At 42.0% G+C, this 55,000-nt stretch overlaps 2 protein-coding genes across 2 annotated transcripts; both read right to left on the bottom strand.

The window, feature by feature from the left end:
- Positions 1–999: 999 nt before the first annotated feature.
- On the bottom strand, positions 1,000–2,585 carry msc (musculin (activated B-cell factor-1)). The gene is made up of 2 exons (XM_080854747.1): positions 2,071–2,585; positions 1,000–1,654 (listed from the first exon to the last, which is right to left on the bottom strand). Exons 1-2 carry the CDS (start codon positions 2,515–2,517, stop codon positions 1,571–1,573), a joined length of 531 nt encoding a protein of 176 aa, XP_080710873.1. The 5' UTR covers positions 2,518–2,585; the 3' UTR covers positions 1,000–1,570.
- A 7,896-nt stretch (positions 2,586–10,481) lies between these two features.
- trpa1b (transient receptor potential cation channel, subfamily A, member 1b) lies at positions 10,482–35,391 on the bottom strand (the record flags this gene model as incomplete). The annotated part of the gene is made up of 27 exons (XM_080855453.1): positions 10,482–10,668; positions 11,481–11,596; positions 11,922–12,023; positions 12,119–12,187; positions 12,317–12,499; positions 12,683–12,812; positions 12,971–13,140; positions 13,649–13,738; positions 14,790–14,943; positions 15,406–15,476; positions 15,911–16,009; positions 16,531–16,590; positions 18,687–18,777; positions 19,207–19,373; positions 22,090–22,204; positions 23,728–23,892; positions 24,229–24,398; positions 25,814–25,914; positions 26,239–26,338; positions 26,558–26,606; positions 27,596–27,732; positions 29,737–29,882; positions 30,279–30,387; positions 31,091–31,198; positions 32,322–32,497; positions 34,446–34,608; positions 35,308–35,391. The coding sequence occupies 27 exons, from the start codon at positions 35,389–35,391 to the stop codon at positions 10,482–10,484; spliced, it is 3,312 nt and encodes a 1,103-aa protein (XP_080711579.1).
- Between the last annotated feature and the right edge of the window lie 19,609 nt (positions 35,392–55,000).

The raw sequence follows: 55,000 nt of genomic DNA, 5'->3' as shown, positions 1-55,000 counted from the left end.
TGAAAAGACCTTTCCCTTAATGCACCTGGACACATTTAGTTTCATGGGTGTAATGAGGCGGAGTTAATGCCATCGAACTTCAGTTAATCCTCAGTCAAAATGGCCATCTAAATGAAGGTGAGATATAATTACACTGTTTTGGTAACGTGCATGTTCTCTCGAGAAGAAGGTTTATCACACTGTTGCTTACAGTCGATACCTACCTTTAAACGTGTTGTGTCGATTAAAAAAAAGGTCCCACTTTGGGTGGGGTGCACTTATGACGGAGTATTTTAGCACATAGTGAATAATACTGGTACTTGTCATGTGAATGCATACCATTACATATTTCTAATTCTACACCAAACCCTTACCTTAACTTCAAATACACACTGTAATGACATTTACTAATATGAATGCAATTTGTGTTCAGTGGGTACATTTTCAGGAAATACTTATTACCGTAAATAAGTATTAATTAAGCACATACTGCCCACGTAAACAACACATATTAAATAGTGCCTTATTGTAATCAAAGTTACTTGTAGTTGTAGATTTTCTACACAAATAAAAAGATACACAAAAGTATCTTATCAAGATTTTGTAAACATACACACAATACGCAGTATCAATACTGACAAGTCTTCCTCTGAACTTTTTGCAGTTTATTTTTAAGTGCTATGGTGGAGCTCCAACAGACACTCAAAACAAACAAATACATTTGGCTTTTCAATGAGTAAAGCTTCAGAGTATGGGCATCCACAGTAAGCTCAACACTATAACCCACTAGTAATCACTGTGAGACGGCATACGAAATCACTGTCCTGACCCAAATCCTTCCTTTTACTCTAATAAACTCTAGTGTGTCAAAGCAGTTACCTATAATTACTCAGTATGCCACACTGTAGTACATCAGAACCTCATAATGTTTCTTTGGGTCAAAATGAAGCTGTCATGTGTACACAGCCGTCGTCCAAAGATCATTTTAAGTGTATAAAAGGTGTAGTTAAGATTTGAATGTGACTTAAAATGTTAGGAAAAGTGGACGAAACATGTGACATAAAAATACACCGACTGTGATGCAACACCAGAAGCCCATCTGACACACACATCAGAGCTTAAGACACTACTTTTGCCCTCCAATATATAAACAAACAAAGACGTAGCATTAAACTGAAGAGATTATGTGTGTCAACTGTTATTACGTGTGTTGAGCGGAAGTGGATACAGTACATGCACAGCATATCAAGACATAAACAATGAATCTTATTACAACTTGTTGGTTAAGTCTACTTCACTCCCACAGAGATGGGAGATGCAGGCCTACCTACGATGTGAAAACACAGAGAAGAATAGTTTTTGCAGAAATGCAGTCCAAGCTCTGTCAGGTCTAGACAACCTGTCATTGTATGGAAGAATTAACGATAAATATGTCAGTTTCAATTCCTACGTTAGGTTTCTTCAAAGACAATCAGGATAGAAGCAGAGTTTGTACATTGAGATGTTCAGGAAATGCACCCATTGGAGATATTTGTAGAGTATGTTTCGTACGATTGTGGAAAGACTGGGTCCTTTCTCCAATGGGCATCACTCATGCAGTTGCCCCACACAGTCTTCCAGCAGCGGCGATCTCTTTGGTGTCCTCTGATCTGCCTGAGACCACGAAGGGCCATGTCTGTGGACAGAGAGGACACAATAGAATCTAGTTCAGGATTGTTGTTGTTTTTTGCTAGAGTCTGAGAAAGAAAAAAAATTCAACCCTGAAAATAAAGTGTAGAGAAAGTTGTGTGTTGTCCAAGTCTGGCCTTAAGGAGACATAGAGCACAGACTATGGCTTGTTTAAGTTTTTCTGGCATAATAATTCATCATGATATGGGTATAAGTGTAAAGCTACGTGACATCCAGAAGGATGGAACGTACAGAATATTAGTAACCATGTTCAACAGGTGGTCACATTCACACAAATCCGTGGAAAATTCAACTACTGCAGTTCTAACATATTTCACATAGCAGAGATACGTTTAAACACTAACATACAACACGGGAATGTTGCACAGACTTTTCTTCGTTGGAATCATTTTGGTCTCATACCAAATTTACCGGATGAACAAAACTGTTCTCATAACGGTCCTCCTGCAAGAGCTGCCTCAGATGAGAGATGTAGCTGGAAGCTAGTCGCAGTGTGTCCAGTTTGGAGAGCTTGGTGTCTGCTGGTACCCAAGGCAAAGTCGTCTTCAGTCTTGAGAAGGCTTTGCTCAGCACTCTCATCCGTGACCTCTCCCTGGCGTTGGCGGCGTTTCTCTGTGACTGGCGGCCATCCGAATGGCCTTTCAGCTGTTTAGCGTTGGAGCCGGTCTTCAGCCGTTTGCTTTTCCCTTCGTAACTGTCGTCTATGCAGAATTCGTCCTCAGAGCTTTCTCTCGAGTTGAGGCGTGTCTCCGATGTCATGTCCCGCTTGGGCCGTCTACTCTGCGCGCCCAGCTGTAACACAGGTAATCCTTGGATGTCCTCAGCATCACTCTGTGAGCCAGTTGACATCGCTAATGCACCTGTTCCTTGCCAGATGAAGTTGAAGCTTCACTAAGTTAAGGTGTCGGAGCCGGTATTTAAAATGATCGCGACTATATCAACACTTACTCCAGCAGATGTCTTTTAAAAATATCCATATCTCAAATTAATGGAAAACAAAAATGTTAGAGGCATGCCAGGCACCAGAAATGTAGATAAATATTACAGAACAAATATTTGAGTCGAGAATCTTTACATGTTTGCGTCATCCTGTGATGCTAAGCTGTTAAAAAAAGTCACTGCGCTTTTGTGATAATTAACTTGTCCTAAGTACTCGGACTCCTTCAAAAGTGAAACTCTGTCCTCCCTCCCTCTCGCAGCAGATTTAAATGTAAGGGGTTAGGGGGTCTTCTCCCCACCCCTTTTCTTCATCATCATTCCTAGGTTGAATATCATCCCCAGATTTACATAATCAAGGATTTGGCCTGGTATGTGAGTTCTGTCACACACATGGACATCATGATAGGTGTGACTGTGAAGGCATATCAACATGTTAATGATTTATTAAAATTCATTAGTATACCAACATGATAATGTCTTGATTTAATGAATGAAAAGTAACAAGACTACAAGGCAAACATGTAACTAAAACTTTATTTATTAGTATTAGTATTAAATTAGTATAGTGCATTACACTATTACAATATAAGTGATGACATTCTGACAACTGTTTAATATCCACAGTTAGTTAGGTTAGGAGTGCACATGACAGAACATGATCTGCATGAGTGACTTAGATGTTTGTGGATGAGCAGAGTTAGTTAACCAACATAATCTCCACCTCGTGTGCCATGTCCTCCCATGTATGTGCAGGATGGTTTGTACAATAGACACGTCTGAAAACCTTATCAAACATCCCTAATCCATTGGGCCACTTTCACAGAGCTATCCGGTTTCAGCACATGAAGCGTGCTTTCACATGCGGCTGAAGCGCATTGGCTACAGCTGTCGGCACTTTCGCCTGTCACATCTGGAGCGGTAGAGGGGAGGAACTGGAGGAGAAGTGGCAAAGTAAGGAGCCTTAAGGTGATGATACACAGGGCAACTTTGTGAGCAATTTTGCCGGGATAACTGATGTTATTTGGGCCACTTTCTCTATTCTCTCGATACCGGGCTACAAATATTTATCTGAAGAACTTTAACCATCAGTGGTAAGGTCATCGCGATAATCTAATTATAACATCAGGAATCAGCCATGTAATTTGCCAGCAACTTTGCCCAAAAAAGTCGCCCCACATATCATCACCTTCAGAGAAGCCATCCATATTGGCACACAGAGTGGGAAAAAAGTCAAGACGGCCCCGGACAGATGGCCATTGGTATCACTGAGATGGAGGTGGCCATGATCCACTATGGACCTGGGAGATTTGTGTCAGATTAGGGCCAGATTTCATAGTCTTCGGCAATGTAGCCTCTTTAGCATCCTTATTTGTACCCGTGAAGACAACTTCATAACGGAAGGCAGCTGCTTAAAAAAAGGAAACATGTCAAGAGAACCTCATTGTATTGGTCTTTAGAAGGTTTTGTCTTTTCTTTGAGAATGTAGAATGTAGTACTTTCAGTTATACACAGGAAAAGAATGTTCAACTCCTCATGCTTTGGGTTAGGGACCAAAGCAGCGAAACTTCTCACTGTCACATGCAAGTACTCATACACAACAACATCACTCAGTATTATAACAACTACACTGCACTACAACTATCATACCAATACTTAACAATACTTACCAACAATAACAAAAAAGATACCTTTTCGAGCCTTTCACTTGGGTTGACAAGTGGGCACCTTCCTTCATCAGTGTTTCGATGAATTAGGCCCACGGCACCTACAGAGGGCTTCACAGTGGAGTCTGGCATCCCAGACCACCCTGTTCCATACTAACAATGGGTTAGGACACATGTCAATACCAGAGACCATAACAGATACAGCTCAAGATTCACTTCGAAAAGATTTCACATGCATATATCAGTCTCTGAACAATGCACTGCTTAACTAACACCAATCTCATTATACTATGGCATACCACAGGCAATCCAGGGGAAAGGGTGGGGTACATTACAGGGTATAAACTCAGCTACAACTTAAGCCTGTTTCCATGACAGCCCTTGAACCTCTTTTTGGACCTGGTCACTTAAGGCCAGTGCTATTCCAGTGTGGTTTGGAAGGAAATGTGTTTAAAACAACATTAATCAACACACATATTTCAGTGGTTGAATAATAATGCTCTGGCCCAAGTCTATTTCCTTTTTATTAATGGTGCTGCATTCTTTTCTTCTTTTCCTGGGAGAAATGTAACATTAGGTTGAAAAGATATATCAATCTTATGTCCACCAACTTAAAGCTTGCCTAATTAATGGTCACTATGGGATCAGCTGATCAAGTCTGACTGATAACCTGCCACAATTTTTAGAGTCTTTGGACTTTTCACTTTTTTTTCAGTTTCGTCGAACATTTTTATCCCCACCCGGGGAGAAAAGAATCATTAGCTGTGCTGTCCAGAAACTCTGAATTCTGGAGTTTGCGTTACTTTCGTTTCCCTTGAAATTCCAAACATGAACAAAGGTCCTTGGCGCCAGAAGAAAGTTCTCATGTAACTGATAGCCTTTGGTGCTAACGCTCACCCAGTGTCACCACTTTGTCCATCAACTTCTTGGTCAACAGACCAATTAAGGCACAGAGGGATGAGAAGTGAGAAATACAGCACATGATTGAAGTGGGGAAATGACTATCCCACCACACTTATCACAATGTCTGTAGCTTTTCTCATTGTTAAAAAAGCTACTTTTAGGATTGTACTTGTATGCATCCTATGTATACTATACTGTACTTCATGTGTCTATTGGTGAAATGTCACAACACTGGATCGCAAAAATCTTCCCACAGAAAATGTTCACAGTGTCTTACAGTCTTTCCCAGCAAATCTGATATCTGAGAGTATGTGCATCCCATTTTAATTGCTGTGAAATTAAGATTTTTCATTGCAATTGCTGCCCTTGGCCAACGATTATCCCGCACAGCACAGCTGAGATGTACGCTTGGCTTAGACCAAGGGTCTGTGCCAAGTCTAGTGAGCTCTTGGAGAGACTACTGTAAACACTGCTCTAGAGCCTGTGGCATGGCGTAACCACTGTGAGAGTCGCTATGAAATACAGCAATCTGTATCCTTATGCAATTGTGATTATCAGCCATTTTTCTTGTGTTGTCTTTGACCTTCCAGAGAGGGACATGGACGTTGTGCTATTTATTTTATAACCTTACAAAATACTTTCCCGGACTTGAAAAAACTGCTGATTTGCTTTTATGTTGTTTTCCTTTTTTGTGCCTGCTCTGGTTACATTGCATCCACAGGTCTAATGGATCTCAACCCCCAGTAAGTGAGATCCGCATTGACGTGACGTGAAAATAAGTACTGTGCCTTTTGGGCCCTGTAGAAAAGAAATCACCTTCACTGTAAGTGATGTTGTAAAAAACGTTAGACCACCTGAAGGCGGTATAGAAAAATGGTTCAGTTGAATTATAGTTTACTAATTTACTTTCAACATCAGGGCCTTTTGTTGTTCTTATTGCCCCTTCAAGGTAAAGCCATTTTTCTGTACCCGGAAGAAAAAGAGGAGAGCCATATCTCTCCCTCCCTCACTCCCTCTCTCTCTCTCTCTCTCTCTCTCTCTCTCCCTCTCTCTCTCTCCGTGGACCCTCTCTTACTCCCTCTCTCTCTTTCTCTCCGTGGGCCCTCTCTCACTCTCCCTCTCTCTCTTTGTGTTTCTCACATTTCTCTCTCTCTCATAGGACAGGAATGTTCCCTAATCCAAGGACACATTCTCAGGGTTCCAGTAATCCCGCAGCTCCTGAGACTTTTCTCTCGCATGAAAACTGCACAAGCGCTGCGTCTCCCATGCGCACCCTGAGAGAGGGATCATCCTTGAACTCTTCATCTGGCTGATATGCAGTTCCTGTGTAGGACGACACAAACACATTGGCCCACGACCACCTCTTTTCGTTTTTTGGGGGTATCCATCACTGTTTTGGGTGGGTGGGGAGGGGGGTTGATCAAAAGCACATACATACAGCTTTAACACGCAGGGTCTTCTCAGTAAACCCCTAGATTTGTCTCAGTGTATGTTTCACCCTTCATGTGGACACACTATGATGTGTTGCCACTGTAACAAACCTACAACAGATGTGATATGCACAAAAAAAGTTTAAAAAAAATAAATAATTGCTAATCATTTTGAACGATGTAAAACCAGAGGACCTTTCAGAGGAGGAGGAATCTCTACTTGTCTGTCAGTAAGCGTGTTAGAGGTCACTGTTTGGCCAGCCTGGCTTTCCCAGTCACTTCTTGAGAGGCTTTGAGCCACTAAAGACAGGTGCAGGACGATGACATCAGTGCCAATTTGCGCTCTACTCCTACTCCTCCTCCTCCTCCACCCTTTCTCACAGACCCTGTTCCCATGGTCACCGAGGTCTCGCGTGCAGCTGCGCCACAAAGCAAATGGCGTGTAACTGCATCAAAATGGCCATTAGGAAAATCAATGTGACCCTCTGGTACAAGAGCTACACCCTTGGAATTAGAGGGAGGTTTAATTGGATTCAGTGTCTGACTGTGGGAGTCATGCAGTAAGGGCTCTTTCACACCGTGACCTTAAAGCTCATAAGACACACAACAACTTCGAAAAGACACTGCACATTTCTTTAGTACTGTATATAAGAAACCAACAACTCCAGAATTTAAATGTATATCTACTTGTAAACCAAATTACGTATTGAAAATGTAAAATGTGAAGAAGAATATATGATCTAAATTAACCTTATATTACACCTACAGCATTGGATGTGAGCAAAGAAGACATCCTCAGAGATTTATTTCTGCAATGTATCTCTGCAATGCAGTGTTTCAGAAGGAAGCAGCAGTTGTGACTGTGTGCTGAAGCTCGGTGCAGGCCTCAGCAGGCACACGGACACCTGAAGCTAGGATCACTCCGAGAGCTAATTCCATCATTTGAAAATATGTTCATGCTGTTTGGCTAATGCAACCTCTTCGTCAGCGCAGACACTGGGATCTGCGGGGTGTGCATCCGTAATAGCAATGTTTTTTAATGCTGTCAATAATTTCAACACTTATAACCTACCGGTATATATTAAATGAACTTTTGTAGCAGAGATTTAACATAGCATTACATATGTATAGTATATACTATAAGCATGTGTTTCCTGAGCAATTATGTAAGTTTCCTTTGTGAAACTTACTTGATATACCCCATGACCTAAATGAGCTGGAAAAACTTCAAGAAGCCTTGTTATCTCAAAACACCTGATATTCCAGAAGATTTAAAATTGAAATCTGTTTACCATCCTGCTTGCGTCACACACTCAAACAAACAAACATTCATCTCCCAGTCTCCGTTGATCACAGAGAGAACTATGGAGTCTCACCCTAATAATGCAATCAGCATCTCCTGGTGCGCGCCTCCAGCTAGTAAGAGGGCCTGGGTTGTGAGTGTAACAAATGATGCACCTGTTGTGGTGCTTACTCGAGGGAGGAGGAAGAAGGTTGAGTGGGTGAGGGGGCATGCACAGGGGGCCATCTAATAGCTATGAAGGTCGCGTCAACTGTGTGACTGATGGGACCTTGTGAGGCCTTTTATTTTGTCTTTTTATGTGCAGACATAATTTGCTTTTAAAGGCGGTGTTGAAAAAGACTCCCCCGGTCCGTGTGGCTGTTATGCCCCAGGGTTCCCAGCTGTGGGAGTCTTAGGGATAGTAATGGAGGCTAGATGGGAGTGTACTGACTGAAGATGCAGAGGAGATTGTCAGCAGGATAGTCCCTCTTTAAGAGCATTTAGTGGGTATTTTAACTGATCCCACACCAATTTGTGGGGTCCATTAATGGTGCACAGTGTAAGAAATATTTTCTTTCCTGCTTAGTAAGTATAGTAAGTAAAGTATACATCACAAACAGAAACATACATCTCAATTCAGTTAATTTGAAGTTTGTTGCAGAGTTTGATAATCAGTTAAAATAAATAATTTCTATACTGTGAGGCATGCTGTGGTAGTGTGCCATCACATCCTGCCTGTGGGGCCATATTACATTCAAATAAAGTTATATCTCTATTTCTCACTGCGCCAATCAAGGTATGTCAAACACAGAAAACATTATGTGGTGCCCAATGCCCAGGAATACACAATTAAACAATGCAATGTGGAACACAGCTTTATTTCAAACCAGTTGTGACAGAATGTCCATATCCTTGCCTGCTGGAAGCGTGCTATCCCTACCGTTCCCATGGCACTGTGCATCTAAACACATACTAAATGAAATTTGTTCTGTCACCGCTTTTTGTTCTGTCACCGTTTAACAGCCACCCATCCCACACGACTCCCACTCCTCATTACAGCCAATCAGCTGGCTGCGTTCAGAGAGGGCCTGCTCACCATGGGAATTTCACCTCTAAAACCGCATAGCACTGGGATTCAAAGCCCCATTGAATTATGGGAACAGAGCTGTAAATCTAAAGTATGCCTGCTCTCCTCCACAGTCCGGCAGGCACGGATCCGCTATGAAAAAGGGTTGTCAGGTCCGGGCGGGAGGCCAGTTGGAATTTGCATGCTAATTCTTCCACCCATCCTGTAAATGTTTTGGGGGGATGTGGGGGGGCGGGGGGGGGGGGGAGATGGGGGTAACAAATATCTATCTGTGATGCTCCACATAGCACGGTTTATAGCTTGCAAATCTGAACGAGAGGACTTATCAGTGCATAAATCAGATGCTGGCTTTTTAAATAACCTGCACTCAAATGTCTTGTTCAAGTGCACCAGCTCATACTGGGGCTTGGCAGTACTCCGTGCCTGCTGTGCCCATACAGTGTGAAAACACACTCAGTGTAAAATCACACTCAGGCAAATATTTGGATTCATGTGACAGCTCCAGAAAAGGGATTGCCTCACAGCATATTTAAAGTATATACTGCATAGGCACGAAAGTTAACAAGAGGCAAATGTCTTAATGTTTTATTTGACCAACCACAGAATATTAGACATGAAGTAAGTTAATAAACAGTAAATATATACGATACGGGATATACGACCACACTTTATAGTAAGTGTCCTTAGGTACTGTCTTACTTTACATTTAATCAATCAGTAAGTGCAATGTATAATTTAGTATAAGCAAGTGTTGTTTGTTGCACTTGCTGTCAAACGTAATAATATGCACTCACTTAAAAGCATACACTATCATTTATTTCTAAGGCAAGTAGACTGTCATAAACACACTTAATGTAAAGTGGGTAACACACTTAATGTATAAACTTCACAAACTGATTATCAGGTGCATATGAAGCGCTCACTGGCAGCTGACATGTAGACTGTATATTGTGCGCTACGTGGAGGAACATGTGAAGAAATCCACATTTACATGCTGATACATGGATTTCAACTTGCACTCTTTGTCATTCCCAGTGCAGAATTAATGGGCTCTTACAGAGGACAAAAGAGCACTTGATCAGCAGATATTTGATATGATACTGTAATATGTTCAATATCGGCTAAAGGACACTAAACACCTACATCCTGTTCTTTTTCTCCTCAGCAAACATAATGTAAACTATAATTTAAGTCAACCATACTCAACCATAATGGCTACATCGCAACCTAAAGTGCACCTAAATTGACCTAAAGACACATTTTCATTCTCACTGCTAAAAGTTCAAATGCACACAAGTTTAATGATCTTAGCAGAGCTAGAAACACCAGTAGCCAACCTCACAGTTCCCTACAGCTACACGGCATTTTCAAACTAAGCAGCTTTTACTCAGAGCAAATGCCAAATTGAAAACAGGAATTGCTGAGGGTCTCTAACATTGCTGAGGCTGTATCTTCCAGTGACTACCAGCATACCAAGAACATCCTAATGTTTAATCCTCATCCTAATCCTAGTGATGGGACTGAAGGGACCTCATGAGGGGGATCCACTTGGACGTCTGAGCCCTGCCTCTTCTGCCGCTGGAGGCATCGTCAGGGCCGTCATAATCATCCGCCTCAGATGTGATCTCCATCTTCTGCAGGATCAGCTTCACCATGGTGTGTTGCTTGTCCAGGATACTGCATATTTCCCTTAATCTAAAAACAAACAAACAAACAAATACATAAATAAATAAAATGTGTTAGGATTAATTTGTTATGTTATTCATTTTAGTTTTAGTGTGTACTTTTTTCATAAATACTCTGTTATAGTGAACAACAACAGGCAACAATTTCAGGCACAGGAACAGGCACATATTGAACATTGTACTCTAAAATGGGTAAGCATGTACTTTTCGGCCTGACCACTAGAGGCCACTCACACACAGATAATCCACATGCCAACTGTCTCTATGCCGCATTAATGATTATGACAACACACCACTTAACCACCAGAAGTGCATGTCATAAGTGACCAAGAGCAAGTAGAGCCCATTAATGCTGTGGGTAATATCAATTTGGAATGGTGAGAGCTGCTGTCCGTACATTAGCTGCAGTTTTGAGGCCGCTTAAGCATTGGCCTTGCTAATGTCTATGCATGGGATGATTTCTTTTATTCAGCAGTTTAGGTAATTTGACACCTGTCTTTTGTGTTAACAAATACACTGCAAAATAAATTCCTGGAAAACATTTCAAGTGAAAGACTGTATCATTTGGTACTTCAGCGACACCCAGATAGGGCCAGGTAAGCAATGTTTCCGAACTGCTAGGGTTGCTATGTGTGAGAACAATGAGAATGTGCTATAGAAGGGGCCTCCTGCTGCGATGCCATCTCTGACACAATGGTAGACGATGAGCTCCATCACAGAACCTCACATACCTCCGAAAAGTTACAAATGGAAAAATGCCAACTAAAGCTGTTCACTTCTTTTCAATCGTCCATTTACTGTAAATTTTGAGAGGAAGGTCACCTGAGCTTCTGCTTCCTCAGCTCCGTCTCCACAGGCGTGAGCTCCTGGCTGCTGGTGTTGAGACGGCTCCGCGCCGCCGACACGTCCCTCGAGTGGAAGAACCTGAACACACTCCTCTGAAGGAATCACACCAAATCCGACAAGTCAGCATTTCTTGGTTTTTATTAATTATTTTATTTGAAACGCTTTTATCCTAACAGTTATATCTTACAAATTGTTAGCGTAACCCAAAAGTGAAGACGTCTTCAGCCGAAGCACACGGCACATTTAGTGAGGGGGAAAATAGAGGGAAAGTTGTTCTCTTGTCAGAGAATTATGGCTCGCTAATTCACATATGGGTGGACTAATTGCCTTAAAAGTGCAACTCCTCTGTAACATAACACACACCATGTGGGCCAGTTATAAACTCTAGGTACACTGCCACTGTTGCCAAATACCTACATTTCTGCAGTTCTTATTGGGATAAACAGTGATTGAAGACTTGTCCACTCGCTTAAGAATCCAATATGGAAGCTTTTTCTCCAGGTTTGTGTGAAGATCAATCTGCAAGAGAGCAGCGCTAATTTGATTACAACACAAACACAACCCTAAAACAAGTTTACTCTTTCTGCCAAGCGGCTTGGATGCCCTTCTCCAACCTGCATGGAGATCCTCTTCAGACTGGCGTTCCTCTGCACCTCTGCGATGTCTCCGACTGCCAAACCAATCTGCAAGAGCCCAAATGGAGACAAATACGTTCAATTTAACAGGGGCCGATTCAAGTCATTACCGACAATTAGCAGGCGTAATTCCCCACCACACTCCCCCCTTTTGTGAGCGAGTGCGCCGGCTGTTACCATTAGGTTCATGAGCAGGATGGGCATGAGGAGGATGAAGAAGACGAAGACCATGTAGGTGATCTGGGGGAAGGCCAGCCGCTTGCTCTCAAAGGCGCCAAAGAAGTTGGTATTATAGTTGAGCTCCCCAACCATCATGACAAATGTCTGAGCCAGAGAGAGGCCTGTCCAGTGAAACTCACTCTGAATAGGAAATGCACGGGGAACAAAAGGGAGATGAAGGCATTGTTATTTGTCCCATTATGAAACCACAGTCAATCACTTTGTGTGGACAGAGGGATATTAAAGTGAGAGTGTGTGTGTGTGTGTATGTATGGGAGAGGATATTGTATAACAGAGTTAATTACATTCTAAATGTTTGTTCACCTGATGGAGCATGAGAGCATAGAAAGACAATCCAAACGCCAGGACCAAGAAGATTACAAGCACGATGACACTGAATAACGTTTTGATGATTTCACCAAACATCACCACGTAAATGCCAAAATGCTCAAACCTAAAAAAAAAATACAGAGAAAAAGAGAGAGAGAGAAAGACAGAGACAGAGATACAAAGAGAGACAGGGTGAGAGAGAATTAGAATGAGAGACACAGAGATAAAGTGATCTAGGATCGACCTGTCTGGCTTTGGTTTGATATTGTGCACAGTAAGTACCTTTGCAGGTAAAGCAGGAAGTTGATCCAAGCTAAGAGAATGGCCACAGCTCCAGCCTCCCACACCCAGTTGTCCACCACACCAAACATGAGGGGAATCGTGAAGACCAAAGAGGCGATGGAACTCGCCCATTCCGCTGGGTTTGAGGGATCTTTGAAGTACCTTGATTTCTACACATGGAAGATTAAAATTGGAAAGATTTCATTTGTTATGTTTTTGACACTGCAAATGTAATGTGACAGACAAAAGTATATGGTTATTCTACTCCACATGTATACAAGCCGTATAATATAGTATGTCATCATTGAACAACACAGATGAGACAACCATCACATGCACTCAGGGCAATTGGCTGTGTTCAAACCCCTCCAAAGCAGACACTGTCTCCCCAGAGCTCGGCCAGCACTGGGCCAGAGTAGGGCCTTAGCCTGTTCCACTGGCTGTCATCTGGGGTTGGGGATGCACATGACAATAAGGGGAGGTCCCCAAGGCCAGATCTCATTCCTTTTGCCAGGCCTGGATGTGCGATTCAAACACACTGACACTGAATCACGCATAATGTCACACCTGTCCTCTGTGGGAAACCTCGCCTTGAAGGTTCATCCTAAGTATGACGCTGATTAATCGCCGGGCGCAACATGCCATGGCACAGCAATGTGGTGACACGACGACCGTTACCTGCTGTGACATTTGCATCATCTGCTTCAGGATGGTGTATGAGCTCATGACGAGGACCATGATGATGCTGGGGGTGATTAGGTAACTGTTCTGTGGAAGGGAAAGGAGAGCAGAGAAAGATTAAAAAATGGAAAAGAAAAACATGTATATATATATATATATATATATATATATATATATATATATATATATGTATCTGTGGAAGGGAAAGGAGAGCAGTGAAAGATTAAAAAACAAGAAAAGAAAAACATGTATGTATATATATATATATATGTATATGTGGAAGGGAAAGGAGAGCAGTGAAAGATTTAAAACCAAGAAAAGAAAAACATGTATGTATATATATAGAATTTAATAATCAAATACATAGTTAAATGTCCTTCAGGAGCTGCATCCTAGTTTAATCACAGCTTAATACCTGTGTAATGCCAAACTATACAGTAAGACCCCCTAACTCTCACGACAAATAGCAATATCCCAAATGAGCTCAGCAATGCCAAGAGCAATAGGAGGTCTAACCTTGAAGCCAGGCAAACTTGATGTATTACTCGCAGTTCATAATGAAAGTGAGTAAATTAAGTAATAGGACAAGGACAAGGTTATTACCCAGGAAATGCATATGGGATGATGATGGAAGGCATTAAAAGTAATGGGACATAAAATGTTCTGTCAAAGCAAAACACATCTGGCCAACAAGGCCACATGAATCATGGGAAGGCCCTGGCTGTGAGGAGGGCGGCGTGAAAGCAAGAGGTGACGAGGTGATATTACCATAAAGTGGTGTGGAAGTCATTAAAGCGAAAAAAAACCTGCATGCTTGATTCATGCCTGCAAGTGCCTTAAGACCCTTCTGCAGACACACTTAACTGGACACTGGGTTCACTTAATGCATATGTTTTGGTCCCTACATATTCACGACACCTTAGTGTTACTTCAATTATTTCATGTAAGTAGAAAAGCAAGCTCACAAGGTGTTTTTCTACTTTCCATCATTTGACGAACAGTGCACGTCAGCACCTTCATTGTTCTATCCGGAGGCCTCTGTCTCTTTTGTCTCTGCACAATTGCTCAAAGAAACTTTTGTTTCACAGCACCGGCCTACAGTACGAAGTCTCTCTAATTAGCGAATGGATGGAAGTACCTGGCTGATTGGGATGGGGCCCACCACGACAGATGTTCCATTCTGGCCGGTGGTCTGCGTGGGCCTCAGGTTGACAATGAGGAAGGTGAGGGGCAGCAAGCCAAGCAGGTAGATGACCAGATTGATCAGGTGAACTCTGCTTCCGTACGCCAGCCTGCCAGAGACGGCAGCCAGCACGGTCATAAAATCAAACACCGGAAAGGCTTAAGAGTTACGGCACAGCCGGTGGCCCATTTTCATCGTGCATGTATGTATAAAAGTATAAAAGGAATGAAGTGTTTCCCTTTTATAGAATAAATGAGGACAAGCGATTAAATACCAGTGTAGTTAATGAAACATAGTTTCAATGAATATGTTGCTGGGTGAACACAAGTAGTGTTTAAATCATTTGATATTAAATTCTTGACTTTTCTCGTTTTTTTTTACAGTAGAGCATATGGTGCAGTTATGGTGCACACGTTCCAATATTGGAGTCGGAGCTCATAATCTGCCATTTCATGTTGATATGTTCTGAATATAAAATGCCATTTCTGTCCTTGTAGACGGATCACTTACACATCATAATAAGCTGTGAATTAAAAAGAGCTCATAAAGTGTTACAGAAGCGCATGCTTACCATTTCATTTCAAGGTACTTATTGCAGATAGGGTGGGTAAGAAGCTCAATGCGGTTGTACTGCACCATGGCCTGTGAATTTGCATTAGGAAATGTCAGTGCTTTGATGTTCCATTAACTTTAAATGTTTCAAAGGGAGAAGCACAGCTGTTAGTATTTTAGTGGCAGCACACCACACATTTTGAACCTGTTTAGGTGAGGAGAAACTGATGATTTGCTGCTGCGGGTTGCCGCCCATTTGCATCGTTTTGCAGTGTCAAGCTAAAATCTTAATTTTTATAATAATATGTCTGCCCATTATTCATTCAAGTACTAAATATTTGACACTTCTGACACCTTTATTAGGCAGAAATAATTAAACAAGGCCAGTTCTTTGACTCATATTTGTATTTGTATATTAGTCTGGCACAGAGAGTATCTGATCTGAGCTGTTTGTCTGTTTCTTTCTCCACACTGTGTGGAAGTCTTGATTAAAACAGGCGAAGAGGATGTTGGCTGTCACTTACATTCATACCAGCTAGAGGTTGGACTTTCAGACTCTTGTCCGTCGCTGCATATTTTTTCAGTTGAATTGGAGCTTGGAGCCACTGGAAATTGTACTGGATCTGCAGGCACAATAGAAAACAGACATTTCCCAACGTGAGCATATATTATTAATGAGGTGGTATGAAGAGGTCATTCTAGACCAAAAAAGGGGGTAATCTAAACCCCCTTGTGGAGTTTTTTGGCCTGTGTCCCGAAAAGAACCGAAACAGTCTCTACACAGAACCCTGCAGAACTGCAACTGTTAAAAGTGTTGGACCAGAAGCTTGTTGAAGAGGTATCCCCATAATCTGAAGAACCTTTTCACCCAGGTTTCCAACAAAATATGAAAAACATCTGATTGTGTAATTTTAAAAAGTCAGTATCTTCGTTTAAGGATGATTCATAAATTATCTGTTGCTGTGAATGTGAATCACTGCCTCACTGCAGTTGCGTAACTTCAGCACCCCCTTTCTCTTCAGTAATTTTTTCTTTTCTTTTTATCTTTCCTCAGAGATGTCCTCATTATGTTCATCACTCAACCTTATACATAACCTTATCATAAAAGTGTGCATTAAAATACATTAACAATGATTGTACTCACATGGTAGTCAGTGCAGTTGACGTCATGGTCTGACTCTCTGACGCACTGGTCCAGCAAGTGCTGAGTAATGAGCATTCCAGTTAAACCATTCATATTTAAGGCACATAAACACACACACGCCCACTCAAACGCACGCACACACATACACTCACGCACGCACACACACACCCACAAACACAGACACACACACACACACCAGTGGCGGCTGGTGGTTTTTAAAGTGAGGGAGGAAGGACTGTGCGCCTGGTTGCCATTGGCCTGCTAATTCCGTTGGTGGCATAAGTATGTGAGATACAAGTTGTTTCAGGGTGTTTTTGTGGACTACAGTACTACAAAATAGCAGGCAGGGATACAATTGATACAAAGCCACCAGTGTGGCACCATTGTACTTAAAAAGCTGGTGGGCAGCATGTCCTTGGACTAGACAAGGCCAGAAGGAAATGATGCAAAGCCAATTAGTCAAATCAGGCCTACTCTTGATTTTAAAAACTACATTCTAAATTTTGGGCCTACCATTTGGCCTATTTTCCCCCTAAATTAGTAAAGCTATTGGTTATTATTTGACTAATTTTATTTTCAGCTGCAATTGTTTTAAGAAAATTAAGACACAAGACCAAAAGTGATGCCATTTAAAATGCTCTGAATCATTCACTAACATCCTTTCCACAATATTAAACAACGAGTTACAAAGGCAACAAGTAAGAGAACATTATTTCAGAACTATTAACATGGGCTGTTAGCCTAACATTGTTTGTGGCAAATGTGTATGTTAATGGATGTTTCAGAATGTTGGTCAATGTGTAGGCTAATTCTAATTATACGAAACACATCGCAATCTGAAACATTCATTAACAATTTCCATTCAGAATGTCAGCTGAACGTGAACAGTCAGACTAACAATAGGCGTATGAACGATTTAAAAACAAAACAGTACAGCCGATTGTTTTTTTTATGGTACCAGTGAGCTATAAGTATCGCATACGGCATACCAGTTAGCATTAACCGCAGCGGTTTTACCAATGGGTTTAGTGACTTGGATTTTTGGAACAGGTTTCCCTGTTGTTTTGATACTAACCTTCTCTGTGTAGCTCAATGAATGAAACGGTTTGTTCAATAAAACACGAACAATATCTTCGTTTTCCATTGCACATCCTCTTTATTTGACATCTTTCTACAACAATCTTTAAAGGCACAATATGCAACAATTATGCTTCAGGATTAGGGTTAGGATAAACAGTTTAACCTTAAAATAACAGCTTAAAAAAAATTGGGGCGCTACAATGACTTTTAATATGGAGAATTGCGTCCGTGCCAATGGCATAGCAGGGTCGATAGGCATATAACTGCCTTCTGTAGTTTTGCCTGCCGATGCCCGCCGACCTGACTTTGATTACCTTCTGCCGATCTAGTAAGTAGCTTATTTGCCGTCTTGCTTAGTCTTGTGTTGCACATGATTGATGTTTAACTGTGTAAGGACAGTCGTTGAGTAATTAGTTTGTCATAATGTCTAAGTCAGCACATTTCAAGAGATTTCGTTAGTTTTAGCTCCTAGCATACCTTTAGTGAATAGCTATTAATCCTTAATACACCTTTAAGGGTGACGTGTTATCGATATCCTTCTGCAGATAATGGTATTAATGTCTAATCCCCTCCCTCCAACGCCAAATCCGTTGTTTATTGGTTAAGCTATGTTGGCGCAGACTCAGACGCTAGGGAGGTCTTTCCTCCCCTGGGCAATGTATGTGAATGAGCCCCAAGAACCGCCAGTATCAGACAGATTACATTGATCTCAATGGGAGCCAAAGGGAGGACGTCCTCCGTGCAGTAATTTCTTGTTACGATAGGGGGTGCTAATGTTATTTTAACTCAGGGAAACAAATTATAATATGCAAAGTATTAAATACTGATATCAAACTGCATTTTTAAAGGAGTTTAGTCAGTTCAATTACAAAAATACATTTCTCAAAAAGTTTGGGGAGGTTCTTCCTCCATTTCCTCAATGGAAGAACCTCCTCTGACACCCACACACACACACACACACGTACACTCACATGCATACACACACACACACACAATCCCAGTTACACCATTAGTAGTTATGGCATATAAACACATCTATTTGGACTATTCTGATGTTTGGAGTTGGGCATACTGACCTTGTAAGACTCAGGGAGGAACTCAATCAAGTCAATGACCACGCAGCGATGGTCAGATTGTATCTTAAAAATTTTAATAGCTTCGTCACATCTGCAACAAGACACAAAATAGATTTCCACGCTAGAAATAATGAGCATTTTCCTCTATCAGCAATAAAATAAATTACCAGAAATTAACATTATAACTGTATAGAGGATTTGACTGGTATTAACCACTTCATTAGATTAACTTTCAACATGAGAGAGGGTGAATCAATGTTAGATACTGTGCTTTGCAAAAATGTTTCTTTATGCACAGTTTTTGTGTACTGTTTATATCTTAAAAATTCCAAGGCTTTGGAGTCTAATTCAAAGTATGGTAACCATTTTTAATAATTGATATGAGTGCGTGAAATTATATTTTGACAAACCAAATTTAGCAGCCAAAGCGATGATACATATTTTTGTGGTTTAGATGACATTAGATGACAGGTTGCATGCATGGCAGCAGTGACATTAACGAAGGAGGTGGTCACGTTACCTCTCATGTTCAATAACGGTGTCTGCCACTTCCCTTTTCCCATGATGCACTGCTTCATGGAAGAAGGAGGCATTACTCTTGTTCAGAATAATGTCAGCACCCCTCTCCAGCAGAAGTTTCACCGCAGCAGCATGCCCCTCTCTGGCAGCCAGGTGCAGAGCTGTGTTCTGTGACCAAGTGTTGAGAAAAGTGAACAGAATGTTAATGGCCGTTTAGGTGCAGGTAGAAAATCTATAGTGGATCTAAACATCATCTACATGTAACATATAAACCTGCTTGAACTGGAATGTGCATTCTTGGACATGCAAAGAGGCCATTGCTTCCAAGAAAGCTACAAGCTAGATAGATAAGATAGATACAACTTTTATTAATCCTGTGAGGGAAATTCAATTGCCAAAGCAGCAAGGTAGTAGGAATAGCATTCAAGTATATACATAAAAAAAAAAAAAAAAAAATTAATACACATTTGAAAAAGAAATCAAATAAATAGATAAAATATATAGACATCATAGTGCAACGTACATTACATAAAACTAAATGTTTGGTTGTGTTGGTTGTGGAGTCTTATGGCTACTGGCACAAAGGACTGGCCAAGGTGCTTTGTGGTGTGCCGTGGAGGGATCAGTCTGTGGCTGAAAGTGCTCCCCATCTGAAGCTCATCAAAGAGGGGATGGTAGGGGTTCATCAGGATAGCATCCAGCTTCCTCCTCGTCCTCTCCTCCGCAACTGTTTCCAGGTTGTCGAGTTTTATTCCCACCACTGAGCCAGCCTTCCTCACCAGCTTGTTGATCTTGTTTGCATCCCTTGTGTTGATGTTACCCCCCCCCCAACACACCACGCCAAAGAAGATGACACTGGCTACTACAGACTGGTAAAACATCTGCAGCAGCCTAATGCAAACTTTAAAGTACCTGAGCCGCCTCAGGAAGAATAAGTTGCTCTGCCCCTTCCTGTAAAGGGCCTCAGTGTTGTCAGTCCAGTCCAGTTTGTTGTTAATATGTACACCCAGGAACTTGTAGCTGTCCACCGCCTCCACCTCCTCCCCTCGGATGGTGATAGGGGTCGGGGCCCTCTTCTTGCTCCGCCAGTAATCCACCACCAGCTCTTTCGTCTTCCTGATGTTGAGCTGGAGGTGATTTGTGTCACACCACCCTACAAAACTCTTTACCAGAGCTCTGTACTCCTCCTCGTTGTCGTCCGTGATGCAGCTGACGATGGAGGAGTCATCGGGAAACTTCTGTAGGTGGCATGTACTTGAGTTGAAGCGGAAGTCAGAGGTGTAGAGGGTAAACAGGAAAGGTGACAGCACAGTTCCTTGGGGGCCCCGGTGCTGCTCACCAGCACATCCGACAGGCTCCCCTGCAGTCTTACGTATTGTGGTCTGCTGGTGAGGTAGTCCACCAGGCCATGGTCCACCTGCATCACTGAGAGATTCTCAGCTAGCCGAGGTGGCTGGATGGTATTGAAAGCGCTGGAGAAGTCAAAGAACATGACTCTCAAAGTGCTGCGCAGCTTATCCAGGTGTGTGTAGGCTCTATTGTGAGTGTGCTAGTGTCTATTGTGTTACCATGGAAACTATGTTTACTCACTGCACAGCTGTGTACCTGCTAGCCACCATTACCATTACCAAATACATCATTTAATTGTTTGTGTGACGTGATATGGAAGTTTATAAACCTGACAGCAGATAAACACAAGTGTGTGTATGTGTGTGGAGTTTCAGTGAGAAAACCAAAGGTAACTAGACATGAAGACATGAATGTGGCCGCAGCACAAAGTGAGAGACTGAACTAAATTTAATATAATGGTGTTATCTTAGATGATAACATTTCTGGCAACAATACCCTAAAAACTTTGTTGTATATCTTAATCTGAGTGAAAATGTAAGGAAAAATTGTTAGTGGATGTGGCGTTTTGTTTTTAAATATGCATGTTCATAAAATGTTGGATTATTAGCTGAAGGCAAGAATATGTTTGAATTCAAGTAAGTGTAGCGTAAATGCCACATATAAGCATACAAATATGGACATTTATAACAGGATGGGTATGCACAATCATAATAAGCATGAGCAGCAATTAGCGGGGTCCAAGCAGAATTTGCACACTGCCCCAAGTGAAGGAACTGACCATTTCAACATGTGAAAGAGGACGACCATTGGAATATATCCTTGATGTTTTGTAAATGTTATGTAAGGAGTTAAAGACAAAGTTTGATTGACTGTGCAACTGAAGCCAAGTATAAGCATACCAAATTTCAGAATTTTAACTGAAGACGTTCTATAGATATTGTACTGTGTCAGTTGCAGTGACCCCTCTAGACAAAATTCCACTTGGCGTGTGCCACAAAGAATGTGGTAGTGAAAGCAGGGTGTCACATTTGGTTAAGCTTGAACCTTTACATTGCAAGACATTAGCTATTCACTAGCTATTCACAACACACATGAGTCATAATGAGCTAGGGTAATGCACCTCCTCGAGGCCAGCTTGTCATAAAAAAGCTTTGACCGTACCTCACTTCAAGGGAAACGCACACATAGGGACACACACTTTTTATTCCGGATCAAGCCATTTGGGGCTTATATATGATATTGCCGACCAAAAATGTGTGTTATGAAAGGTAGAAAAAGAAGAAGAAGAAAAAGAGGAAGAAGAAGAAAAAACAGTACATGATAATAATACATCATATAGTCTATATAACTGTAATGTCATATCAGGCAATGCACAACATAGAGGTGAAATAAGTCTTTAGATCATTTATAATTACTATTACTTCCTCTTACTTTCTAAGGGAAAATGTTTGGCCAACTCAGAAATTAGAGAAAGTGCTACCAACAAGAGAGTAGAGGGTAGGGTAGATATTTTTCTGAAAAAAAACCCACGTACCCCATCCTCATCAGTCTTGTCCAGGAGTTTGATGTTGGCCGCCAGAAGGATTTTCATGGTCTGTGTGTACCCCTCTGCAGCAGCATGGTGTAAACACGTCATGTCTTTGTAATCACTGGAGAGGAACAGGAAGTAAAAGTTGAGTTAAACATCCTCCGTATGGCCACATCGGCGTTGTTTTTGTGTCAAGTCCTGCCAAGGTGTTTGCAAATGTTGTCTTGGCTGAATGACATTGAATCTTATCCAATGGCAAGAGTAACCAAACAATTAGGCCAACACATCATTGTTAGCACATTAGGCTAAAACTCTTAAGCTATGTTAGCATTGAAATGTAGTGCAGTTTACTATACTGGAGCCTACTATTACGTTGCTAAAAGGGTTGTTTAACCAAAAGTGAAATATATCAATTCATAACTGTCAGAGTCAGTGACCAGAGAGCTTATTTTGACAAGAAAAATATATTTCTGATGAAATTGTGTGGAAAATATTGGCAAGGAAATTCAACCACCAACCTCAATCTTGCCTCACTACAGAGAAAACAAATACTAAGGATTAGTTAAGTCACATTGTAGGGAAAGACCTACAGACGGTGCTTCAGTGATGACACTACCTGTGGGCAGGGGCGGAGTGGCCATCGGGAGCACCGGGACTTTTCCCGGTCGGCCGGTAGGCCAATTATCTCTCGAGAACCAGCCTGCAGGCCGGCCTTCGCAGCCGTCGCATCAAATTCATGAGCGGCCCATTTGAATATACGTGAAATCCTGGTCCCGGGAAAATCTCTAAATTCTCCGATAGTTACAAGGTTCAGCAGTCCAACCACTATTTATAGCACTATTTTTCTCTCTACATCACACCTATGGTGTGTGTCAAACTCACTCCCATCAATCCAACCTTCTGATTTTTGTTTAGCCTCATATATTGATGTAATTCTTTTTATTCAGACGCTCCATTACTTTCATGACCACAAATATAAATTGGCCAGCGATTTAATTCGTTTTTTTTTTGTTGAATGTAAAATAGTCGGTGCAAAGCATCATGGGAAATGCGTATCGTTCTGCCTTTATCAAGTGAACCTAGGGAGATAAATTAGCGGCTATCAGGGAGAGATAGCAGGTGAAGCGGGCCTGATGGAAGGACATAAGATAAAGGAGAAAGGAGGGGGCAAAAAGGCCAGACTGAAAAAGAGGAGGATGCTGGAGGAAAGTGCATCAAAATGTACAAGAATTACGGATTTATTCAACCAGCCGTCAACTAGGTGCGAGTGAGTTGACATGACACATTGTTGCGAATTAGCATAACATTTGAGCCAATACGGGACGCGATTTGTTCCGTATTTCCATAAGTATATACAAATACACTGTCACTGTCATGTCTGTCACCCACACATCAACTATAAATCTAACAATAATGATCAAAAGCCGCCCGTTTGTTTCTGTAGTTGATATATGGGAGGTGGAGGGGATGCGGGTTGGGCCAGTTGTGGGCACGTTGTGGGCACGTTATGGGCCGGTGGTGGGCCGGTGCAGTCAGAATTGTCCCGGTGGATTTTTGTGTCCCACTCCGCCCCTGCCTGTGGGTATCTGGAACTTCAGTGTGGAGTTTTTGCCTGTGCTGTATTTCAGCTGTCAATTAGCGTACCTTTGAAACAAAGCTCCTCTCCTGAGCAGCAGATCAACCACTTTGGTGTGACCTGCTCTGGCCGCCAGGTGCAGGGGCGTGAGGCCATGTTCATCACCCTCGTTCAGCATCTGTGAGTCTGTGATGGTCTCCAGCAGTCTATGGCATGTGTTTATACGCCCATATCTGGGTTACAAAAGAGAATGTGTCATAAGGGACAACTTTTTTGAGTGGATATGACCTATATCTTTTGAATGTCATATTGTGTTAGGACACCCTTTATTAAAACTGACTTACTAGACATAAGATAAGATATTTATGTGCACTAACAATGTTTGGGATATGTATCTAGATCTGACTTGGACAGTTCAACTATATAGTGTATATGTTTATATGAGTGTACTGCTGTTTCAGCTCAGCCAAATTAATTGCAAATTTGCACAGACAACGTGCTTATTAATCGGTGTGAGCATTCGGCCGTGCATCCAATGCAGTGCCGAAGGTAACAAAGATAACCCTCACTCAGCTGCAAAGTGAAAGGCTGATTTCTTGTTTTTGGATTTGCGTTTGGGGCAAACTTGCAGGCCCAGGATGTTCTTGACAGAGTCGTGGATGCCCAGTCTGCAGGCGTAGTGCAGGGGATTGCATCCCTCATTATCTTCATCACACAAGAGGGCCCTCACAGGGTCGGTCTGCGGGAACACACACAACACCATATGTCAGAGCAGTGAACTGACAGCAACTAAAATACACAGCAATCTAAAATCCCCAATGGTTTATTTGCATAGAGGAGGCTTTTGTGTTCTGTTCTGAACCCTGGCTCTGAACCTAATTCTAATCGCAACTAGGAGGACCTGTTCTGACAACATGTAGGCTATTGACATTGAGCATACATTGTTCTTACAATTCCATTAAGGATTAAGTAGTTAAGGACACTTTAGAACGAACCTGATTTGTACTTATTACAGTCCTAATTTGCATTATTGAACTATATGTACATAAATGATACGTATGAGAGTTTACCTACCTAAGTATCGAACACATTGCGTGCACAGACGCTGCATGTACAAATTGGACCAATGCTGTTCGGCCATTAGTTTTACAGTAGTATTGCGCTGAAGAACACTTTTGTATTGGGAGGATTACAGTGACTTATCAATACTGTATACAACATTACGGAAATAAATTAAAGCAAAACTATGCAACTATCTGCCACTTTCTGAGGTATGTTTATATAGGCAATTCATTTTGATGGTATATTGTAATGCGAATGACATATAAACACACAAGTCGTTCCCAACAGTTGTTCCCACGAGGATATGCACTTAAACCAGGGGTGTCAAACTCAAAAACACAGAGGGCAGAAATAAACGAAATGGTGTAAGTCGAGGGCCGGACAGTGGTGCAAGCGCTCCCTAAATTGACGTATGCTACCAACGCGGGGAGAGTGCATTGTTGGACTTGCAGTATTTGTGGTGCGTTCGACATACCAGCGGCCAAGGCAGACAAGCTCTGATAGATAAAAAGATGGATACTTTATTAATCCTGAGGTAAAATTAGCCAAACCAAATAAAATGTCATCGTTGCTCATTCAAATCAATGGAACTTTTTGCAACATTCTGAGGAGCTGGCGGGCCAGATTAAATGGCTTGTCGGGCCTGATCAGGCCCGCGGGCCTTGAGTTTGACACATGTGGCTTAAACCGTGACAACACAATATTGGCAAAACATGTTATCGCCAAAAGACAGTAGTTAGCACGTTAGCAAGTTTTTTTTATCAGTACCATCTGGCTGTTGGTGGTGTTTGCACAGTTTTTGAATGTCTTTTAGATAGCTAGCATGACTAAAACTCCATACTGCTGCTCTAAAAAAGTCATTTTAAAAGTGTGTGTTTCTCAGTCGTGCTCAAGGAGATCAATAACATTGCATCTTTTAGCTCACTCTCCCTGGATATATTGTCGACCAATTAGATTGATGGAGTGATTATAAAGCCCTTGGTTACAGTCACTGCATCAGGTCACCTCAGCTAATTGAGTAAACAGAGGAATCTAAAGCAAGCAGTGCTGTCACTAGGAAACCAGAAAAACAGAAGACAAAGATAGCATTACCTGTAAAACGTGCTCCGGGATGTTTTTCAGGCCTTTGGGCTGGAAAGTGACAAGATGCAAGAAGTTCCGTCCCTCTTTATCCTTGATTTTAATATTTGCTCCTTTAAAAGAAAAGAGACTCACACGTTCAGTGTTCACCCAAAGTTCAGCAGTTAAGTGGTGTTCTGGTTCTATTGGCCACTGTATTTTACATGTTAACTATAGGGCACTGTATTTTATGTTCATTTTTGTAGACAAAATAAACTCTTTGCCAAAACATGCACAGTTTGACTTTCCTGGAAGATAATATCCATTGAAATCAGTACAGAACATTCTTTCATACACACAAATGCACAAAGAGCTTCTCTAGTCTACCTCATGCAGAGAAGGGGACTCACAACATGTGTGTTCATCCAAATTCAACTTTTTATGAGCTGGTGATTCACCTTTGGACAGAAGAAAGGCCACGGCCCTCCATGCGCCACAGCTTGTGGCCAGCAGCAGTGGCGTGAGGCCCTTACAGTCGATGCAGTCGATGTCTGCTCCCTTTTCTCAACACAAAATGAAGCCAACCGATTTATATTTAGAAATGTCACCAGACACAAATGCTGTACAATTAACATAATTAGTTCAAGACGTCAAAGGATGCATCCACATGTTAAAGCACGTCTCATTTAAATGGCAGTTTGAGATCACTGAACAAAGGAGAAACATGGTATCTGACAATCGTCTTTTCTATTCTTATCCAGTAAGCAGGGCGTTTACCTTTGAAATGAGATATTCTGCCAATTCTACATGATCAAATATCGTTGCCCTGCAATGAGAAAAACAAATAGTTTTATTTGCTTCCTTAATTTAAGTGGTGTCTTCCTTTGCAATGAACAACACAGTTGATAAAACACTTTTATAGGGAGAGAGACACTGTGATGTGAATGGGCAGCCTATGTTTGTATAAGGTCCATTTAAGGTCAAGATTGTCACTGAACAGATGGCTTTCACAAATCTGTATTTTCCCCCATAAACTCAAACACTAGTGCATGGGTCAAACAGAGGGCAATCGGGCAGATGAGGATTCCAAGTTAATTCCCAGGTCATACAGAAGATGAATGGACCACACTAATATCCTGGGATATGTTTGTCTTATTGCAGGAAACACTGGGCTTCCTCCATTGCACTCCCCTCCCCCCCAATACACCATAAAGCAGGTCTCGGTTCAATATCAGAGACTGATAAGAGTTCAAACAAAAGGCATCCTATCACGTGACATTTATCACCTTGCCAGTATCAAACCACTCAAGCATAGGTCTATTACTGGGTGTATTGTATAGGCACTGGTATTTAGTATACATATCGCGGCTTGGATGCTTCTGTTTTGAATCTCGGTTTCGAGTGCACAGTGGAGAAAACTGGGATCAGATCACTAAAGGGGCATTTGTTGATCTATCATCGTATTATCTTGTGTGTGTGTGTGTGTGTGGGGGGGGGGGGGGGGGGTAGATGGCTCTGCCTCTGATGGAGATATGAAATTATTCTGTGCGTGGGGAGGTGGTTGGCTCTGTCTTGAATGCTGAGTAAGTCACTAACCTGTGCCAAAAGTTCTTGCTGGTCCATCTGTTGGCTGATAATAAACTAACCTGTACACTGGGGTTTCATTGTCTAACATTGCAGGAATGTCTGGTCAGCTTAAAATAAACTGACCTGTGCATGGAGGGGGTCTGGTTGTGCACTTGTGCAAGGGGGTCTAATTGTCTGATAATAAACGCACCTGTGTACAGGAGTCTTGTTGTCGGATAACAAACAAACCTGTGCAGGGGGGTCTGGTTTGCCCCGTCCCTCATGTTGATGATGTCCTCCCCGTGGCAACTGGAGGACAGCATGAGCTTCACTGCCTCAATGGCACCTTGAGTGCAGGCCAAGTGCAGAGCCGTGGATTTGTCAGCCTAGGTTAGCGAGAGACGCCCATCCGCCCACACACAGCCGAGCATAGAGCATGAGTGTATGCACACGCACACACACACACACACATATATATATATGCACATACACACAGGAATGCACCCACACACACACATAGGCACACACACACACACACACAAACACATGCATAAACAAGTTCATGCATACACAGACACATACTCGCACGCACACATGTGCGCACACATACACAAAGCCACTCACACATACACACACAGACACACATCACACGCACACCCATCCACCCACACACAAATAGAGAGAGAGAGAGACAGAAAGAGAGAGAGAAGGAGATGAAAATGACGGTTGCCCATTAGGGACAAATGACAGAGTCCAACCCTGCCAGGGCTTGGCAGCTCCTCCTGAAACGAGTGCTGGGCAATCTCCCTCCTTCTCTAGGGGGAGTAATCCAAACCATTAATGAGGGTAGTTTGACTGGCGCAGCCTCTGGACCGCGCAGGGCCTCGTTCAGTCCCACAACATAAGTGGGTGTCATTTGTATCAATTTGGCCATCAGGGGCTTTTTATAACATGCAGCATACAGTGGTGCTTCTCTAGCTGATAGGAGATAGCAGAAGTCGGAGTGCCGCTGACTTTGAAGCCAATCTGGTTTCAGTCTGACTTGGATCAGGCCCTGATCTGGGGTAACCTGCATTGTGTAGACAAGCACAGTCCCGCACTGGACTCAAGCTCGTAACCACAGGCATGGGAGGCGGCCGGTGTCCTAGCAAGGAGGCTAAAACCCATGGGTGCTAGTGTCTGTCTCTAGCACGTCTCTTAAGGTGTCAGGGTGTGAGGTTAACTCACTGCACAGCTCTGACTGACTATCGTTACATTGGCATAGAGCTGGGACAGATCCACACCAATGTCCTTTGCACAGCCAGCTACATTAGAGTGACTAGATGTCCTCTTTGACCCGGACATGTCCTCTTTTTGAGACCTAAAAAATGCGTCCGGCAGGGATTCCAATATCGTCCAGGATTATGCCTTGTACAATAATTTTGAGCCTTTGATACGATACGCCATTTCCAATCTGGCAACCCTGAGCACCTTGCCGCCTCCACTAGTTGCATCGTTTACAATAGTACATGACATCTGAATTTGAAATAGATGTCAAAACTTATTGCATGTAAAACAGATGTCCAAAAACTCTGACGCGGGGGAGGGGGCGGGGTCCCACCACCAAGTATTCTCTTTTTCACAAACTCAAATCTGGTCACCCTAAGTCCCAAGCTCCTTGTTACTGTCTGACTAATGGTTACTGGCTACACTACTATGAAAGGTCCGTTTCAGTATCTTAAACACATGGGTCATTTGTTTGTGTGTGTGCGTGTGTGTTTGCTATTTTGTTTACAGGCATGGATTTGAGGTAAAGGATCCAATTGGTTATTGGCCTGTAATTAGATATAGGTAAACTGCTTTGCCTGAAATCTGTTTCATAATGATCACTCAGCTCCACTCTAATATAGAAAGCATCCTGATAAATTGGCCTTACAGTACAATATCTGCTGGCCTTCAAAAGTGAAGGCTATTAAGTTTCATGGGACATGCAGATTCAGGCTCTTTGTACTTTGCATTCTGTTGATGCATGGAGATATTTTTTGAAGGATTTCGGTAAAAGCTTTTTGTGGCAATGTGCTTACTGGAAATGTTTGGCAACACTTTGCTTGAACCTGGCTTCAGACGTAAGACGGACATAACCATATCATGAACAGGTTTTGGCAGATGTCATATGTATCATGACATCATGTCTTATGATTTTGCCATTACCATTTTCTGTAACGCTCATGACAGCTCTCTGAATTTTATATGTCAAAGCAGTTGTCATAGCGTCATATAGTCGCAAGTCAATAGTTATAGATTGATATTACTATTTATGGCAGCATATGCCATCCTCTATAACATATTTATAACGTGGTTATAACAGTCTTATGAAGTCAGGTTCAAGTTAAGTGTAACGAAATGTTTACCTGTTGCTGATGGACTCTGGCCCCTTTCTCAATGCAGAGTTTGATTACTTCAGTGTTGCCCCCACGCACCGCCAAATGCAGAGGACTGCCTTGAGATTTGTCAAGGTAGTTGATGTGAGTCTCAAGGCTGTGTCCAGTTTCTTCCCCTGTGTCAAAAGTAGACAAATATGGCCATATTTGAGCAGTGAGATTTCCTGAGTTAAAGTTAAATGTACAAAGTTTACACATGCTGTACGAGAGTATATGCAAAGTGGCCAGTCATGATTTGTATTGCCTATAGACAGATACTGATTTGCATTGCAATGTTGTGTCATCAAATGCAAACAACGCTTGTTTGTTTTGGTCCAACCTACAGAAAAGTGATGAGTTACTGGACCGGGGTACGAGTATGCTGATGTTTAAAGTATGGAATTTTCCATTTGGTCAACACATGGAGTTTGGTTCCACTACTCCTCTTAAACTATTTCGAAACATTGCAGACCTCCCAAGTTGTATAAACTGACACGGGTAAATAGATTACATTGGGCCAAAAAATGATGTACCTTTCTTCAGAATCACTTCCATGGCCTCTTTAGCTCCAGCAAAGGCCACAGTGTGGATAGCATAGTGGCCCAGCTTATTCTGAGAACACAGTCTTGCACCATGACTAAACTAGAACATCAGACAGAAACAGACAGAGATGGGGAGAGAAAGCAGTATTACTTTAGTCCATTGCTATGAAATATACAGTACAAGTCACCAGGGTTTGTGTGAAACTTTTAACCTTGTTTAGAGTTCAGTGAAAATATTGATGTTTGAATGTCATCATATAAATATACTGTATTAAGAGGCACACATATGTGTAGACTCAAGAAATTGTTTGCTTTAAGGCACACCATTGGTGTGTTTCCCATTGATTTGAATTTTTTTTTCAGTCACCTACTTTCCATAGCCATCAGCTCTCACAAATGCAGTGCCTCAGAAATTTGTATTTTGTAATAGTATGCAAACATAAACTGATTTGATATTTTAGTTAAAGAAAGATGTTTTATGTTTTAGAATGTACATATTTTATAAAGTATATTTGAATACATGCAATATGTGCACTGTTACTCTCAAGAGGATAACGTTTTAAAACATTTTAGAAACTAATTTGAAGTTTCTCGTTGTAAACCTTTTACTTTGTAATTACTATACTGTATGTATATATTTATATATATATATAGTATCAGTATATCAGATATTATATTAGTAGTATATATATAAAGTATCAGTTTATAAGATATTATAATTTGTAATATCATTATTATTATCATGATGATAATATTATTAGTATTGTTATTGTTATTATCATCTTCATTCTCATTTCTCTCACCAGTATGTCCAGGGCCTGGCAGTTGTTGCTGGAACAGGCCAGCATGACGGGGGAGTTTCCCAGGTCACCTTCCAGGTTGGCGTCCGTGGCACTGAAGGATAGCAGCAGCTGTGATGACAGCAGAGGGGTCAAACACCTGATCGCTCACAGCAGCACAAACATCACACACCTGGGATCGCTCCCGCCAGCACAAACATCACACACCTGTGCTCGCTCAAGGGAGCGATAACATCACACACCCCTGCTAACTGCTGCTGGGGAACAAAAAACAATATTGATAGAATCCTCTTCTTAGTGTCACAGCTGTTTCAGTCTCATTGATTGTGTGAAAATAGAAATACAGCATCCTGAATAACTGCTGCCTACAAGGTGAAGCACATTTATCAAGCTATTTGTTGTGCTGCCAACGATACCCCTAAACTTGGACTGGACCCTGATATGAAAGAGGAAAAAATGTATCCATCATGTTTCATCTCAACATGCTTTAGATTTCAGTGTAAGACATACTCATCCAAGCCAAAAGTTGGGTGGTAACAGTCTTCATGCTAGGTGATCTGAATTTACATCAGTGAACAGTGGGCCACTTCCGAGTCAGAGTAACTCAAAGGACCCTAGAGCTCTAAAAGTGTATTAGGTGTAAAACACGTAAACGTTAACAAAGCACATAATGTTAATGAATGTTAATAAACATTAACAGAGCACTAATGTCAATACACGTTTAAAGTGATCTGTTGCCCTGATCCAGAATGGAGCCGCAGAATCCAAGATGTGAGCACACAGTCTTGAGGCAAGTCACTCATATTGTGGACTATAAGTATGACAAACATGGCTGCCTTTTTTCTCTCCTTCACCCACCTCCTTCCACATATCCTTGTGCTTTTGTACCTTCATTCAAGGTGTTTGGGTTTTGAAAACATTTGACCTTACATCAGGGCTGACAATCATTCCAGCCCACATGTCCATTCCACCATGCCATGTCTGCAGAGGTCTATGTGTTTCCTCTTGAACAGGAGGACCTTACTCATGCGATGAAGCGGACAAATTCACAGCTCTAGGCTAGAGTGTTACCTTTTTGTTCAATCACAACTTATCAATGCTTATGATTAGAGGTGATAGAAACACACACACTCACCTCTCTGTCCATGGGGCACACATACACACACACACACACACACACTTAAACACACACACACCCAGGTTTGACTAAGGTATGAGGCCATTGCAGACTGACCTCCACCATGCTGTTGTGCCCCTTGCTGATGGCCAGATGTAAGGGGGACATGAGGGCGGTGTTGAGGATGTTGGGGTCGGCTCCCAAGTCCAGCAGGAGCGCACAGCTGTCCTCCTTATGCTTCTCCACGGCCCAGTGCAGCGGTGTACTACCCTGCTCATCATGCACGTTCAGTCCTGGAGGGGGGGGGGAGGTGGTGACACATCACACATCAACTGCTATGTTAATGTGGAGGTGTGTGTGTGTGTGTGTGTGTGTGTGTGCGTGATCCTTTGGAGGAAGGTGCTACCATCACTGACATCATGGGCTTGATTAATGAGGAGCACACATACTGATGTATCGGTAGTACTCTGTAAATAGCCTTGGCTAAAAGCATGTATTGAAATAATTAAGGAGGGGGGGGGGGGGGGGGACTGTGGACCAAGCAGCATACCCGACCATGTATGGGTCTAAACACCCCCGGGGACCCGGGTTCAAATCCGATCTGCGGTCATTTCCCGATCCCACTCCCCATCTCTCTCTCCAGCTCATTTCCTGTCTTCCTTCACTATCTTGTCTGATTAAAGGCTTAAAGCCCATAAATAAATTATAAAAAAACAAAACAGTTATGCTAATAAATGTATAAGATAATGCGAAGATCACAAGGTAAATTCCTAAAATGGCAACTGTTTCATGTTTAAGTTGGGTGTGTAATACACATACACTATACTGAATATAGATTAGTCAGAGTGTATTATGCGTGAGTGAAGTGCAGTCTTCTTTGCATTAGTTCCATTCTCTCTGATCTCCTAAAGCTTAACCAGTGTGGAATACAAGTCACCGTCACTGTCACTGACACTATGTGGGATAAGGGGAAAAGAAGATGTCCACTGTCAGCGTCAGCTGTCTCAGCCCCATGAAGAGTACAGTACGCCTTCACAGCTATCACAATCATTCACAAGCCCATTTGCTGCGGTCGTGACAGAGGTTCAGCACGGCTTGATGAGGGTGGGGGGGTAATAGAGGTGGTGTTGGGGGTAAGGTGGTGGGATGGGGGTGGGGTGGTGTTTCCATCAGAGGATAGAGGGAGGTTCTCTCCTTCACCTTATCACCTTGCTCAAGTCATTATTTCCTGGCACGAACATTTCATTGCTCCTTTCCTTCCGAGTGTGTGTGTGTGTGTGTGTGTGTGTGTGTATGTGTGTGTGCTTTGCTTTTATCTCTTCCTTCCCTAACTGAAGATGACTTGCGGGGACATAAGCGGTCAGGGGTGTGTATAGTAAAAGATTACTTTGGTATACGGTTACTGTATTTCATTTTGCGGGGATGATTACTTGAGGTGAGTATGTGTCTCATTGTGTTTCTGTGTAGGTAAGGTCAGCCCTCCTATTATCTATTAACTTCATGTGACATTCCCTACCCAGCCCTACCTTCACAGAGAAGCACTCCAGATCAATAGCTTGATAAATTGGGGGAAGCCCTCCTCACATTATGCCGTGGTGTGGGCTTAAAACAGTCTGGTCTTAGCTACAGTACAGAAAACGTACAGCACAGACCTCTCTAGAGGAGAGCAATATAAGTCTAAAAAAGAAAGAATTACCATATCATCAATTAGTTGTAAATAAATACATACAAATAATACCTTTAAAGAGAGATATGTGTGAGTTGTCACAAAGCAGGATGTATAAACACGTATACTAACAGCCTATATCTGATAAGATTATATCAACTGGGATCCATGATTATAGAACCCAAGTGTAATTTACAGAGAAAGCTTTTGAGGCTTTTTTCTTGGAAAACCTGAGGTTAAGACAGGGATAAATCCTCCAAAAGTGTGGTCCTTTCATACAGACCTACAGTAGGTACATCTCACCAGCAGTGTGCATCAGGGTAAGAGTGTGTGTGTCATTCACATCTCCGGTAGAGCTAATGCGTGGCTAATTCCCTGCCCAGTCTTCTTCCAACACAGACGAGTGTGTGATATTTACATGATTACAGTCCTCCTCAATCTGATTACACCAATCTTCCCGGATCCCATTACAGCTTAATGACCAAGTTCTGTTTGTAGGAGACACCAGCATGAGTATGGAGTGGTAATGGCCCTTCACGGGAGGCAGAGTACCATTAAAAACCTGCGGCACTCACCCTCCGGTCCGGTGGCACTGACCAGAAGCCGAATGACCTCCAGGCTTCCCCCGGAGGTGGCGTGGTGGAATAGGGTGGCGCCGGTCTCATCCTTGGCCGTCAGGCACTCTGGGTGTTTCCTGATGATGTTCTCTAGGAACGGGGCGTTCCCTTGGTGAGCGCACTGGACAGTGGAAGAGAGGATGGAGAAGAGGGAAAGAGCAGAGGGTAAACTACAGCAGGGTCCATATTTGTGTTATTCTAGTATGGAGGGTTGTGTGGATGTTTTTGTCATTGTTGTTTTTACTGTTGATGTAGGTCAGCTAGGAATTTCTATTACACAAGTTAAGTCACTGATTTGGTTTGATATGTGCGTGTGTCCTGAAAAAATGTAGGCCGTATCAGCATAACCGCTCATCTCGTAAATGAAATAAAGCTCTCATACTCTTATTATTTTAGTTTTCACATGGGCCAGAACTGTGTACAGACTGTATCATTTCATAACCACACAGAACTGCACTTGTGCAGGTGCAGTGGACAAACAAAACAGTCAAGCCAGGCACTAGACACATTTTTCCTTTACTTTGTACTAAAAAGTCTACCTCATCATCAAATGCTTGTTGACATTTACATCTGTGAATTTGTCCCACTTCAATGTAAATATGATTACACAATATGTGCTTAATACATTTTTGATATTTTTTTACTTTAATATTTGTGCATACAAGTTGAACCAGAAATACATTCAAATTTGAGTTTGAACAAGCATACAAAGTCACATCTACTCTCCGTCAATAATACCATTCTACATCATTAGCAATCACTTAGCACACGCACACGGTGGAGGCAACCCCTTTACCCCTTAGCATCAATTAGGACTTACTTCGAAGACTTTAACCGGATCCAGGGTTGCATCGTCTGTGTCGATCACGCATTTGTAGAAACTGCTCTCCCTGGAGACTGGCATGGGAAGGCGTTTACAGTCAGCCGAGTCAGTGGGTGAGACAGCTTCTAGAAGACAAGAGGAAATGTCTTCAGAATGATGAAAGGCAGGCATGTGCAGATTTGATTACTGCTCTTCCACAACGTATAATTGTCATCAGCAGAGCTTTGTTTGTTAGACATGTAAAAGGCTGGAAAATATGTTGCCCATCTACTACCTAAGGTGTTCTTACCATAAGCCACAAAGAGCCCTTTGGATATTATTTATTTTTAACGTCACGTAAAATGGGAGGAGATTTTAAGGTAAACCTCTCTTGTTTGGAAAATCAATTCTATGTGTCACTGCAAGGGCAATTGCCGTGGGAATTCTGTTCCCTGAAAACTTCTTTTGTAAATCCCACCACTACAGAAACACACTTGGTGGACGACATTGAAAATGTCCTTCGTTTCCTTTGTTTACGATGCAGTCTGGAAAGGCAGGTATTTATAGTAACTATTGTATTTGTGAATGTTTGGCTTTATCGTACCTGGACCGGAAAAAAAATCAATAACACCACATGTGTACACCAGGGTCCAAGCACAAGGTGAAAAAATCGGTATAAACACACATCATTACAGATTAAGCCCTCTTATCATGTCACGATTAGGTTTTTAACTTAGAGATCGATGAGCAACTTCCTCCAAAGGTCATCACCATCACAACTACGGAATTGCACATCGATGCGCTCTCAGTCTAATTTAATTTCTTTTGACCATACTCTGAAAACAATTACTGTCATGACTCATCATAAATGACTCATGATGCAATTCATCACAGTTTTTGTGGGAGAGGCTGTGAGTTTTACTTGGATTTATAATCAATCTACCCAAACAACATGGCCGGCGTTGGCTGGCCAAATTCAACAGATCTGGCTGACCTCAAACAGATTTAAAATACAAAACCACAAACAACTGTATCCTTAGAGTTCACCCAAACATGGAGAAAGTTCTAAACCATATTTGGCGGTTGAAAGGCAGAAAATATACAAGTTATTTCTGCATTTTGTTTATTCCTTCTACCTGTTCAATACACAGGTACTTATGACTACGCCATCAAGACCAGTTGTAAAATTGTCTTTCTGGAATGTACACAAAAAGAGAACAATCTCTCCTCGTTTATAATGTGTTATTTTCTCCTCCAGTGTACCTTTTCAAACTGTGTTCACTTTCCTTATCCTAGCTAAGCTGGAACTGAACTGGTGCCAAGACTGGCAACACTTAAATGTTACCTTAACTGCAGGTGAAGGAACACAAAAAGACCAGTATTGACTTTGTGCTAAACACATTCATATCAATCCCTCGCTTTCAGATTGTTGTTGGTGAGACCTTATTGGATATAGATCACTCCCAGTGTATCACCCAGTGTGAGATTTCTGACATATCTTTTTGAGGTATGGACTTTTAGGTGAGGTACAACTAGCTAGTCCAGCATAAACTTGTCCGTGAAAACTCTTAAATGACCTGTGCAATAGTGAAAACGATTTGATCAGTTAATCCACTAAATAGAACACGCAGGCATGCATTCAGGAAGACAGTGATCTCCATGGTGAACTCACTGACCCTTATATTTACTGGTGACATAGCATTTGTACCATGATACATAAAAAAGTTTAATGCTGAATCATATTTCACACCATTAAACATAAACATTTGGTTTGTGGAAAGCCAAAAAAGAGTTGACTGCCACTCAAAAACTGTTGAATCAATTGAAGATGCCATTCTGAGTATCTTCTGGGAGTTTGAACAAAATAATTAGCCATGATTAATTTGTTTTAAGGTTTTCTAGTTGCTAATAACATATTACATTTTAATATGCACTGTGTCTAGTATAAATGCTTCCCAGAACCCTGTAATCACAGGAGGAAGTGGAGTTTGTTCACAAGTTATCCATAGGGGTTATACAGTATGTGATTTTGGATGAGCATCAGCATTGGATTGGATTGGTACATTGCTTCCTTTATTTCAAAGATGTTTTTTTTTCTTTCTTTTTTTGTTTTTTTATATCTTATCACTTGTCTTTTGTCTTACAAACTCCAGCGTCCTTCTCGTCCTGTCATGTGCATCTGTTCTTTCCAGATTACTGTCTTCGAAACATATAGACTTCAGAAATATAGAAATATCTTAAACTATACTATTTCACACATTCACATTAGTGAATATGTTCATTGCCACAGATGTTAATTACGACTAAAGCAATTCATCATGGCTGAAGTGTATTCAAACTCAATCAATGTTTGCAGCTTGTACTTCATTATTGGATCATTCCCTCAGCCTTTAGTTTCTGTTTGTATCTAAGCCTCCAGTCTCCATGTCTCTGATGTGAAGTATTTGCATTAATTATCGTATATGCTATAATACAGACAGGATTGCTACATCACATTTTTTTTAATGTAAAAGATTAAGCACTGTGCAGTTATCAGGTAATGATACACATATTTACCACATTTTACATGAAAATAATGCTTGTGAAAATTATGAGGTCTGTGCCTATTTCTTACTTGAAATCAAAATGTATTATATTCTGTACCATGACTGACTCTCTCTCCCCAAGAACACTAAAATAGACTGAAATAAACAGTAACGACTTTAAAACATACAAGTGAACAGAATCTACATCAAGTGCCAGATAAGATACATTTATAAACTTTTCAGAGGGGTGGTAAGTGTAACCCATTAGGGTGTCCAAACTCCCTCCATTCAAGTGACAGTATAAATATAAATGTCTAATGTCAAGGCAGATAGAAAGCAATCTCCTACCTGTGTCAAGCAGCTGTTAAGCAGTTCTGTGCTGCCTGCCTTATTTGCCACCGCCTCAAAACGACAGTGGTTATATACACAGTCGGATGCTATCCAGTTACAGCGGCGCGTGGTTGCAGACTCCAGACTCCGACCAGTATGGAGGCAATGCTGACCTTCCATGCAACCATAAACCACACACTAATGTGGCATTAGAACTGGTCTCTGGGCAGTTTCAGATGATGATGGCTACAGTTAATGTAACAATGGTTTCACCTCTCTGGTGTTTTGCGGTTTCGGATAATGCATCCTTTTGGAGCATTAGACAAGTGATTTCTAATGGCCGTAGAAAGTTTCTGTCCTATTTTCTTTTCTCATGTATGTAAATTGTCCTCCTGTAAATCATACACTGCATGGAATGTAGGCAAAAAGACACAAAAACACACATACATACAACATGATACAACTTGACCAAATGTAACAAACATTTACAGAATAGGTTCTGAAACTTTCCAACTTCTGAAACAGTCACTCCATTTACAAAAAAACACTTGTATGTTTCATTAATTTCTTTATAAATGAATCAACTGAATTTCTCCAGGCTGTGAAAAGCATAAATATATTGTTGACAGTCTACATTAATGCTGCCATGGCCTAAATGATGTTACATAGTGGGGAAATACCTCAATATCGTCAGATGTAGAGGAGGAAAAAGGAAAATTGGGGTGCCACAAAGGCCTAATTGGACTATACATCACCAGGTTGACGGGCATTGAGCCAAGGAGGAACACTAAGGACCGATAAACAAGTATTGATCATTTCACAGTAGACCAGAATAACATCACTTATTCAGACCACAAGAAGGTCTGTGTCTTGTTTTAACAGCGACTAAAAAAGTGACCTCAACATTTTTTTTGTAAAATTGACTCAAAGTCAATGATTGTTTTCACATGCTCAGAGAAAATTGCTTGTATGTGCCCAAAAATCATTTCCGCTTAAGCTTTCGGAAGGAGATTTCCAGGAAAAATAGCAGTTTAAAACATCCTCACCCAAATTGTAATTCAACAACTGGAAGATCAAACAAGGATGAATTTTGCTCCCGAGGTCCATTTGATTCCAAGGATTATGGAATGGCCCATTGGGAAAGTAGAGGCATGGATTTAAAAGTGGGTATACTGTTTCTCAAGAGGGATTATCAGATAAGGTGTATCATTAACCATGGATTATGCTGCATGGCCAGGGAGAGCAGGAAGTGATTATTTGTTACATGTTGTTTTTCTGACATTGAGCCAGAGCAGTGCTACAATACAAGTGATTGCGAAACAAGGATTTCAGAGGACATTTATACAACGTTGGATGGTGAATACAAAAATACAGTATAAAACTAAAAAGACATTGTACTGAATAATATAACAAACTTCGCAGACTGTTAGTGCTCTGAAATGAGTATACAGTATATATACTACTATATATATAAAGAAAAGAGAAGCTGGCACTATTGCATCTCTTTATTTTCTCATAAAGTATTAACAAATGTCCCATATGCCACCTCGCACATGGTTTTGCACAGTTCCTTAAATATTTTCACTTTCCCTCAGAGATGGTTTAAATGTTTTACTGTTTGCCCAGAATTAAATGACAGACTGAGCTAATGGATGCCTGGCAAAGTCATCTTAATGGCCGAAATTCTCTTAATTTCAGCCTCTCCTAAAATAATGTGATGTGAAAGCGGTAGCGTCTGTAGAAGTTCCTGCTTTTGGCTGATCTTGTATACTAAACATGATTTGTTTTCAAATAATCCTGATCAGATGAGATCAGAAGGCTGATCAGAACAAAAGTTATGGTAAGGCAAACGTATTAGTGTTAGTTTACCTACAGCAGCAGGTCCAACTGCAGTCATAGCTGTACATACATCATTTCAGAGTGTTCAAAGATACTACTTGTGATTTTTGTTTGTAATTTCTTTGTCATTGTTTGTCCCAGCATTGAGTTTGCACACACCACAACTGTCAAAGCTCTTAAATGAATGGTGATATGTATAATAAATCTCATAAATACTGTGTAAATGTACAGTATTCTGCCTGTTCCATGCTGTGGTAAATGAAAGATGAAAGACATAGTGAGGGCTGTATTTTGTCATTTTTACATTATTGCAGGCACACCTGCCGGGGCACCTGCAAACCAATGTTTGCCTGGTTATTATATTCGCTTGCTCATATTTCATCCTCAGTGTTTGGCCGCTTGACAGTTTAATGACTCGGCATATGCCACCAAAGCTTTTAAAACGAAGCCAACAGTACGGAGCAAATAGAATAACCATTGGGAGCTGACGAATAGCCTCTTCGGGGTGTAATGTTTTGTTTGATAAATATTTGAAACATCAACACTGTGTATGCTTCTATGTCATATTTGCCGTGGTCACGGTGATGTACTGTTGTCCTATTAAAAGTAAATAAATAAAGGTAAGAGGTTAAAAGACTATCGATCACCTATTTGCCTGCTACCACAACTTTAGCAGGGTCTGCTTTGGCACTTAACTTAGATGGCCATATGAAATACCGTCCGAGTCGAACCAATATGACACACGGGCAGACGTAGGTCTTTATGTATGGGCCAGTCTGTGAGCATCACACGTCTCCGAACATGACCTGATGTTATAACCCAACCCTATTCGGAGCGAGGTTATGATTGAGTGTCTACTCTTGCTCACTGTCGTGCAATGTTGAAAGGAAACTACATTTTCCACATGGGTGCTTTCATAGACAGCCATCACCAGCCATGTGTGACAGAATAGCTTACTGAGGGGGAGTCATAGGAGGGAGGAAAGCCATTGGGTTGCTGTAGGTTACAACATAAACCAACCAACCAGCCCAAACCCCCAGAGAGAAGTCATTTTGATGTTTTATAAAACAATTGGGTTCTATCGCGTTATTTAGCTGTTTCTGATTGAGTTGGATTATCCGTCAACATACCAACTGGGACTTTTCACAGCTAATAATAAATCGGTCCGCGATGAAACATTCTTTACCGCATTGATGATAACCGTTAATTCAAAATTCTTATAAATCCAAACCAAGACGTTGACAATGGAACTCTTTTTTGTTGCGGAGAAACAATGGCGAAATAAACACTTTTTAATCAATAACTTCGTGTTGAAATGTTAATTTGTTGACTGTAGAATTGTTTTATAAAAGCAATATAGCACTTGTGGGAATGGGGTAGGTAAGGGATAATCCAACGGGTGTGGTTGCCTACGCCACTCTGCCTCCGGCCTCGGTGGCTACGGCCGAACACCACCCGTGGGATTATCCCTTACCTACCCCACTCCCACTCGTACTATATTGCTTAATTCTAACAGTTAACACACAACACTGAAAACATTTTGGCAAATGTCAAAAAATGCTTCAACTGGTTACATGTAATCATTTTAGTAGTACCTTACAATGTAATATATTGTGTAATGAGAAGTAACTATACAGTACGTACTGTACTTATACTTTATAATAATTGTAATGTAATTGTTATGTTATTATATTAAACTAGGTTTAGGATTATATATACCACAAGTTTTCAAAATGTTACTGATATTTTCTGTGTTGTGCTTCACTTAATGGTATAGTTGCACCATAACAAGTTCAACGTAACATAAAGTGCTATGAAGTGTAATATTTACACCAGTGAAGGGAGAATCATTTTAATAGGTCACATCAACTATAAAAGTCTCTCAAGAGTAAAGATAGCCACATTGTTTTCTAAAGCACCAGTTAGCCTTCTTTAGCATGTATGTAAATGCATTCTGAGAATCAGTTAATCACTCACGTTACAGTTAACCAGGTAATTGAGAGTTAAGTGGGGGCAGGCGTATGTATTATTTATGTAAGCCCGTCCAAAGCCTTTTTTTTATTTGCTCCATTATACAGAAAGAGTGTTCAATTAGTCCATCAGGGGTTTCAAATCTTTCTAAATTGTCCAGCAATAAAATCAATGACAAATAACTACAGTGAAAATACTTTGAACGTATTAAGTAAGATTAAGGTCTTTGGTACTGGCCGTTTATCAATTAAACATAATGAGTGCGTCGGCTGGACTCTGTGTCTTCCCTGTGGGCTTGTGCCATGAGTCAGTATTACACATATACTGTGGAGGAGAGCCAGGTGACATAACCAGAGATTATCATCCGTCTGTGTGATGGCACCTGCTGAGGAGTGGTGGCTCAGCCACTCATCCAGTACTTCACTACAGAGGCTTCAATCATGGGATGCCTCTTCAGTTCAACTTCATGTTGCTCTCTTAGTTTAAGAAACAGGCTCGAGCTTATAATTGCTGATTGAGGTACTCCATTAAGCCCTTTACACATCATGTGAAAAATGCTTTTTATGATGCTTGAGTAAACTATGTCTCCTCCATTATACCTGCCTGTGCATTATATGACTAAAGTAATCATGTCATCAATAAAGAACTTCACCAGGTAAACAATGTAATGTAGATTCAACGTAATTAACTGACAATAAGAAATAACACGTTTCATTTATGAGTGTAGAGGTTTTGCTGCATAGTGGACTGTGGTTACTAGGATACAGACAGAACAAATAGAGGATCAGTATGCATCCTCTTAACATGAACCAAAGGGTATCCAAGTCGAGATTCTTTTAGGGAAGTCACAAAAGGCCGCAGTGAGACAAAACTCCCTGCTGGGGAGATTATGGTTGGAAATGTATTTTTCCTCCACCAATCATGTGTGAGAAGAAATACTCATTTAACAACGTTAAAATGGTACCAATACTAATCATTACTCGATTAGGCTTTCAAAATAACAATGTCAATAGTCATAGGTCACATTCACCACCGAAAACCCCAGTTAATTGAAATTGCAAGGGCGAAACCATGTTTCTCGCGAACCGGCCCAAACCATAAAGTTGTCCTGGGACGGCATCACAAGACACAAGACATAAATGATCAGTATACCGTAAATCCTCCAATTGTGGCCGGGGGTTTTATTTACTTAGGCTGCACAGCGCTCCGGCCTTTATTTGGGGCAGGCTTGTATTAGGGGCAGGCCTTTATTTCTTACTTACCTTCTGTTATAGAATTGTATTATTTAAATAATTGCAGTAGGCTAATCTAATTCATTGCATATGCGTTCAACACTTCCTGCACATCGCGTAGCGCTTTAGGTGCGGTGTGTCAACGTAAAAAATAAACATCGGAGTTATGGTCTCCACTGTCAGTCACGGAGTAAAAGATTCCCAAAGCCTTGATTTTAATCATTTTTCTAGACACTCTATTATGCTTATCGCGGACTGAAAAAATGTATTCAACGACCTGGTTTGATATCCAGCCTAACTTTCTTTCTACCTCCACCTGCTAGTCGTAGCCTATCGCATTCGTCTCGGGTCAATGTCAAACTTCTTTGCTGCTTTTTCTCCCGAATGTTCTTCAGCAATCAATCAGCATACACCATCTCTTTGAATTTAATATCAAAGTTACGTAAGTCTACAACTGTTTTATGATAGCCTACCTTCTGGAAAAAGTAACCTAGCCAACTGAAACGTTACAGATAAACAACAGTAGGCTATACGATACGTGCATTTAGGCTAAACATTCGCCTAGTAGTCCTACGTGGGGAAATTTCTTTTTTTATTGGAAACAGCCCATGCAATTAGCCAACAATATTACATATTATAATATTAAACATGAGGAGAACATCTATTTGTGAAATGCATTCAATTAAATTGTGATGCCTACTTTGAGCCGAAGGACTGATGCTGGTAAGCTACAGTAATAGGCTAGGCCTACTTTATTTTACCCCCGGCTTGTATTCGGGGCCCGGCCTTTATTTGTTCGTATGGACCACGACCCCGGCTACTATCTGAAGCCCGGCTTCTAATTGAATCCCGGCCACAATTGGAGGATTTACGGTATGCATCCTCTTAATATGAGCGCAAACAGACGAACCAACTGCTGGTGTGGTAGCACATATACATGGTAGGCATGTTGAATAAAGCCTTTAAAGTAGATTGATATATGCATTCTCATCCATATAGAAAGAAATTGTACTTTATCATCAATAGCAAGCATTGTCTGTGGCAGCTTGAGTCTTCTCAAAACTCTTTTTCAAAGCTTGCCCTTCTTAAACATTTATGACGAGATCTTCAGCTCCCCAATACTCCTCACAGGCTTATTGCGGTTTCGGTTGAAAATGATGCAATGACCTGCACATATTCCCTGCACACACTAGTCCATAAAACAAAAGGGCTGCTGCTGGGAAAAACAAAATTGATTTCTGAACCACACTGCAGACTGCATGTTTACACTTTGAAGGTCTGAGGTCTGGTGGTATGGGGTTGTGCATCATTAGACTAGCAGAATACTATATTTCTCTTCATTTAATGTGCTTTGCATGAATAAATATTTGCATTTTTTTGTTCTTCAGCAATAGTCAAAACGCAACAGAGGTTTAAAAAATATTCATAAAACCACAATATGGTGGGTTTGGGAATAAGCACAATAAAAGCTCTCTATTTAATTGCAGCTCTTTCGAAATAAATTATTGTTTTGGGGGGGTTTTAAGAACAGAAACACAAAAGTATTTTTTTGCCGTTGTTTTGAAAGAAAGAACTGTTTTTCAGTGTGAATCATTTTGTACTGTACCCTGTCTGGAACACACAGCAAAGGTACAGATTTACACAGGGATTACCCCTGAGATTACACTGCTCACCAGAGCCTGGCAACTTTAGCAGGATTTGTTGAACATACAAGCAAGCAAGTTACAGTACATAGTGAATAATGCATTAGGACTAAATCCTTGTCAGAGCAATGCTGTTTATGCAACACACAGGCCACCTGCAAACTTCACTCGGCATTGGCATGCTACAGTTCGTTTGTGATATTGTGATGTTGTGAAATATGATCACTCACATTCGCTCCAAACAATAATTGTGATAATCCTGTTTTATTTGTACATTTACAAGTACAAGTTACATTTATCAGTGCAGTCATAAGTCTGACATTAAACTCATAATTGAGGGTTTTTTCAGTTTTTCACACCTTTGACATATCTTGGTTGTGTTTATGTAGAAATAGTATTATTCATAAGTACTGTAGTAAAAGATTTATCAAACAATTAAACCAATGTATGTTTAAATATGTTAAATCTGTATTTACTGCCTGCCATATCTGCATTCATCGGTGTGTGGGGGGGACATTTTCCATTGCTTTTTGTCTAGCCTATCTCTTTCTTCTCCTGTCTATCTCAATGATCGATCACTGTAGAGAAGCACTCATGATGGCCTGGCTTATCGAAAACGCTAGGCACCTTCATTTTTAACAGTGTCGGCGACTTTCCCCCTGGCCAAAATACTGGAGAGATGCATCGTGATTATAAAACTCTAAGCACTCATGCCTCAGCCTCAGCTCCCAGCTGTGGAGACCACACACACACACACACACACACACACACACACACACACACACACACACACACACACACACACACACACACACACACACACACACACACACACACACACACACAGTAATACTGTCATGTGCACTTCATCTAAGCAGGTGTAAAACCAATCAGAGGTGATTATTTTCAAAGGGATTTAACCTGTAAAAGGAGTGTGTGTGTGTGGTCAAGAGGGGAAAAAAAGAGAGAGTTTCTCAGCGTGTCTGTGGTTGTGTATGTGTGTGTGCATGCACACGAGTGTCTGGATTACTGCAATGATCACCCATGCGTGACACTGGTTTGCTGTAGCAGATCAATAAAGCCCCAGTCCTACACTAACAGCCCCCAAATCTCCTCCCTAAGGAAGGTCTAATCTTATTTACCAGTCTGCCTCCATCTGGTGCCCTCTGCTGTGCCAGCCCCCCTTCACAGGACACAAGCCACTCCCAGTGCAGGGGGGGGCGGGGGTGGGGGGGGGGTTGGAAGGGCAAAAAATCTGTTTCTCTCCCTATCGGCTTTGAGCTTGAACTTGCACCATCTAGCCAGTACTGCACAGAGTCAACAGCCCTGCATAGATTCACCTTGTCACCATCAAGAAAAAAATTGTCCCATCAACTTCCCCCCGGTGGTCGCTGTTATAAAAGCACAGCATATTGATCTCTGGTGTGCGGTATTGAAGGTCAGGAGGGGCCAGGGGAGAGGGCGAAGACAGGAAGACAGGAGAGACAGGGCGTCTAATAGCTACGCCACGGGAAGGTATTTGACCCTGTCTCCTGGCCTCATTTGACAGGTAAGGATGTACTCATCGGCCGAGTCGCTGACAAGCATGGCAGGTAATGAGTTGCATCCGCGCGGGCCTCTGAAGGTCACCCGCAAAGGTCGCGTGTCCACTCGGCCGTGTGATTTGTTTCAAAGGTCCCCGTAATGAAAAGTTCAGCGTGTTCTTTTCCAAACAGCAGCGGCCTGTCAGGTGTGGAAGATGCCGGAACACACAGCCTTTATGAGCACAGGGACCCACAGCCCAGGCCAATGAAAACAAAATGTCGGGAGCCTAAAATAAACGTATTTGCCATGGTCCTTTTATTACCCATTTGTCACTGGGAGTGACATAAATTCAGTGCTTGTCTCTGAGGGCCTTTGTGAGGCTATGCTATTCACAGTATGCACGCATCAATTCCATTATGGCTCTGAAGCACACAAAAAGGCCTACAGTATTCACTGCATGGCAGATAAATGGGGACCAGAGACTGTATTCAAAATGCAGACATGATGTCTGACTGTGACAAACCATATCCTGTCCTCTCTACTCCCAACCCAAAGAAAGCGCTGCCAGCATCTCAAACACACAATTCAACAAAGACCACAACTGATCCATACTGCATGTTGGACTTGATGTAGATTTCAGAGAGGAGCCTGACTATCATTGACTGTTAGTTTTGACCAAAACGTGCCTGACCACCATGGAAAGGACAAAGGGTTTGAGGAGTGAGCTTGTAGGTAATGGCTAATGAGCACAACACCACCTAGTGGACACTGGACTAACTGAGAGACCTACAAAGGCATAGAGTCACTGCATTAACTAAGTACAGTTAATTTCCTTTTATTACTGGCATTCAGTTTTACAGTTATGTTAATGTCCCTCAACTAAAACAAACTTTGAAACTCTTTACTGAAACCAAGGCCTTCTCGATGTGTAATGAACAGCTGTTACTGTAGTATCCCAAGGTGTTCCAGAGCCTTTGTGCTTGCCCAGTCACAGCTAGAGAACATTAAATTCCATTCTAGAATGTTCTATCATTTTCATCTGCTGTGCAGCAGATTAGCTGCAGTCTGCAAATCCATGTATTCCATACTTACTGGAGCTGGACAGTGATGAGCTCGGAGGCTTCACACAGTTCTTAGCTCCCAGGGAAGGAATTCTCGGCCACTGGAGATGCGCATGCGTGTTTATGTGATCTTGTTTGGAGCAAGATGCTGAAACAGACCCATAAATGTTTGCAAGTGCTGGTAGATAAATAACCACTCCACCACACCCCACCCACTCCCCAAAAAAGTCTGCTCAGCACAGGCAGCCAGTAAATAACACTTAGAAGTTTAATCATTTTTCTTGCCTGTATTTGGGGGGTATTTATGAGTGCTCATAACTTTATCCACGGAGTACTGAGAGAAATCTCTCTTTATAGACCACCCCCAGCCCCCCCCCCCCCCACACACACACACACACATACGCACACACACACAGTCCACCTTCTCCTGAGCCCACACACTTTGATTACATAAATCAGCGCCAATATTTGTCAGAAAGAAGATGTGTCCGTGTAGACGAGAAAACATTTCGGGGTGAAGGCAGAGATGTGGTGTGTGTGTGTGTATGTGTGTGTGTTGTGTGTGTGTGTGTGTGTGTGTGTGTGTGTGTGTGTGTGTGTGTGTGTGTGTGTGTGTGTGTGTGTCGGTGTCAATTTGCGCTGCATTTCGCTCACGAGATTAGAGGCATGTCCGTCCGTGCGTGTGTGCGAACAGCTTCCCACGTAGGAGGCAGAGGTTGAGCATAAGGAGTGGAGTCAGTCCACCACAGAAAACTCTCCTCATTACACAGTTAAAGTTTGTGTGAAGGGAGAGCAAGAGGAGAGAGAGGGAGAGAGAGAGTGTGTGTGTGTGTGTGTCAGGGTGAAAGGTTGACCTGTGTGTGGGTACAGCATGTGCCTCCGTGTGTAGGTGGCTCCGGCATGGTAGAAGGCAGGCCGCGCTGCTGACCTTGCAGTAAAACATGCAATAATTTATTCATTGCTTATCGCGCTGGTTTTTATACAGCCCGGCACCATGGAAATGTACTGTGCCGTTTTTCAGGCCCTCTTCAGCTTTTAATGGGATTCCTTTTGCATTTTCTTCCTAGCCTCAAGTGACCTATTGATTTCACCATTCGCCATCTCTGCTTGAGAACACCCAGATTGCCATCATAATTTGTGATCTAATCTATTTGTTTTCAGTGACTTTACCTTGTTTTTGAGATTAGCTGAAACCCATCTCTTCATCCGCGAGCCACTTTAAAGAGAGAGAGAGAAGAAAACAATCCCAATTTCCCTCTTGAATCTAATTTCTTATTTAGGAGCAGCCAGACCTCAGCAGTAGTAAAAATGTCTCTTATCTGTGAAAGCCCAGCTTGTAATGTTAAAGAAATTGCTGTATACCTTGACAGTGTGCGATTAATCTTAAATTAGTTCGATAGAAGTCAAGAGAGCACTTACGTCTGCTACACAATTAAACACCTCACATAAAATACATCTGCAGCATCCAGATACTATAGCCGACTCTGGAAAAAGAGGTTTTCAGCAATCAAAGCACAGCTCAAAGGAAAGAAAAAAACACTATTTTTTTTCTCTGCATTGACTATGTTCAAGTGTGTGAAGCATAACCTCAATGTTTATGCAATGAACTTGACCTGAAAAAGAGATGATGGCAGCATCGGATGTTGTATAAACTTGTATGAACTTACAGTTTTTATTGATCACACACTATTACACACTATTACACACTATTTACACATCTGTTACACATTATAACTGGGCCAACTATAGTTTTTTTTTTTCCGATCGCTTACACACTATAACTGACCAATACAACTAAACATCCCACAACATGACCCCATCTACCAAAAGACAGACCCATTTCCCAAAACTATAAACACTATTCCCCTGTTTTCACACGTTTTAGGATTCGTTTAACTATTTGTGCAAAACTCTACAGTGAGTCAAGCCATCACAGCTCTTCCCATCACACATAACCCATCACAACACTAGGTGTCAAAATTGGTCACACACCAATCAGAACCTCAATATAGATAGATACAATGGTCATGGGTCAGTTCACTTGTTTCTTTATGTACTGCTTTTTTCATTGTTCGGTAAATACATGGTAAAAAAACAAAATTGTTTTACTTTATTCTACATTCTTTAGATATCAGTTAAGTGTTTTACTGTTACATTACATTTACCTTTTCACTGAATTTTACTACAGTACACTGAGGAATTTAAAATTCTGAAACAGTAACAGTTTTTTACAGTAGTTTTTTGAATTGCTTTTAGCAGTGTGTAATGGCTTATTTGCAGTGTAAGTGTATTTGATGGATTTTGTGTGATGTCTGAAGGCAAAGTTTGGTTTAGATGGTTTGGAGCGCATTTTGGTTTTGACATGGAAGTCTGAAATTTGTGTGCAGTTATGCATTTGTGTTTAGAGTTTTGTGAAATGGAGCGAAAAAAACTGTGACATATTGAAGGTGGAACAGGTGAAAATATATCTCTCCATGGTTTGCAAAGGTGGCATTTGATTGTTTCGTTTCGATCGTTCGTTTACAAATTCAGGATCACTCGGATTACCCTGGCTATAGAGAGAGTGCTAAAACAGTTAGCAACTTATTGTCACATCTCTGTTTACAATAGGGGCTCTTTCAATTGGATGGCAAATTGAGTAATGCTTCCTCAGCCCATTGCTGTGAGTGGTGGTGTTGTGTAGCCAAAGTCCTGAGTGGGGTAAAGGTGAAAAGTTGACACACATATCAAGTCACCTAACCTACATCTTCAAAGACAAAAGTGTACAGTGTGTGTGTGTGTGTGTGTGTGTGTGTGTGTGTGTGTGTGTGTGTGTGTGTGTGTGTGTGTGTGTGTGTGTGTGTGTGTGTGTGTGTGTGTGTGTGTGTGTGAGTGTGTGTGTGTGTGTGGCGTTGTATAGCCTCTCGGTTCCTAAACTCACCCTGTCTGTTGTTTTGTAAGCGTGAAACTGAGACTTTTTCTCCATTGCTTTGTGACTGCCACACAGCAATCAGGCAATACAATGATATCTATTATTGACCTATCACACACAGAATTAGGCACTGCAATAAACAAGCCATAAAACATTCAAGTATATGTACTCAGCATGATTAAACAGTATTAAGTAATTAACTAGAAGTAATTAAGTTGAAAGAGTGTGACGTTCGAACATAGTGTGAGTTACATTAGGAGGTGTTGTGTTACATCCAGGGTCCCGTCGGGGATCTGGGCCATCACAAAGCCTGGGAGTTTGTTCAGCAGGGCCATTGCTCTGGATTTTCCATCAGCAAAGTGTCCGTCACTTTGGGAAGTCTTAAAGGAAGTATTGTTGATGTCCCTTTAGCTAAGCTTTGGAAACCCCCTGCTGTCATCACATAGAGGGTTTTGAGTGAAATTCTACAACTCGCTGTGCTGATCCGTCACCGTTCACCTTTGTCTGTTAGGGACGGAAACCTCAGGGCCATGAAGCTCTCAACCCTGGTCACAGTTCACCTTTGTCTGTTAGGGACGGAAACCTCAGGGCCATGAAGCTCTCAACCCTGGTCACAGTTCACCTTTGTCTGTTAGGGACGGAAACCTCAGGGCCATGAAGCTCTCAACCCTGGTCACAGTTCACCACTGTCTGTTAGGGATGGAAACCTCCGGGCCATGAGGCTCTCAGTCCTGGTCACAGTTCTGCTTTTGGGTCTGTTGAAATGCTGTGTTAATACAGGGGACTGACGTTAGCCAGACAAGCGATGATTTATGAGAACAAAGGGATCAGGCTTTCATGGTCGTCACCCCCCCCCACACACACACACACACACGAGCCTGGGTGTCAATGGGGATTTGCTGGTTCAACTGAAAGACAGGGCGATGTTTGGGGGGGTTATCGAGGTACATCAGAAGTGGAATGTTCCATCATGTGTCATTGGGAGTGTGGGGGTGAGGATTGAACCTTTCCTTACGAAGTCAAATCCGTCACTGTCTAAAGCCGGTGGTCTGGAAAACAGAATCTTCCACATTCATCATTTCATTTCATCTGTCAGGGTATCCATCATGTCCAAGCCTCTCAGACGCACAGAGCCATAAAGAGATGGAAGCTAGGATGAGTTTCAGATTGAAATTAAATTGTGCTTGATGCTTTTAATTGTAAGATTGTAGTTGCATGGACATAGACATAGAGTTAATGTTTTTTTTTAAACATAATTGGTGTAGAATTACAAACCTTTCTCAGACATTTGCATGAAACCTTTTATCAAAGAGTTCCTCTCAGATGAAGCCCACCTGTCCTAGATGTCACTCTTCATGTACCCACCCACCTACAAACTCCAAGAAGCTTGCAAAACCTTTAAGTCACTCAAGGATTTAATAATTCATGAAGCTCACCTGATAAGCACTGACAGAGGTGTCTTTCCTTCAGTCCGCACAAGCTGGATCTTCTGTGGTTCCCTGTGCAAGTAGCAGATGCCCTTACTGGGCCCATAGTGACCCTCACACATATGCCTTATAAATGTCTAGTGTTCCTGATACTCAACTGCTTGAGATAGTGTAATGGTAGCCAGCAAGCAAGTGTAACGATACCCAGTGGGTACAGAGCTATGCAGTTAGTAAACCTCACACCCTGACACCTTAAGAGACGTTCTAGAGACAGACACTAGCACCCATGGGTTTGAGCCTCCTTGCTAGCATGAACACCTCCCATGTCCGAGGTTACGTAACGCAAGTCCCACAATGTGCTATCAACAGCAGGTTGTGTGTGTAAGTCCTGGGAAACGCAAAAAAACTGTAAGACACAGTTTGGAGAGCGTCTGTTATGTGTGAGAATGTTAAGGGTATGGAAGTGCTGAAGGGGCACAGTGAAACACAGTGAGTGAATGGTGGAGTGGCACAGTGAAACACAGTGAGTGAATAGTGGAGTGGCACAGTGAAACACAGTGTGTGAATGGTGGAGTGGCACAGTGAAACACAGTGAGTGAATGGTGGAGTGGCACAGTGAAACACAGTGAGTGAATGGTGAAGTGGCACAGTGAAACACAGTGAGTGAATGGTGAAGTGGCACAGTGAAACACAGGCAGTGAATGGTGGAGTGGCACAGTGAAACACAGGCAGTGAATGGTAGAATGGCACAGTGAAACACAGGCAGTGAATGGTGGAGTGGCACAGTGAATGAATGGTGGAGTGGCACAGTGAAACACATTGAAACACAGTGAGTGAATGGGGGAGTGGCACAGTGAAACACAGTGAGTGAATAATGGGGAATATCTCAGTAAAATGGGCAAGCCTGTCTGTGCCAGGACAGAAAGTGAGTGGCCTGTCAACATAGCAGAGAGCCTAGTGTGGAGCTTAACTCATGTGTTGGGTGCATTCCTATATCATGCTGTGTGTGTGTGTGTGTGTGTGTGTGTGTGTGTGTGTGTCTGTGTGTGCGTGTGTGTGTGTTTGTACTGGACAGTACCTCACTATCTAACAGGAAGTCCCCAGAACCCTGCCATCTTTCACACTCCACTAAACGTCTCCCTGAGATTTCTCACCACTCTGAGGCCAGTTAGCAGCTGTCGTTAGCGGGCTACCATGTGTGCCCGCAGGCTGTTGCCAGGGCCAATGCTGTTCTGTGCCCTCACCTGCCTGCTTGGCCTACATCCGTCCCTCTCCGCCCGCGTCTCCCCTCCTCCTCAATGTGCCCGGCTCTTGGGCATCGCCTCACACACCGCCAACACTGCCGAACCACAGCGTCTCACTCGCCGGCTCGCATTTCATGTTGAATCTGTGGCGCAGACGGAGCATAAAGGAGATAAAAGAAAGAAAGCAGGAGGAGAGAAGAAGAAATGATCCTCCTCGCAGATCCATTTGTTGTCTGAATAGCTCTTGTCAAGCATGATTACAGCACAAACAAGACCCGTCTGCCACTGACCTTTTCCTCAGGCGCAGAGGGAGAGGATTGGGTATCCGGGCAAAGCGCCAGCGCCGGTGCCGGTGTACGGGCGAGCTCGCTGGCACGTAGGTTCTATACACCGGCAAGGCAAACCGATACTTCCCTGGTAAGCAGGTAAATAACAGACCCAGTTCAGGGGGAACTAGATCATGAGTGTGCTTACTGGCAGTTCTGGCCAGATCTAGGCTGATCCAATTCGATAGTTGAATTTCAGTGCAGTAACCCGACACCAGGAGCGAACAGCACAGGACGGCCAGGGTTAATGGGTTCATGCAGGCTCAAAGATCTCAGGAGTTACTAGTAAACCTGAATCATGTTGTGGGGTTTAGTGGTGGGGAATGAATACATAAAGACAATTAAACCCATCGATGCATAGGCAAAGCAAATCAGAAAATAATTTAGATATGGAGGGCGAAACCCAAGAGGGCCTCAGGCAATCAATTTAATGCGAGGCTTTAACTGGATCATCCTGCAAGTGTGTCGTGTGGACAAACCATAAAGAGACAGAAAAACAGTGGAAGCAGACAAAGGGAGATGGAAAATGAAGCCCCCAACTTTGGTGTTTCTCGTTAACCTCAACCATCAAATAGTTTTAGAGTTTTGGAGTGCTTTGGCTCGCGTTCGTGCCAGGGATGCCATTAGAGGAAAAACATGCTCCTGTTCTCCCACTCAACACGGCTCGCTCAAACCCTCATTGCCGTGGACGCAAATCGTGACCGAGGCTGGGGGGTAGGGGTAGGGGTAGGGGTAGGTTGGGGATTCAAAGTAGCAAAAACAAAAAGTAAAGCAAGGAACTCCCTGTGGGGAATGTTATTCATCAACCCAGCGGACCAGACACAAGCACAAACAATCTGATATCTTATGTCACGGCTAATTTAACAGGCAGCTTGTGCCAAGGCGCAAATCAGAGGCCTTATTCTTCAAAACCTGTTTTAAGCTAATTGTCCATATCAGCTGCAAAGAAGCGGCAGGTGCGAAGTGGTCGCTGGGAGGCACAGGGATCGAATGTGAATGTAACACATACAGTGGTTTGACTCCAGAGAACCTGACAATCAAGACACTAGGTACATTTATCTGTGAGTGTGGAATTCCTAGGATGAATCTGGCATTAATCTGGCCCTTAACTGGCATTAGTCTGGCTGTGATCTCCAGCCCTGATCTGGAGATTTGTTCCAGTCAATGTCCACATTTCTTTTTTTTTTTTTTCAAGGTTAAATTTCTACTTCCTAATGAATTCTCCCTTCGGCTCCTCCACTGCATTGCCTGAATGATTAATGCCATTTATTATTTCTAAGATAACATTAAGAAATCATAAGTTACCTTGAGGCTATCATCAGAGCACCAGAGACTGTGAATAAATGTTGTTCCGACAAGCCCAACCACACGGCAGGTCTCACCTGCTTAAAAAAATGTTATGACGAGAGCCGAGTGAGCTTGCTTGCTTCACACGCCGAAACAAGGGCTTGATCATTTATCCGTGAGTATTCAAATCTGGCCATAGGCAAATGTGTGAGAATAAGGATGTGTAAGGTATTTCGTGTAATATAATTTGGCCAAAAAACCCATGTGAAATAGCCATGCCTTACATAGGAAAGTATTTTTTTTGTCCATTACTGACAAAACATGATCTGAAGATTTAACACAATTAAATTTCCCCAAAACTGTGAAGTCTTAAATTGGAGCAGATTCTAAA

This window comes from Sprattus sprattus (genome assembly GCF_963457725.1).
Source record: "Sprattus sprattus genome assembly, chromosome: 17".
NCBI lineage: Eukaryota > Metazoa > Chordata > Actinopteri > Clupeiformes > Clupeidae > Sprattus > Sprattus sprattus.
The sequence above is the reverse complement of the archived record's forward strand: the minus strand, read 5'-3'. Positions and strand labels throughout refer to the sequence as shown.

Bases quoted from the DNA above. Each gene is read 5' to 3' on its own strand.
- msc (XM_080854747.1), bottom strand. From the start codon at position 2,517: ATGTCAACTGGCTCACAGAGTGATGCTGAGGACATCCAAGGATTACCT. The intron at 1,655-2,070 runs GTATGAGACCAA...CTCTGTCCACAG, and splicing joins TTGTTCATCCGGTAAATTTG to ACATGGCCCTTCGTGGTCTC.